Source organism: Barbus barbus (genome assembly GCF_936440315.1).
Source record: "Barbus barbus genome assembly, chromosome: 27".
NCBI classification, from domain to species: Eukaryota; Metazoa; Chordata; class Actinopteri; order Cypriniformes; family Cyprinidae; genus Barbus; species Barbus barbus.
The window spans coordinates 8879712-8951800 of record NC_136755.1 but is presented as its reverse complement, the minus strand read 5'-3'; the positions used below and the strand labels follow the sequence as shown (position 1 = coordinate 8951800).

General features: G+C 36.9%; 4 protein-coding genes and 1 long non-coding RNA gene across 5 annotated transcripts; 2 read left to right on the top strand and 3 right to left on the bottom strand.

Annotated features, from left to right (window-relative positions):
• Positions 1-5204: 5204 nt before the first annotated feature.
• Positions 5205-7132, top strand: LOC306847028 (neurensin-1-like; the record flags this gene model as incomplete). Its single annotated transcript, XM_079380761.1, has 2 exons — positions 5205-5384; positions 6731-7132. The coding sequence occupies 2 exons, from the start codon at positions 5205-5207 to the stop codon at positions 7130-7132; spliced, it is 582 nt and encodes a 193-aa protein (XP_079236887.1).
• Positions 7133-17681: 10549 nt separating this feature from the next.
• On the bottom strand, positions 17682-50288 carry LOC306847208 (lysophosphatidylcholine acyltransferase 1). The gene is made up of 14 exons (XM_079381031.1): positions 49975-50288; positions 38187-38326; positions 30796-31010; positions 30087-30199; positions 29881-29941; positions 27183-27241; positions 26776-26810; positions 26502-26556; positions 26107-26189; positions 25832-25957; positions 21330-21483; positions 21126-21218; positions 20821-20962; positions 17682-19012 (listed from the first exon to the last, which is right to left on the bottom strand). Exons 1-14 carry the CDS (start codon positions 50092-50094, stop codon positions 18828-18830), a joined length of 1581 nt encoding a protein of 526 aa, XP_079237157.1. The 5' UTR covers positions 50095-50288; the 3' UTR covers positions 17682-18827.
• Positions 50289-52654: 2366 nt separating this feature from the next.
• Positions 52655-55470, bottom strand: LOC306846837. The gene is made up of 2 exons (XR_013782117.1): positions 55366-55470; positions 52655-53170 (listed from the first exon to the last, which is right to left on the bottom strand). It is a non-coding gene; the product is annotated as an uncharacterized lncRNA (long non-coding RNA).
• Positions 55471-55711: 241 nt separating this feature from the next.
• On the top strand, positions 55712-58777 carry LOC306846988 (NADH dehydrogenase [ubiquinone] iron-sulfur protein 6, mitochondrial-like). The gene is made up of 4 exons (XM_079380721.1): positions 55712-55886; positions 56052-56105; positions 56747-56869; positions 58618-58777. Exons 1-4 carry the CDS (start codon positions 55743-55745, stop codon positions 58684-58686), a joined length of 390 nt encoding a protein of 129 aa, XP_079236847.1. The 5' UTR covers positions 55712-55742; the 3' UTR covers positions 58687-58777.
• An 8075-nt stretch (positions 58778-66852) lies between these two features.
• On the bottom strand, positions 66853-70598 carry LOC306847027 (iroquois-class homeodomain protein irx-4-B-like; the record flags this gene model as incomplete). Its single annotated transcript, XM_079380760.1, has 5 exons — positions 66853-67448; positions 68092-68411; positions 68524-68636; positions 68780-69016; positions 70554-70598. 5 exons carry the CDS (start codon positions 70596-70598, stop codon positions 66853-66855), a joined length of 1311 nt encoding a protein of 436 aa, XP_079236886.1.
• Between the last annotated feature and the right edge of the window lie 1491 nt (positions 70599-72089).

The window sequence follows — 72089 nt, the reverse complement described above, 5'->3', positions numbered from 1 at the left end:
AATGTTAAAAAAAACTGCAAACCTTCCGTAGTTTGAATAACACAAAGCAGACACTCAAACAGATGACAAAGATACTGAAGTGAAGAATATCTGCTGAATTAAATAGAGCTTCTTGACCGCTGATGAAGAACATTTATACATATATGCATAAGGCATGCTGGCATTGACCTTTGACCCATATGTTTTTGACCTACTGATATTCTACCAATAACCACAAAAATAATTAATGTGGGTGTTAGTGCAATTTAACCTCAAAATTACCTTATTTGTTGCCTATGATCATATTATGATATGATATGATGATTCCTTTGTGAGGGACCCCCGTCCTAACTTATAAAGGGAGATATATTTATATGTACACTATACAGATTTATTTTATATAGTGAGGAAAAATAGTGGTATAAAAAAGTCAATGTTTCCAGAATAAAGTAATTAGCTTTTTTATTGTCATAATACAAAGTAATAGTTTAATAATTTCTTTAGACTTTTGTATAAAGTTAACAGTGTGTCTTTCTTTCAGTCAACTATTACAGTAATGTTAGACGTAACCCTGAAGAGGAAAGAAGTCAATTAAATTTAAATTGATTTGCATACGATTTACATAATAAATACCGTTCTAAAGCAGTTTAGTGCCACAGTGAGCAAGATCAAGGCCACAGCGGTGAGGGGAAACTAGATATACATATACAAGATATACCACACAAATGCAAACTATTCCTATTTCACTATTTACTACTAATTATTTTTTTAAAAAATCCACAATTAATCTCTTGGTTTCCAACCAGACTTTAGAAAGCAGAATGAAGCTGTAATAAAGTCAAATTTGCAAATGTGTTGAAAAAGGGAATAGTTTACCCAATAATTAAAATTTGCTGAAAATGTATTCACCCTCAGTCCTTTCAAGATGTAGATGAGTTTGTTTCTTTATCAGAAAATATTTGGAGATTTAGCGATTTAGAAATTGCATCACTTGCTCACCAATGGATCTTCTGCAGTGAATGGGTGCCATCAGAATGAGAGTCCAAACAGCTGATAAAAACCACAATAATCCACACCACTCCAGTCCATCAGTTAACATCTTGTGAAGTGAAAATATGTGTTTATAATAAACAAATCCATCCGAAGCTTTAAGCTTCAAACAGTTGATTCCAGCTAAAATATGAGTCATCCATCTATAATAAATGTATTATTCATTAAAAAAAGATGTTTTGTCTGAATCAGAGAATAAATATGCACAGATCAAGCACCATGTATAGGCAAAAACAGTCCAAAACCATTCTTAATAAATATGTCAGTGGATTTTGATGGCCTTTTTTTTTTTTACTGGAGGAAACATTGTGGATTATGGACTCATATTTTTGCCAAAAGTGACCGTTTACAGTTAAAACACCTTAATGATGGATTTGTTAACTACAAACATGCAGCTTTTCACCTCACAATATGTTAATTGATGGACTGGAGTGGTGTGGATTATTTGTGGATTTTTGTGTTTAAATCAGCTGTTTCTGACGGCACCCATTCACTACAGAGGATCCATTGAGTGAGCAAGTGGAAAATTTCTCCAACTCTGTTCCAATGAAGAAACAAACTCATCTACATCTTGGATGGCCTGAGGGTGAGTAATTTTTCAGAAAATATTGATACTTTGACAGCCCTAATAAATGTATTCTATGAAATTGTTTGCAGTGCTATAGACCCCCTGACTTCTTACACTTAAAAGGAGCTGTCTCCACTATTTTTATTTTTTAACTTCTCAAATCTAATGGTTTCTCAGCTTCAGTTGCCTCATATAATGGCAAAATTTCCTCTGGTTGCACACAGGACTGTTCACTAACTGTATCATGGCCACTTCGTATTCTGACATCCATTTGACATACTGCTTTTGCATCCTATTGCATATCCGGACGCGGGGTTTACCTCAGCCCTCATGAAATAGGCTAGGCTTAGGTTGAGATGACATGTATTATTCATCGCAACGCCCCATTGTTTGACCATTAAGATGATGTAACATCTCCATTTTGGCACGCGGGCGAACTGTCTGGGTCCCGCTACATCAGGAGACGCGTCTCTTGACTTTTTGAACTCCGTTGGCTTCTCCACACGACGCCAGCCGTGTAAGCGCATCGTATATCACGGGTGAGAGGGAAACGATGGCATTGCCATTGATAGCGTTTATGCTTCGCCGCCTCACCAACATAATGAGCACATTATCTGCGCGCTCTAGGACTGCCGCTCGCCCACGCACTTTAAATATTCACGTCCTGTGTGCACGGAAAAAAGGTATGAGACAGTTGGGGAAGAAAGACTGCAAAATGACTTCGTGTTTTTCTTCATCAATGCGTCTGTAACAACTTAGAATATGTGTGCATTGCCAATATTCAAATCTACACTACCGTATGCATTAGCAGAAATAAATAGACAGCTGTCATTCTGGAGCTTCAGCACCATGGACAGCTCTAATTGTCTTTCCAATATAAAATCTGACAAGATTCTGTCTTTTTCCAGTATGTTGCATAAATCTGTTTCATTTATAGCCCAACATACTTTGTACAACATGACAAACAAGCAAAACAATGCGAAGCAATGCTTGGTGAATGGTAAATGGCAAATGGTATGTGATTGGTTCGAAGACATTGTTTTCATACTTTTACTAACATTGTGTCTCATTTGAAAGGAAATATTGAAATCTAAATGGAAAACGTAAGCTTTTAAAGTACTGAATGCCTCTAACTGCTTGTAACCATGGAAATAAAACGTATTGACTGAAGAACGGAGAACATGAACATAACCTGTCATGTGAGGACATGCACTTTTCTAAGCATTCCTAACCGCAAAACATATCCCAAGGTTGGTAGTAATGAGCAGGCATAGAACTACTTCAAGAGTTTGTGGAATTTCTACAAAAATGAAATTTCCTTCATTCAGAGCCTCATAATAGATGAACAACCTTGAACATGGCTTATGGTGTTGCAACATTGCTAACAAATGCTCTGAGAGCACTTAAAACTTTAAGGATGTTTTTGAATCACATCTCTCTACATGGTTCTCCAAGTTTAGGGCATGGAGTAAAAACCAATTATATTTTCTTAATTATTCAAATAACTTGATTGTGTGTTATTGACACATCCTGTAATAGCCTACAAATTAAATGCTACTGACAGCTGCGACACTATATGCTATGTGTGGTTTTCTGACAAACACCAAGTTAACTTTTTCTTTATTTTTATAATAGATCAAGGAGGCTAGATTGGTTGTGCAGGTTGGAAGACATGCATCTAAAAGGTCACTGCATTACGTATTCGCACATTAATTTTCTTTAATTGTTATAATTATTGTACGTAGATGGCGCAATTTAAAAATAAAACGAACGAAAAGGAACATATATATACAGTGTGTAAAGGATGTGGAGATCAGCCGCGCATGCGCATCGTGCGCACTCCAGCAGATACAAACTTTGGCTGATGAAGACACAACAAGCAACAAGGATCGAATACTGAACATTCGGTAGTAACCTAATTTATTTGACCTATTATATATATATATTTATATATATATAAAACAGTAGGATACATGTGCACAGACGCATCGTTTTGCTTGGCAAGCGCCTTATCATAAACCGACAATGAAAATGAATATAATATGAGGGATGTCATTTAAAATGAGTTTTAATAGCGACGTATCTGCAATATCCTTTGCCTGTGGCATTTTAATGTTCCGTTGCCATTGTGATTTATATAATTACGCAGACTCTTTAAATCCTCTTTATTGACTTTGCGTTTATTGACATGTTTATTGCTGTCGCCGATATTTCAGCATCTCTCCGCTTGATTTAATCGCAGTAAATGTAACGATTCCGTACAGCCCTATTTGCATAAACGTGTGCTTATAAGACATTGGGGTTGACCGTGTAGATAGCCTATATAAGAAAAAAAATATCTTGAGTGTTTTGAATTTCAAGTTGCGTCGATGACTTATTTTTGCTGCAGATGTATCATAAACATGCAGTAGTGAGTCATTCTCATCTACACTTTTACTGTAGATGGTTGTGTTTCTGATAAACATTTGTGATATTCGTCGATTGCCTGAATGCACACAGCAGTTTGTGTGCAAAATATGGGCTGCTGTAAAGAGTTTCAATGGGAGTCCACTTTTAGTACATTTCTTAGAATTTTAAAGGTTTTGTGAGATATGAATCCACTTTATGGTAATAAATAATGACCTATTTTATGTTTGCTGATATAATTGCCTGATAATGATCTTGCAGTCTGCTGCTGTTGCTATGGCTACCTCCTCAGTCCAACATTTACCTCTAAATATGAGCTCTGAGCAATCATGTTTTTGTAATGCATTTTTTAGTTACAGAAACGTGTGAAAATTTTGTTGAATGTTTATATAAAGAACTAAAGTTTTTGGTTTTCTTTGTGGGTGCCCCACCAAAAACTCGCGCCCTGGCTTGCATATGAACGACGAATCAGCAAATGATTTATGAACTAATTTGCATTATTCTCTTTTTAATCCTCTGTGTTCATTATTCTGATATTCAGTTTTAGCTAATGAAGCATTTACAGTGTCTCCTGAGTATTCAGAATATGCAGGGCTTGATTAAACTTAATTATAGAGCAAATAAACTCTTTGTTTAAACTGCATTTTAATCCAGAAAGGTGTTAGGCTATAGTTTACTGTACAGTTAAATAGTAGGTCTATCATTGGGTATTACTATGAGCAAATCTATGGAAATATTACATGGAAACTGTATAAATTAAATTATTTACAGTATGATGCTCTTGAGAGATGACAGGCAGTGGAGTGTTTCTGTCTCTGAGAGTGTGTGATTCATCAGTGGGTGGTTTTTCATTTTGAAGAAAACATCAACTATAGTAGGCATTAAAAAAAAAAAAAGTAAAACCTGCAATTATTAAATCTGTGTGAGAAATAATAAGCAATGTGATAGCTGTAGGTTAAAGGGGTAATTCACCCTTGACAAGATGGATTTTTAATAAGTTGGCTGTCTGTAGAATAAAATCAAATTAATTTGGTGCTACATATAGAGAAAATAGAGAAAAAGTCTGTCACGTTGACAGATACAGTAAACTGTTGTATAACTCAACATTATGACTATTAAAGCTGAGAAGTTTAAGAACTGCTTTCTTCAGTATTTTAGGATGTCTTTTAATGGTGTGTGATTGTAATCACAGGTCTGAGAGATGGCCTCTTGCTCTGAGTTTTGTGGGTCCGGTCACGACGTCGACTCCGGCTGTCGTGTCTTTGGAGTGCGCTCCTATTTACACCACTTCTATGAGGAATGCACAGCCTCAATGAGGGAGCAGCAGGAGGACGTTCAGGGCCAGAGATCACCGCTGCGGTGGAGCTCAAGCTTCTGGAAGGTATTAGAGAGGACCAGGCGCTCTTAAAAATGAAGGTTCCAAAAGGGTCTTTTGGCAGCGATGCCTTAGAGCAGTGGCTCTTGTAGGGCCAACATCCTGTAGAGTTCAGCTTCAACACATATGCCAAGACATTTCTAGTAAGTCTGAAGATCTTGATTAGTTGGTTCAGGTGTGTTTAAGTAGGGTTGGAGCTAAACTCTGCAAAACGGTGGCCCTCCAGCAACAGGTGTGGACAACCTTAAAGAACCATTCTGGGTTGCCAATAGAAAATACTTTTTTTTTTCCTAGGGTGAAGAAGATTTTAAGAATCTAAAGAACCTTTTTCCAGTCTTGAAAAATAAAGGTTCAAAAAAGCAGTTTCCATCTACAATGCCATAGAAGAACCATTTTTCGTTCCCAAAAGAACTTTTCGGTGAACAGTTCTTAAAAGAACCATTTTTTTCTCAGTGTGAAAAACATTTTAATGATCTGAAGACCCTTTTTTCCACTATAAAGAACTTTTTGTGGCATGGAAAGGTTCCATTGATGTTAAAGTTTCTTCTTGGAACCAGTAATGCCAATATAGAACCTTTATTTCTAAGAATTACATTTTGTTGTTGTACAGCTGTGATATATGTTGTATATGTTGTTTTATGATTTGCATGTTTGCTTCAGTCCAAACAAAATTTGATTGTTTCCACTTTGGAAGGTGTCATGTTGTTTTGAAGCCTGGTACATTTTTGAAACGCTTTCGTTATTAAAGTGAATGCCACTGAAAATGCGTACTGCCTAAAATATGTGACACTGGACCACAAAACCAGTCATAGGTTGCACAGTTATATTTGTAGCAATAGCCAACAATACATTGTATGGGTCAAAATGATTGATTTTTCTTTTATGCCAAAAATAAAAGGATATTAAGTATATTAAGTAAAGATCATGTTCCATGAAGATATTTTGTAAATTTCCTACTGTAAATATATCAAAACTTAATTTTTGATTAGTAATATGCATTGCTAAGAACTTCATTTGGACAACTTTAAAAGTGATTTTCTCAATATTTGTATTTTTATGTTTTTTTTTTTGCACCAAATTCCAGATTTTCAAACAGTTGTATACCGGCCAAATATTGTCCTAACAAACCATATACCAATGGAAAGCTTATTTATTCAACTTTCAGATGATGTATACATCTCAAAAAATTAAAAAAATGACCCTTTTGACTGGTTTTGTGGTCCAGGGTCATATATGGATAATCAGTAGCGATCACATCACCAACTGTCAGTCACATCAAGCAACCACAACACCTTTCAGTGTTGACTGGTCTTTTCAGCTGGGTTTTAAACTGAATCAAACTTGTTCTCTAGGTCTCACTTGCTGTTGGAGTCGTGCTCCTGTCAGTGGGGCTGGTGGTCATGACCGTGGGCTATTCCATCCCCACTCGCATTGAGGCTTTCGGTGAGGGTGAACTGTTGTTTGTGGACCGCCAGGCCATGCGTCACAATCGCTCACTTCACATATGCGTGCTGGTCGGGACGGGGCTTCTCACTCTGGGCGGGGTTCTGATGGCAGGTGGAATCCTGATGTCTAACTTCTCCACAACTCCCACAAAACAGGAAGACTCAAGAGGAGAACGGAAGGGGGGAGCCAGAGTCCCAAGTGCAATGAGAAGCCCAGCAGACCCTGTAATGAAGCCTCCCAGCCCGATCTCTAGTGATGGAGGAGTATCTCCTCTCGCTAGGGACGATAAAGTTAAAAGAGCTGTGTGACAATGCCTGTTCAAGAGTGCTGTTGAAGCAGTCAACAAAAGCTCTTTGTTTATTTCAATGAGAAATTTGGGAGTGTCTTATTTGTGTTTTACAATTATGTGCTAAGAGAATTAAATTGGCAAGTACCTGTGCCATCTGTTGTTCAGCACTTGCATAATTATCATCAAAATAATATTTAGTATTTTTGTATATTTCAGTATTGATCAAATGAAGAGCCACTAAGTGGTTGCAAGGCAGCAAAAGAAAGTACTGAATAGTTTGGGGTCTTTTTTTTTTTGTTGTTTACGCTTAAATTTCTATTAATTAATGTATCATGATTTTCTCGAAAATATGAAGCAGCACAACTGTTTTCAACATTGATAATAATATATATATATTTTTTTTGAGAAGCAAATCAGCACATTAGAATAATTTCTGAAGGATTATGTGACAATGAAGACTGGAGTAATGATGCTGAAAATTCAGCTTTGCATCACAGGAATAAATTATATTTTAAAGTATATTAAAATATAAAACTAAATTTAGAAACAAAATTTAGAATTTTAAATTGTAATATGTCACAGTATAACAGTTTTTACTGAATTTTTGATTAAATAAAAATTAAAATTAAATATTTGTGAGTATACAACAACAAAAAGCTTACCAAACCGTTAAATGGTAGTGTGTGTACTCTCACCTAAAGGATTATTAGGAACACCATACTAATACTGTGTTTGACCCCCTTTCACCTTCAGAACTGCCCCTAATTCTACGTGGCATTGATTCAACAAGGTGCTGAAAGCATTCCTTAGAAATGTTGGCCCATATTGATAGGATAGCATCTTGCAGTTGATGGAGATTTGTGGGATGCACATCCAGGGCACGAAGCTCCCGTTCCACCACATCCCAAAGATGCTCTATTGGGTTGAGATCTGGTGACTGTGGGGGCCATTTTAGTACAGTGAACTCATTGTCATGTTCAAGAAACCAATTTGAAATGATTCGAGCTTTGTGACATGGTGCATTATCCTGCTGGAAGTAGCCATCAGAGGATGGGTACATGGTGGTCATAAAGGGATGGACATGGTCAGAAACAATGCTCAGGTAGGCCGTGGCATTTAAACGATGCCCAATTGGCACTAAGGGGCCTAAAGTGTGCCAAGAAAACATCCCCCACACCATTACACCACCACCACCAGCCTGCACAGTGGTAACAAGGCATGATGGATCCATGTTCTCATTCTGTTTACGCCAAATTCTGACTCCACCATCTGAATGTCTCAACAGAAATCGAGACTCATCAGACCAGGCAACATTTTTCCAGTCTTCAACCGTCCAATTTTGGTGAGCTCGTGCAAATTGTAGCCTCTTTTTCCTATTTGTAGTGGAGATGAGTGGTACCCGGTGGGGTCTTCTGCTGTTGTAGCCCATCCGCCTCAAGACTGTACGTGTTGTGGCTTCACAAATGCTTTGCTGCATACCTCGGTTGTAACGAGTGGTTATTTTAGTCAAAGTTGCTCTTCTATCAGCTTGAATCAGTCGGCCCATTCTCCTCTGACCTCTAGCATCAACAAGGCATTTTCGCCCACAGGACTGCCGCATACTGGATGTTTTTCCCTTTTCACACCATTCTTTGTAAACCCTAGAAATGGTTGTGCGTGAAAATCCCATTAACTGAGCAGATTGTGAAATACTCAGACCGGCCCGTCTGGCACCGACAACCATGCCACGCTCAAAATTTCTTAAATCAACCTTTCTTTCCCATTCTGACATTCAGTTTGGAGTTCAGGAGATTGTCTTGACCAGGACCACACCCCTAAATGCATTGAAGCAACTGCCATGTGATTGGTTGATTAGATAATTGCATTAATGAGAAATTGAACAGGTGTTCCTAATAATCCTTTAGGTGATTGTATATAAAATATAATATATTAAAAGTCATAAATAGATAATTATAGTTAAAGCATCTTCTGTACTTAGTATATATCTTTAAAGTGTAAAGACGGTTCATGAAAGAAAAGACCAATCACAATTTAGGATGCAAATACAAAACCAATTGGAATTCAGAATGTCATCACTGTTGGAATCTGAATGCTGAGGGCTCTAAACACAAGTTTGAATGGAATCTGATGTTACATTATTCAGGTTAACTTAATTCAGAATAAGGTTTAGAATTTAGCTTATTAGTTTTGAAAAAATCCTCTCCAGAATGTTTGAGCAATATCAATACAGAGCTGCCTTGCAAACACTGTAGAAATGCCAGTCTGTCACAATAATATGCACAAACCTACCATCACTGTCTCTATTTCTGGATCCCTGATATATTTTCTATCAGATGTTCTGCTCTTATGCATAACATATCAGGTAATAGTGTTGTTCTCAATTAATTGTTACCCTTTACTCTTTCATGAGCTGCATGTCGTGTGAAAGACTAAGTGGGATTTAATGTACACAACTTGTCTAGTCTTCTGTCTTATTGTCTCATTATGTTAATGTATATACAGTAAATGCACCTCTCTAAACGAGCCCAATAAATCAATGTCAGCATACTCAATACACTTGACTTTTTGTATATTATTAATATTCTTCTTTTTTTTTCTGAAAGATCATGTTTATTGACACCTTTCATTCATTGATGGTGTGAATGAAAGAAAACCACACTCAGAAAGGTGTGATCCTTAGTAAAACAGCTGTCTCTTTTCATATTGTCTATCAGTAGGCAGGTTGAGTGACTGTAAATAGATGCAGGAAACAGCAATGACTCATTCCAACCCTGTTCCCTGTTTCCACTAAACCGCTTTCTCCCTCTTTCTCTCACGAGGGCTCGCTGTGAGTCACCTTCCCTCATATAACAGTCATAGCTCACACTACGTGGGCTGTTAACAATCAATTAACCAGCACTCCACACATAGAGCCATCATCAAGAATCCTTCACTCCTCTGCGGCTACATGTATTCAGAAAACAAGAGTGAGACGGGAAGAAATGTTGTTTGTCTTCAGCTTTAGGTCATGTGCTTGATGCCTTTAATGTGTTGGCAGGTTGTTAGCACATGTTTGTTTAGAAAAGCTACACCAGATGAATGCTAAAGTGTGTTGATGGGTGCCTGGGTGTACTGAAAATATGCGCTCAGGATGACCTACCTATATGCATTCTTTTAATGGGATAGTGTGGGTTAGTCATCAATTTTTGCATTTTGGGAAAGTTTGATGTCATGCACTACTCACATTTTGAGAATGTCTGAATTGTTTATCTGCCTAAAGAGATATACTGTATATCCATTTTGTATTGACAAATGACAGTTTACCCAAAAATTTAATATTCTGTCATCATTTACTTATTGATGGACAGATTAAAATGTAGGTCTTCACACTCATATTATTCAAACATTGCATACAAAGATTACATCAGATATTGCAAACTATAAACATCATGATATATGGTCACGTGATGGTCAAGAACCAACAAGGTTTGATGTTAAAGGAGCAGTTCACCCAAAAAGGTGAATATCTTTGAAAAAGGCCATCCAAGACGTAGATGAGTTTCTTTCAGAAATTTAGCATTGCATCCCACCAGTGGATCCTTTGCAGTGAATGGGTGCCATCAGAATGAGTCTAAACAGCTGATAAAAACATCACAATAATCCACAAGTAATCCACTCCACTCCAGTCCATCAATTAACCTCAACTGAAGTGAGATGTGTCCGTCATTAAGGCGTTTTAACTTTGAGCCAAAGCCAAAATATGAGTCCATAATAACGCTTCCTCAAGTGAAAAAAAAATAAATAAAAAAATCTAAAATCTCCTGCTGTTCTTTTGCATCAAAATCCACTGGCATTTGTTTGGAACCATTTTGGACTGTTTTTTCTTATAAACTGTTTGATCTGTACATATTTCTCTCCTGATTCAATTGAGATGACTTTTTCATTTAGATAAAGCAATATTATGAAGAGGACTCATATTTGGCCATAAGCAACAGTTCGAAGTTAAACACATCTTGATGGATTTGTTTGTTACAAACATGCAGCTTTTCACTACTGATGGATTGGAGTCACGTGAATCCACTGACTTCCATAGCAAGGGTAAAAATACTATGAGAGTCAATGGCTACCAGCATTCTTCGAAATATCTTTTTTTGTGTTCAACTGAAGAGAGAAACTCATACAGGTTTGGAACAACTTGAGGGTGCGTAAATGATGACAGAATTTTCATTTTTAGGTGAACTCTCTCTTTAAGGTCAATGAGCTTTGGCATTATTTAGTCCTATGAACTTCCTGTCATGCACACACTCTCAAGTGATCAATAATGCAAGCGTGGTTATTGGGACAGGCCCTTACTTTGGGTTTCTGTTGAGTTGTGTTTTGGTTCCCATTGACTTTAGATAAAAACAGCTGAAACATTCTTTCTTTCTGTGTGTGCGTGCATGTCTGTCCGTCCGTCCGTCCGTCCGTCCTGCAGAAGAAAGAAAACCATGCAAGTTTGGAGTGAAATGAAGGTGATTAAATGATGACAGAATATTCAGTTTTGGGTGAACTATCCCTTTAGTTCCAACCCTGCACCAACACACATACTTTGTAGTTTTCAAATAAGCCTATAAATGACTTGATTACTTGGATCAGGTGTGTTTAATTAGGGTGGAATCTGTGCAGGGCTGTGGCCCTCCAGGAACTGGGTTTGACATCTTTAGGTCATCTTGAGCACGTAGGCCAGTTTTTCACTACATCTGTCAATCAGATGCCTTACAGTGTGAAGTGAAGTGACATACTGCCAAGTATGGTGACCCAAACTCGGAATTCGTGCTCTGCATTTAACCCATCCAACGTGCATACACACAGCAGTGAACACACACACACACCGTGAACACACACCCGTAGCAGTGGGCAGCCATTTTATGCTGCGGAGCAGTTGGGGGTTCGGTGCCTTGCTCAAGGGCACCTCAGTCGTGGTATTGAGGGTGGAGAGAGCGCTGGACATTCACTCCCTCCAGCTACAATCCCTGCCGGCCTGAGACTCGCAACCTTTAAATTACGAGTCCGACTCTCTAACCATTAGGCCACGACTTCCCACTGTATGTGTGTTTGAGTATCTAAGCTGCATGGAGTAGAGAGACAGGTGGATACATGGAGGGTCTGTGACACCAGAGCGGTCTGTTCGCTGTGAGGTGGGGGTTTGGAGAAATGAGACGAAACTGACATGCTCCATTGACTGAGCTGTGGAAAATGACTAGCTGCTCTGAGAAACTGCACACAGCAGAAATTCAGTGAACCTATGAACTCTTGCCACTGGTGAGTGATGCTGATTCGCTCAAGGTTTCAAACCACAAATAAGAGCTTACTGCTGTTTACCCCTGAAAGACTCTAAAATGCAACATTACTAATACTATTTTTTTTTTTTTTTAAATGGGCGATAGAGGTCTCCGACACCTATTATCCAATAAGTATAAAAATTAACTGATGCGATAGCGTGTAACTAACAAATACAGTGTTATTCTCAGTTCATATATTTTTACATTTGTATTGTTTAATATGGAAAATCTCACAAGTGTTGGTCCTTATTTGATAGATACTGATTCTTCAGTAATTGTTCAAACAGTCATTTGCAGAAGTACCAATTTTGAGCAAACTTGACAGAACGTATTAGTAGTAGTAGCAGTTGTAGTATTATTTTATTAAACTATTTGTATTTATTAAATCATTATCCTATATATATTTTAAATTAGTTGTGTAGACATATATATATATATATATATATATATATATATATATATATATATATACATATACACTCACCTAAAGTATTATTAGGAACACCATACTAATACTGTGTTTGACCCCCTTTCGCCTTCAGAACTGCCTAATTCTACGTGGCATTGATTCAACAAGGTGCTGAAAGCATTCTTTAGAAATGTTGGCCCATATTGATAGGATAGCATCTTGCAGTTGATGGAGATTTGTGGGATGCACATCCAGGGCACGAAGCTCCCGTTCCACCACATCCCAAAGATGCTCTATTGGGTTGAGATCTGGTGACTGTGGGGGCCATTTTAGTACAGTGAACTCATTGTCATGTTCATGAAACCAATTTGAAATGATTCGAGCTTTGTGACATGGTGCATTATCCTGCTGGAAGTAGCCATCAGAGGATGGGTACATGGTGGTCATAAAGGGATGGACATGGTCAGAAACAATGCTCAGGTAGGCCGTGGCATTTAAACAATGCCCAATTGGCACTAAGGGGCCTAAAGTGTGCCAAGAAAACATCCCCCACACCATTACTCCACCACCACCAGCCTGCACAGTGGTAACAAGGCATGATGGATCCATGTTCTCATTCTGTTTACGCCAAATTCTGACTCTACCATCTGAATGTCTCAACAGAAATCGAGACTCATCAGACCAGGCAACATTTTTCCAGTCTTCAACCGTCCAATTTTGGTGAGCTCGTGCAAATTGTAGCCTCTTTTTCCTATTTGTAGTGGAGATGAGTGGTACCTCAAGGTACGCCTCAAGGTTGTGCATGTTGTGGCTTCACAAATGCTTTGCTGCATACCTCGGTTGTAACGAGTGGTTATTTCAGTCAAAGTTGCTCTTCTATCAGCTTGAATCAGTCGGCCCATTCTCCTCTGACCTCTAGCATCAACAAGGCATTTTCGCCCACAGGACTGCCGCATACTGGATGTTTTTACCTTTTCACACCATTCTTTGTAAACCCTAGAAATGGTTGTGCGTGAAAATCCCAGTAACTGAGCAGATTGTGAAATACTCAGACCGGCCCGTCTGGCACCAACAACCATGCCACGCTCAAAATTGCTTAAATCACCTTTCTTTCCCATTCTGACATTCAGTTTGGAGTTCAGGAGATCGTCTTGACCAGGACCACACCCCTAAATGCATTGAAGCAACTGCCATGTGATTGGTTGATTAGATAATTGCATTAATGAGAAATTGAACAGGTGTTCCTAATAATCCTTTAGGTGAGTGTACATACATACATACATACAGTGGTGTGAAAAAGTGTTGCCCCCCCCATTAAAACATAACTTTGGTTTATCACACCTGAGTTCAGTTTCTCTAGCCACACTCAGGCCTGATTACTGCCATACCTGTTCGCAATCAAGAAAATCACTTAAATAGGACCTGCCTGACAAAGTGAAGTAGACCAAAAGATCCTCAAAAGCTACACATCATGTTGAGATCCAAAGAAATTCAGGAACAAATGAGAAAGTAAGTAATTGAGATCTATCAGTCTGGAAAATGTTATAAAGCCATTTCTAAAGCTTTGGGACTCCAGCGAACCACAGTGAGAGCCATTATCCACAAATGGAGAAAACATGGAACAGTGGTGAACCTTCCCAGGAGTGGCCGGCCGACCAAAATTACCCCAAGAGTGCAGCGACGACTCATCCAAGAGGTCACAAAAGACCCCACAACAACATCTAAAGAACTGCAGGCCTCACTTGCCTCAGTTAAGGTCAGTGTTCATGACTCCACCATAAGAAAGAGACTGGGCAAAAATGGCCTGCATGGCAGAGTTCCAAGACGAAAACCGCTGCAAGAACATAAAGGCTCGTCTCAGTTTTGCCAGAAAACATCTTGATGATCCCCAAGTCTTTTGGGAAAATACTCTGTGGACTGACGAGACAAAAGTTGAACTTTTTGGACACAGTAACACAGCATTTCAGAAAAAGAACATCATACCAACAGTAAAATATGGTGGTGGTAGTGTGATGGTCTGGGGCTGTTTTGCTGCTTCAGGACCTGGAAGACTTGCTGTGATAAATGGAACCATGAATTCAGCTGTCTACCAAAAAATCCCGAAGGACAATGTCCGGCCATCTGTTCGTGACCTCAAGCTGAAGCGAACTTAGGTTCTGCAGCAGGACAATGATCCAAAACACACCAGCAAATCCACCTCTGAATGGATGAAGAAAAACAAAATGAAGACTTTGGAGTGGCCTAGTCAAAGTCCTGACCTGAATCCTATTGAGATGCTGTGGCATGACCTTAAAAAGGCGGTTCATGCTCGAAAACCCTCCGATGTGGCTGAATTAAAACAATTCTGCCAAGATGAGTGGGCCAAAATTCCTCCACAGCGCTGTAACAGACTCATTGCAAGTTATCGCAAACGCTTGATTGCAGTTGTTGCTGCTAAGGGTGGCCCAACCAGTTATTAGGTTTAGGGGGCAAGCACTTTTTCACACAGGGCCATGTGGGTTTGGATTTTGTTTTCCCTTCATAATAAAAAACTTAATTCAAAAACTGCATGTTGTGTTTACTTGTGTTATCTTTGATTTAATATTTAAATTTGTTTGATCTGAAACAAAGTGTGACAAACATGCAAAAAAATCGGGAAGGGGGCCAACACTTTTTCACATCACTGTATATATATATATATATATATATATATATATATATAAATTTCAATATAGCATCCCAGGATGTACCTCATGTTGAAATCAAAGGGTGGTAACTTTAGAGAAGCTTAAAAAAAGTTATTTCCATTTGTTCCATTTCTGACAACCTTATTTTGTGGAAAATGATAAAGTAGTCAAGTGTCCAAACTTTTAGTGTATCGTTTGTGTTTTTCATTAGCTAGTTGTTGTTATAGGCAAAATAGACTTGCTTGGTTTAATTATAAATATATTACATATAGTTTACATTTATAAAATTGCGCTTCCAAAATATGCTACTGATAAGAGAGCAGCTGACAGGTGATCAAGTCCCTCATTTGAGTCAGTGCTTCTGCAGGCCACAGTGTGCTGTGATCACCCGTGATGTGACATACAGACACACACTAGACACGTTTTGGCAAGCAATCACTAGAGCTAATTCAATGTTATGCAACGATGAATGAAAATCTGTCTTCATGAAAAGTGCCCTGACATCCACTGTCACCGTAAAGATACAGAAACAGTTTTTTCTGCTTTTGTTTTCTGACAGCCACAGTCGAGTCATCGCGGCACATATTTAAATCTCGTCTGTCGTGAAATTAAAAAAGTTTTATTGCAGCAAGTTCAGTATCTTTGAAAGCCCCATTATAAGATTTCACAGTCATGCAGCCCCGTTCCTATTTGCCATCGTTGCAGTTTGTCAAACATAAAATGTTAATTGGATTGCTAAGTGAGAAATATCGCGTCCAATAGAATCCACCTCCAGTCAAAATATTGGGAAAAAGCAATATTTCAAATGAGATTTTAATTTGGATAATCTTTTGAACTTTAATAGAGCCCGAGCCAGTGGGCATATTGAGATTATCACATCATTATTAAACAAAAGTGACACAAAACCATCAATTCTCAGTCCGTGACAGATAAACGCTTTCCACTGCACAAATAATATTAGTTCTGCCTACTGACGCCAGCTCTTATCTGCCTCTGGTTTATTGGGTTCACACTGCTGTCAGGTGCTGAGAGATTTGACAGAAATGTTTGCATATATGAATAGCAGCACATGCTTATATGTTGGCAGATCCTCGGAGGAAGCCTGAGGCACGGCGAACGAGACAAGTCCATATCGACGGCTTAATGAAATTCTCCCTGCTCGTCAAACACAGGCAGAGAGTGATTATACACAGAGAAGGACAGACAGACGAGATGAAACGTATATGCTTTCCTAATATCACTCTCCATAGTGCATATCATTATCATATTAATGCACGCCACAAGGACGGACACGTCTTGGGGTCCGACTGATAAATGTAGACGTATTCAGATGTCCTGTCATGTATTGGTTTCTAATCTTTAGATCCATCATTGGGTGACTTTTCTCCATAGGATAGCCAATTCAACAGTTTGTAAAACTGACTGTAAGGAAATAGACATAATATAAAAACTCCCATTTTGTGAACCATTAGGCTACACACATCGCATCAAAACTGAGTGCAAATGCTTTAAACAGCCCTGAATTCTCACATACATCTCAATCCAGATTGTGTGAGAACCACATTGACCGGACCTTCCAGAACCACGCTTTCTGCACAATTCAGACCATACAAATGTGACTCTGCTCCGTCCATTCATGTAAAAGGAAAAGCAAGGCCAAGAACCAAGAATTACACTGGAGAAGAATTTCAAGGGCATTTTGGCAAATTCAGATAACCGGGTTGCATAGCAACTTCATCCATTCAGTCCATCTGAGAGTCAAATCCTGCTTTCCACGAGCCGTTTCAGATGATGTCATTATCTATTAACAGCTTGGACACAGGTGGCAAAATGCTCCACTTTCAAGAACCAATTCTTAGTCTATTTTTACAGCAGGGGTGATGTAATGCTTTTCCTCACAGCACAGCCAGATGATTTGGGGGCGTTTTGTTAATGTTATAGCACCACCCTGTGGTGCAGCCAAACTCTTTTATGCAAGTTTCTCTAACAAATGACATCATGTGTTTACATCGTAGGCTCAGGTGACATCAGAGATGAGTGAAAGGAAAAGGTGGGTGAGGGAAGAAAAAAAATAACTGAAAGAGAATGTGAAGATCAAAACACAGTCATGTTAAAGAATAGTAACAAATTCAGGTCAGGTTAAATATTATACGCCGGAATTTTGTTTTAAAAACCAACGACTGTAAGGTATTTACTTTAACACCCATCCAAGACAGCCATTATGAGCTGTTTAGATTGTACATCTAAATAAATATTGTACAGTATTACCATGGTACCATGTCCAACAACAAACGTTCAATCATAATGCTTAGGCTCAGTGAGTCTATGATTTCATATTTCAGGAGCTATATCAAAAGCTATATCCTATAAAATCAGAAGCTAAAACATTCTCAAAAATACTATCACTAACAACTCTTTTGCCTCTTATGGCTGTATTGCGCCCCCTTGTGCTGGAGTAATACACAGGTTATTGTAGGAATGTCATCTGTTCTTCATTATTTTTGAGTTTTCAAAGGCTAATTGTCAGTACTTGGGTTGCCTATTGCATATTAATATTACCAACCAATAAAAAAAAACTAATTTCCCCTATACAGAGGTGAAAAAGCACCAAAGATCTTTAAAGCATTGGAAAAATTGTATAGTCTTGCATCAAACATTTTTATAGTTATTTTTAAACAGTATTCTTGTTTTCATGGGAAGGAGGAGTTGTTCATTAAGGACAAAATATAAAAATTGGATATGTACTGAACAATACGGACAACACTGGTGATTGTTAAACCAGACAGACCACCAGTATTATGTTCTTAAATGCAAATCCATCTCAAATAAAGTGTAAATTGGTTTGTCAGTCAGGATTTACTGAAAAGAATTCCATTCATTGAAAGTCCAGTCGCAGACCTACAGTTTCACTCAAATATTATTTATACCAATATTTGTTGTGCATGTGGCATTACCGTCACATCACTGTTAATATTGCATCTCACCATGAAGAACATCAGCCAAGACTTGGTTGAGTATATTAAAACCACACACACACACACACACTCATGTTATAAAGCAAACAGCACTTTATATAGAAATTCATTAAAATCTCAAAAAAGCAGTTTTGTTTCCATTCATAAGACAGGTTCTTCAGGGGAATAACAAAAAAAAAAAAAAAAAAAAAAAAAGATTTTCAACAGAACTCTGGAAGAATCCCTGGGGTAATGTACCCAGATGCAAATCCCAATTCAACTTTAAGATACGGTCTGTCATCACCTCTCCTGCAAACAGAAGTACGCACATGCACACAAACACCCTCACACTGAGGGTGACAGGCTGTGATGGTAAAAGCTGCTTTTAGTCCTGTTTCTTGCTGTGAGTGCGGGGATCTCGAGGGCTGAAGTCAGCACAGAAGCCGTTAGTTGAAGGCAGAGACTCTGAGGGTGATGTGGATTCTCTGGAGGGTTGAGGGATCGGCTCACTGAGACAGTGGTACTGCTCCACGAAATCAGGACTATTCTCCAGAAACCGGCCAAAATCATCTGCCACAAACACAGCATGTTTAATTTTACAGATAATTACTACAACTTACAATTACAATAGTAATCAGGTATCTATTTCCTACATAATTTGTGAATTAAATAAATACTAAAATAAAAATAAAATAAAATACCCCCTTCCCAGTTTTTTATTTTTTTTTAGTGTCAACTTTGGTCTTTTAAAAAAAAAAAAAAAAAAAAAAAAAAAAAAAAAAAAAAAAGTGCATTTAATTGTATTGAAATAAAACAAATGACAGTTGTAATTTCAGTGCACTTAAGTAAACTTTCATGACTGGTTCTTAAGAGAATTAAAAGCCATTTAAAAAGAAACAAGTTTTACTTTAAGAACATTATTATTTAAAAATATACTTTAATATTTTGCCATGCTTTTAAACAAAGTGCATTTATTTTGATGTGTTCACTACCATAGTAATGCAGATGTAAAGCACTCGTTTAGAACAGTACGACTGTAGTGTTATTTGACAATACAGTCAAAGGTAATGCGTTTCAAATATAATTAGCAAATTGCAACTTCAGATGTAAAAATATTTAAATACTGTAAAAATATTTAAATACATGGCACACTAGTTTTAAAATAAATTAAAAAAGTACATTTTAATGCCTGTCATAACATTCAGCAGTACACTTAACCATATTTCAAAAGACAAGAGAATGAATCATGAATTTACAAAGATGTTTTTAGGTCCAGCAAAAAAACAAAAAAAGCGTTCAATATAAATTTAAAATCTAAACCATTTTTATTTAAAATCGCAATTAACGGAATTAAAATGTCCAAATCCACAATTTGCAATTTAGTATATTATTTCCATACATCACTAATATTATCAGAGTAAAATGCTTCAACCCAACATCATTTTACTCAAAATGAATGTGTAAATGCCATTATACTGTGTTTTCTTAATCAGGGAATTTAATTCTAATCATTTCATAATTATTATAAAGCACTAAGCCCCATAAAGCTGTGTTTTACAGTGGTTTTAGAACAGCAAAAGGGAGTTAAGCACAAAGGCAAGTGTTCTACAATGATTTCAAAAAGGGCTTAGCTAATTATAAAGAACCAGAATGATTCATTTAAATAACTTAACTCTTTTGAAATTGGCATTTGACAAAATGCATTATTCATGTCTCATCATGTCTTGATTTTTGTAACTTGTAGTACGGGGGCATCTCTGCCATATCCTTGGCTCGATTACAATCAGTCCAGAATGCAGCCTTTTAAAGATGGTAAAGAAATATGATTCTATTTATTAGCAAATTTGCGCTGGCTCCCTGTTTGTTTTCCAGATAAATATAAGATTAGAATTTTTGTATATCCCTAAACAATCAGGCACCTTTGTACCTTACAAACCTCTTGATACCTTATAACCCCCCCTAGAGCCTTGCTTTCAGAAAATTATAAACTTCTGCCTAGGACAGTCAGTCATCAAAAAGGTGATGGAGCTTTTGCAGTAATGGGGCCAAGATTGTGGAATGAGCTGCCGCTATATATTAGGTCTGCTAAATCTGTCAATGTTTAAGAATCTGCTGAAAGCTCACTTTGCAGCCTATGTTAGTTAAACTATACAGTAGATTATGTGTGATTGGTCAATATGTGTGTAAATTTTATTATGTAAAATCACTGTGGGTAACCCTTGGGGTTCTTTTAGGAGTGCTATATAAAAAAAAATAAGATGACTTTAATTTTGGTTAATGTGACCACACACAATGAAGAAGTGAAGGCAAACAATAATGCCAGCACACCTAACAGCTAAATCACATGTAACATGTAAACCAATGTAAATGGGTCCTACCAAATGTGATCTTTCCTTTGTCTTGACAATCTATGGCCCTGAAAAGGTCACAAACAGCAAAATCTCCAATCCCCAGAGCGGTTTTCAGAATGACAGCAAACTCATATTCTACAACTGCTCCATCCTCCTTTGCTTCAAACATCTGGACAGAAGACCATATTCATGACAAAAGAACACCCATCTTTCCTTACCATCAAGACCTAAAACGTTCATTATATCCAAATAAACATTAAGTGAGATTCTGACTCATACAAACTCAAGCTTGTCTATTTGAAGCTATGAAAGCTTGTAGAAACCCAACTCACCCTGAATGCCAGTTTAATGGTCTCCAGATATCTGAAAGGTCTACAGACCACAGACAGGCCGATGACATATTCTCTCACATCCATCTTCCCGTGCTGGAAACAATTCATTCAAATGTTATCACAATCAGACAGACATATAAAACAAGTTAAATTGTTTTCTGTTCAGAAAAGATGAGTTAAAAGACATTTCGATAAATGTTTAACCTCCTCAAAAAGTGAGAAGATGTCCTGTACTGCTTCTGTCACGGGTTGGTTGAGGTACTGAGAAAATCCCTCCACGTCCAGTCTGCTTCCACAAAGTTCACGGGCCCTAGAGGCTTCCTCATGCAGGACTTCATCAGTGACCCCTGTCTTCAGGCTGAGAGACAAGACAAAATAAAATCTGCCTTTTTTTTCCCTTTCTCCCCAAATGTGCAAATGGCTGGTGAAATTAAAATATGCAATTTGGCACTCAAGAATCCTTGTGTTGCCCAATGAACTGTAACAATCTTTGAAAGTTTGAGTACACTTGCAGTTCTTCGTAGTGGTTTCAAAAAAAAAAATGTTTCTACAAACCCATTGAATTGTTATTTTGAGAGATGAAGATTGTTCAGTGAGCTACTGTCTTGAAAGAAGAAAGCGAACTGGATATAATGAGCACAGGGAGAGAAGTGGACGACCCAGAATAACAAGAGGATGAGAACATCAGGGTCTCTAGTTCGAGAAACAGACCCCTGACTGGAGCTCAGCTGGCAGCTGCATTGAACAGTACACACTAAACAGCGGTTTCATCACCAACAGCGCAGAGACGACTGAGATGCTGGGCTTTTAAGGGTTTCAAAAAAAAAAAAAAAAAAAAAAAAAACATCTGACATTGTGCCCATCTTGCTCTTTTTTGGCAATGAATAAAGACTGGATGGTACAACACTACAAAAGAGTATTATAGATGGATGAATCCACACTGGGAACAGTTTGAAGAAGCATCCTACAGACTAATAACACTGCAGAACGCATGATACAACTTCAGCTGAACCTCTGAACCTTACTGCATAAGAATGCATGAGGTCTGCATGCAAGGATTCTTAAAGTTTAAAGAAAATCATATTTGGTAATAGAAATAGAAACAGTATTTTGCTGAAAAGAACGATGCTGAAAATTCAGCTTCAAATCACAGGAATAAATCAAATTAAAATAAGTGTTATTTTAAATTGTAATACTAAATCACAATATTAATCAATTAACTGATGCAAGCATGAGACTTCTTTCAAAAACATTTAAAAATAACATTACGGGCCCTAAACTGGAGTAGTACTGTACATACTGTAATTTAATGCCTCCTAGGCGAACTGAATTAAAATTTAGTTTAGTTCACAAACTGTACAAAAGTATCCCACACACACACAAAAAAAAAAGTTGAGGATAAGAAAAATAAACAAAGCCATTGGCTTATTTCCATAGCTGTCCAATCATTTTTTTTTTCCTTTTTTATTAAATCGCTTTTTAAAAACTATTTCTCCCCAGTTAACAAACCCATTAGCTTAACATTTATTGCAATTCTAACCAATTTATTTTGGGGTTGAATCAAGGCCCCTGCCAGAAATTAAAGAATAAACATCCAAGAAATTGCCCTCACGAAAAACCGAATCTAACAACATGGTTTGTTTAATGTATAATAAATGAACAGGTGATATACAAAAACAACTAATTCACATTTTTTTGGACTCAATATTGTTGATCCAATACTGTTAACCCCAACCAAGAACAAAAAAAAACAAAAACAAAAAAACATTGCTTCTAGAATGAAATTATAGTATGACAAAGAGAATGGCTTCAGTTTTACCTATATAGAGAACGTTTATAGTCTAAAAACCATTTGGACATCTCTTGTAACGGCTGCAAACTCATTTTCTCTAAGACCCCTTTATCTTGACAAAATACTAAAATTGCTGCATCGTCAGCATAAAGAAAAAGTTCCTCTGAACACACTGCTTTAAGATCATTTATATACAAGAGAAAATATAAAAGCAACCTAAATACTCCCTTGAGGAACTCCACAATTGATTGATAAAGGACCATACAATATACCCTTAATATCGACTCTCTGGCTTCTGTCATCAACATAGATCTGAACCAACTGAGAGATTTCTGAAACCCAACTGCCTTTAATTTATACAATAAAATGTTGTGGTCTACAGTATCAAATGCCTTCTGAAGGTCCAACATAACCATCCCACAAAATTTGCCACCATAGACAGCTTTCCTTATTCTATAGGTAAAATATAATATACAAGTCTCGGTGGAATGTAAAGGCCTAAAAACTGACTGCAACTCATAAAATAGTTTGTAGGAATATATTTTTCAATCTGGTCATAGGTGTGATGTCTAAGATAATAGGGGGGGAAAAAAGAAGAAAAAAAAATGTCCAAGACAGAAACAGGCCTATAATTAAACCTATCTAACTTGCATCTCGTTTTATGTAAGGGTATAACTCTAGCACTTTGAAACTCACTTGGTACTATTCCTAGTTCAATTGCTTGGGTGACTGCTACAAATTTATCAAAGTCTCTAAACATTTTTGCAGGAATATTAGCAATCTCAGGTGCCTTATTTTTATTTCAAAAATACAAATGAAAAACTTCACTTTCAGTAAGTATTAAAGAATCCTGAACCAGTGTTGGATCCGAGTCCAGCGTCGAGTCCTAGTTTTTAATCAATTGAGTTTAAGTGCGAGATGCTTATTAATGTCTTTTCATATTAATTTTGTGGCATTACTTTTATTAATTTTACTTTACACATGACATGGATTCATCTGTACTCTGAAAAATTGCGGTGTCAAATATCCAAGTCCGAGTCCACCCGAGTCCGTTCAAGACCAAGTTCGTTCACATTTGCAGTCCGAGTCCAAGTACTACAACGCCATTCCAAGTTGCCCATAAAAAGAACGCACCACCTTGTCATTATAATTATCAGGCCAACCTGGAAGTTGATTACATTATTTTTTTTAGCTAATGATATGAAAAATGATTAAGAGCTTCAAAAAGGTGAAAGGGAACTTAATGGGAAGTCGTGGCCTAATGGTTAGAGATTCGGACTCGTAATCTCTCGTAAAACTCGTAAAGGTTGCAGGTTCGAGTCTCAGGCCGGCAGGGATTGTAGGTGGAGAAAGTGAATGTCCAGCGCTCTCTCCACCCTCAATACCACGACTGAGGTGCCCTTGAGCAAGGCACCGAACCCCCAACTGCTCCCCGGGCGGCGTAGCATAAATGGCTGCCCACTGCTCCGGGTGCGTGTGTGTTCACTGCTGTGTTTGTGCACTTTGGATGGGATAAATGCAGAGCACGAATTCCGAGTATGGGTCACCATACTCGGCCGTATGTCACGTCACTTTCATGGCTCCTGGAAGTCATTTAAAATAAATGTTTAAAGTGAACCCAAACTTTTAAAGTAGTGTACGTCTCTGGTTTTATTTGCTGACTTTACTTGCATGAGATAAAAAAAATTAAATAAAATTAATAATAAAATTAAATAAAGTTGGACTTAATCTCAGACTGTTGTCACAACATCAGGTGTAGCATCACATGCATTATTTTGCACTCCTTAAGGAAAAAGGTTACAGATTAACGGTTTTATTTACTGTACTTGCCAAAGCCATTCTTTTTACACATCTTTGATGCTTACTGAAAGTTATATACTCTAATTTCTACATGCAATCTTTCAAACCTTTGTTGATTGTTTTTCGTCATCATATTCACTAGAGGGCACCATGTTCACTACCAGATGAACTGCATTAGGACAAACCAGGTCACTGCTTTAGCACCAGTGTAAAATCAATCCTCAGCTTCTAATCCAAAGCAAACAAAAGCCATGTTTAACTTCCTCTCATTATGCTGGCAGGCAGAGGGCTGCATGTGATTATTCATCAGTCAACACAGCGCTGCTCGTATACTGAACGTAATGATTCAGCATGGTGTAACTCTACATATCATAGTATTGATCTGTGATACTTCAGTAGAGGCGGATTGATTGGCTGGATGACTGATTCACCCAGTGACCAAACCAACACCTCGTGTCCCTGAGACATCTTAAACTGTCCTTCACTCTTACAACCTACTTAACTCACCTGCCCAATAAAAAAAATAAAAAAAAAAATCTGAGAACGGATTCTTTCATCTAAAGAAATGAGAGATCAAGTCTGTTATTTCAAAAGACCATCCCAGCCTGCAAGACACCCACAGACTGCTCAAAGTCCAAGCTACAGAGATCATCTGAAGCACACTGCACAGACAAACAGCAAGAACTTCCTCGGTCTAGCAAGCGCTCATCTGACAGACCGACTTTTAGCAACTTCCAGAAACCACAGGAAAGCTTTCCACTGTCTGTCTTCCTGTTGTTCTCGTAATGAAGCCTGGTCTGATCAATGGTCATTCCTTAGTCACTCACCAACTCAGGACATCCTCATGATAACAGAAAAAAAAAATCTTAAATTTGTGTCTACAAGGTACTGGGTTGTTCATATTGCATTTTCTGCTTTGCTTGCTTTTTCTTTTTGCTTTCTATCTTTTGTAAGGACTAAAATCAATGTCTTTACTCTCACTTTCGACCAATTTAATGCATCCCTGGATAAACGATAATTTCTTAAAAAAAAATTATACCAACCCCAAATTTTTTAACAGTAGTGTATGTTATCGTAGATGTGGTGACCCGATTAAAACTGCTGCTCTACTTACCCCAAGCGTCGTACAAGCCTGGCAAACTCCAGCAAACAGGTGTGTCTGGGCAACCGCAGAGGCCCTTTGGCCATAGCAAGCTGGCAGTCCTCAAAGGAGTAATCGATAATGGGCAACCCAAGCGCCCTATGGAGAAAGAACACACAATACTAATTACAGGACACTTGGGCCTTTTAAGAGGAAGAAATGTAAAGCCAAACTTTTTTTTATCAGTATGAAATAAAGTGTTAATAAAATCTGTCACAACAAAAACACTTTCTTTAAAATCCACTCACTTGGCCATGATACGTCTCACATTGTTGGCGAACAGGGCTGGATCCTTCTTCTCCTCCTCTGACGGGGTGTATGTAGGAAGATACTGGACAGAAGTTTATCAAATCTGATTTGTGCATATTTACCAGTGTTGTTATTTTTAAAAATATTTAGATATTAAATCAGATTAAACGAAATTAGATGAAATTTGAAATGTATAAATACAAATCATTTGAATCACTAAATTTAGGAGTAAAACTAATTGACTAAAACTGAAAAACAAACAAAAACAAATACATAAAAATGAAGACCAATGACTAAACCTAAACTGAAAATATAAATTAAAAGCTTCAAAATAATATAAAAGTATAGTCTATGAATACTAAAATAACATTTATTCCACAATGTGAGTTCTCACCTCTATTTCTACGGAGTTATGTAGCTGACATAATGTGAGCCACAGAATCTTAAACCTGAAAAAGACAATGGAATTTGATTTTAATTTACATTTATTTAATTTATACATTTACATAATTTAAAAAGACAAGCACACAGACTGAAACTGTTTGGTTACCAACACTCTTCAAAATATGTGTGTGTTCAGCAGAAGAAAAATGCATATAGGTGCATGTGGGTGACTAAATGACTTATTTTTGGGTTACTATCCCTTTAAATTAACTCAAGAGACTTACGCTCCAGGCCCTTGCCACGTCCATGAGATTGTATCCTGGCGGGGAAGTGAGAAGAGAAAGAAGGCAATGAATAGGCTTGGCATCTCAAACAAAAACATGTTATACTGGCAGTATACTGGCTAAACAACTAAGTATCCCGCACACACATCTATCCTAACCACTTGAACTTGACCTTGCTTCTACAGCACAACCTTGACTAAGTGCTCTAAGAGATTGCTGGGCTTGTATTATTCATGAGAGAAGGAAACAAAGACATAATACGCAAAGGTTTTGACAGTGGATAGAAAAGTAGAAAGTGTGATGTGGAAAAATAAATTCATAGTCTTCATGAATGGAGACGCATAACACTGCTGCAGACTGCAAGTACGAGTGTAAGACACTCCCTGTTTGGGCGTAGAGCTTCTTACCATCTCATTAGGATACCGCAACAGAACAGGCTGCACGGGAACTCCAGGGATAAACGCACCTGCAGGACAGGAGGGACAAAAGGACAGTAAACGAGTGAGAATGAGAGGACTTGTGCTTTGACCTAATTCCACTCGGAGCACCGGGTGTGGCATTAAAACTATAGCCTACACTGAAACATGAGCCCTCTGTTTGAATGTGGGTGTGAACCTAAGTATCCAAATCCACTGACCTCATCCAGCTTCATTGTTTTTAATATTCAGACATGGCAAACCAAAAACTTGCATAACTCAAGCTTTACAAGAAGATGCAGAATAATAAAATGAATATTACATCAGTTAGAGGATTAGAACACGGTTTCTGTCATTACGCAACTTTATGATGAGCTGAATATTCCTTTGAAGAACTTTTCACACTTGAAACTGTCTTTTGGCGAGGCGGATTGCTTATTTTGTAAAACGTTATTTTCAAAAATAACTGCAGTCTCCTTTTCTCTACATTTTGAGCCTCAGTTTCACTCTGAGCCAGTCAGATCTCAGCAGTTCTGGAAAGGTGTAGAGAGACGAGAGATGCCCTTCAGCTTACAAACAGCTCCTTATTACATGCTGAAAATAGAAACTGGCCAACCTATCCACTAAGACTGAACTCACTCACCTTTGACAAACCCAACCCAAGTTTTAAACAGAGCAAGTCAACTAATGCAAATATACAATTCACCCATCATTCATTTGCATCTTTCACCATTGAGGTTCTGAGCTGCTACTGTATGGGACTAAAGCTTGCGTCCACATGAGCGGAAGTGCCTGTACTTTTTAGACCGAGCAGAACTACTGTAAATGAATGCTAAATGCACCATGGTTTTGCATACGCAGCTCCTCTGTCTTTTAATACACTAAATGTGTATGACTTAATATATGTATTTTTTTTATAAAGGGCAAAATAAAGTTTATGTAATTTGATTATTATTAAATGTAATTTGAATTCATACAAGTGTTTTACAAGTTCTTGACAAACACTGAAATGTTAACTGTGGTTCTAAAATGCACAAAAGCACTTTGATCTAGAGTAAGTGCAGATACTGCCGTTTTATTTTCTTGTCCTCCACTTATTCTCTTGACCAATAACCAGTGCACATAACCTATTTAAATTAATTGGATAAATTAATATTTTTATGATTATTATTATTATTATTAATAATAATACAGTAATAACCATATAATATACGGCTTTATGAGCACAATAAAACATACCAAAAATCACAAGAAAACATTTTAAAAAGCGTTTCCTGTGGACTATAATGTCTTTCTAGTTATCAATATATCAGTGGAAGCCATAAAATATGAAAATGGCAATTATGACACCATTTGCTTAAAGTCCATTCAAGAAAAATGCTGTATAAATTTTGCCACTCCTTCCAATGGCCGTTGACTTGTGTTTTTACAAGCCATGAAACTGTATGTGCATTATTTCATAAAAAAAATAAAATAAAATTGGGGACACTAATTTGATTCCAATTGCAATTTAATTGAATTTTAATAAAAAATTTAATCCAATTACGAAATCACTAATCATACTATTAAACTGAATTTCAAAATACTACTGAACTGTACAATTTAATAATAATAATAATAATAATAATTATTATTATTATTTTTATTATTATTATTAAAATATTATAAAAAAATAAATCAAAATAAATATCCCTATAATACTATTGAACTAAATTATTATTGTTATTATTATTATTATTATTATTATTATTATTATTAAACAGTACAGTTATAACACTAATCTTGAAAAAAAAAAAAAAGAAAGTTCAAAAGAACAGCATTTATTGCAAATCTTGTGCAACATCATAAATGTACTTACTGTCACTTTTGATCAGTTTAAGGCATCCTTACTAAACTATTAAAAGTTTTTTTTTTTTTTTTTTACTTTGGTTTTCCACCAAAATAAAAGCTTTGTTTTAACCTTTTAAAGCAAAGGGAATATCATCTTTTGAAATGCTTCTCTTTTGCTGACAACAGATTTATAAACCAGTCTATATACAGATTTATACAATTCTTTGTTATTTAACCATACTGCATTCTCGGGCATTGTTCATTTATAAAAAGCAGATACCGGCCAAAAGTTTCATATTCTCACCAATGCTAATTTTAACCTGCATTTGGTGTAATTAGGAGTATTAATTTTAGGCCTTTCCTATCAACATTAGTGAACATGTTCAAAAAGCACCAGAACCAAACACAGTTCTTCCAAAACAAAAACCAAGTCAGACACTATCTGGCAGCACACCACTACATCTGATGTTGTTTGGGACAGTGAGAGCTCCAGTATTAAAGGTTGCAGAGAGAAAAGTGAGATAGCCAGACAAGAGAAAACACGCAGACGATGGAGAGAGGAGGGGTGAGGATTAGAGCCAATTCAATGACTGACAGAGGAGAGGGGGATTTGAAGAGAAAAGACCATCACAATCCACAGCGTACACAGGAAGAGGAAGCCAATCACCAGATCTCTCAGCGCTGTGAACCATGATGGGCTGCAGATTAGAGGGGGTAAAATGAGAGCAAACACCAAAGTCCACACATACAAAACTTTCCTCAAAGTTTCCTAAGATAGACTCAAAAAGAAAAAACTCCCAGGAACAAGTTCTGGGCATGGGAAGCGTGTTTAGTCAGCAGATTAGATGTGGGCACATACCGGGCTTAAATGCGATGAGACAGGATCTATTGGTGCATGTGCCCTCCGGGAATATCATGATCTGAAAACAGGCCACAGTCAGAGGAAATACCTCAGCACTGCACTCATGATATAAAGTAGCTTAAATGTGTTTGGACACCTATACTGTATGAATGTCGTTACATTAGATGTGAAATATCAGAAGTCTGTGTGCGTTTGTGTGGTACCTGAGGCCATACGCCATCAGAACAAGCTCTGCGTTTGATCTCCTCGACGGTCTTCCTCCGAGAGTCTTGATCCGAGCGGGACACAAACACAGGCCGGATGAATTTGATAAGAGCTACAAACCGAGAAAGAGTTTAGGGTGAGGTAAGAGTCAAATCTTGCTAAATGCTGGGAGTATAAATTGAGATTTTCCATAATAAACTAATATAATTAACAGGTTAGTTTTCTTATTTAAAATGCCAAATAAAACTCCTCCTGATAACAGTTAAGCTGCTCTCTTGGAACTGGGAGAAAGATTATTAGTGGATCATGAATTTTATTCATCATGGGCCAGTGTACGAGTATGACACGTTGAGGTATACATGACCACACAGCAATGAACATGCATTTCAAGACAAATATGATTATTTACCAAGTTCAAATGTTTGGGGACATTAAGATTTTTTTTAAGTTTCATTTAAGTATTTCATTGGGGTTTTTTTTAAATAAACTTTTTAAAGGATGCATTAAATGAAATCAAAAGTGACAGTAAGGACATGTGATGTTGCACAAGATTTCCATTTGCAATTATTTGCCTGTTCTTTTTAAATTTATTCATTAACAAAAAAGCCACAGCTCAATTTATCAAAAGGCAAAGTAGCTCAAAGTTGAACTACACAAATCAAACCAAAATTAAAATGTTTATATATTTATATATTTTTAAAAACTCACTGCCCCAGACTGGAATGTCTTTACTCTCCGCCTTCATCACTATAGAGGCCATTGTCATGGTGACAGGGATGGCATCAAAGTAGGATGAGTGAGGGGCCATTGTGAGGATGGGCGCTTCACTTGGAAGCGCAGGCCGGCCCTTCACACGGACCCAATGAAACCCTCCAGAAAACCACATGGCTCTCATGATGGCCTTTAGGACCATATCTACCTGCCTGGAAAGACCAAAACCGAGAGAGTTAGTAAGAAATCGTTGCCTGCTTCCTGACAATTCAATTGCCTTCACATCCAACTGACTTTGGTCTATATCAGACAGCATTTAAAGTCAACATAAAACTGTACCACAAACTATTTTAATTCAGTAGAGAGATTTCTGAATGAAACTTGATGTACAAAAAAATAAAAAATAATAATAAAAGCATACATTGATTTTTTTAAAAGTGCCCAATATTTTAATACAATTCATCTCTATGAAGTCTATTTTACTCTAACAATTACTTAGTCTCTGAATAAAAATGTCAATGTCATTGAGAATGTCTTTAGAGGATGCTTAAAATTAAGCACTAAACTAGTTAAACCTTCGCTTTCTACATGGACTTCATGATAAATATTAACTGCACTAGAAAATATGTTTTTAAACACTGCTGTCTCGTGATCACTCACTGAAACGCCCTCTCAAACAAGCACAGTAGCAAAAGAAAAAGTAGTTTGGTGACCTGTGCCCCTCCAGTGTTGGTAACTGAGCATGTCCGTTTAAACTTACACTGTGGATAAAGACAAACCTCTCCTCTATACCCTCACATGAACAAACTTGAGCACAATGGGATACAGAAAGACACACAGGCAGACAAACACACAGTGAGAGAATATGAAAAGCACTGCTGGAAGCGAGGTTATAGTGGAATGGAGACTGTGTGTGTGTGTAGGTGTGCAACATACGACAGACACACAATACAGTGCTCTTATTTTTAGCATGGTAAAATAGCAAGGAAGAGCGAGCTCTCCAATATCTGAGAATATGACTACGGCTTCGTTCCAAATCCTAGCAAACTAACTTCTAACCAGTGGATCCTCACAAGTGACTGAAAACGTACTGTGGTCAGCAAGTGCACGTGTCACAATGCTCACCACCACATGAAGAGATAGGACTCAATCACTCATTTGCTCCAAAGAATTTGATGTCAGCATGTTTCACCTGATAAGTAGGCATAGTTGGACTCAGGGTAAGAGTTTGACTTTAGAATTTTGCTAAGCTAACAACTCAACTTTGTTAAATAGGGCTGGGATTGACAACATTCAATCGATCTTCATTTTGATGAACTGATATCCATTCATAAATTCCACAACCTTTCAATTTAAAAAAAAAAAAAAAAGTTCCCTGATGGCGCACACACACACACACCTCAGCGATGTCTATTTGAAGTGTGTGTTTACATCCGGCAAGTGTCTGCTCATCGGCAATGTCTCTAGAACACTTCCTGTTAGACGTCAAATAAACATTTGGAAAAGGTCTTTTAAGATGTTTGATTTAGAATGTAAGCGACATCTTAGAGACATTTATCAGATGTTCGTTCACAGCAGAAGCTTTCCAGATGAAGCGATCTTTAACAGACATCTTGCAGACGTATAATGGCGCACCTTTTCAAATGACAATTATCACAATTTGACAATCAGAATGTATGCTGAAAGTAACAGTACAACTTACTGAAATGTAGGTCTCATGTAATTTCTCAGTTTCAACTGCAGAAAGATGTCAATGAAACCGCTTTGTAAATGTCAAACATTTCCTGAGGAAATGTCCTGAAGTCGGCAGTTAGCAAGAAAAATTCACTCTAAAGATGAGCACTTGAATGAATCAGTCATGAAAACAGATTTATAAAAGTTTAATGACACTCCATGTAAATATTTAAAAAATATTATATCATTAAAAGTTGACAAATGTGATGTTGCGAGATTTTATTTGAGTTCATTATATCTAAAAATAAATTTGGACTTAATTTAACCTTTAATGATGTAGTAACATACCAATTGACAGGGTTCCCCTGTATTTAAGAGATCGTGTTCCTTAAGAAAAATTGTGATTTACTTTACTTGATATACATTCAAATAAATCAATATTGAATCAAAATGTAATGGGAATCTAACTGAATCAAGAATCTGAAGCAAACGGTTTTGTGAAATATGTCAATACCTAGTTCCCATAATAATGTGCACACAGATAATGAATATACAGATTAGTTTTAAATGGATAGAGATCTTAAATTGATGGTTCACCCAAAAATTTAAATTGTCATTAATTACTCACACATTCCAAACCGTTAAAAATTCTCATCTTCAGAACACAAATTAAGATTTTTGATGAAATCTGAGAGCTTTCTGGCCCTCCATAGACAGCAACACAACTGATACATTAAAGGCCTAGAAAGGTAGTAAGGACTATGGATGTAGCGATTAAAGGGGTCCTATTATGATTTTTAACTTTTTGAATTTTAGTCAGTGTGTACGTTTGGGCATAAGATCTACAAAGTTACAAATCTCAAAGTCCACTCCATAGGGAGAGATTTTGTTTTTAAAAAATCCCTTTTTCAAGAACTACAATGAACGGCTCGTTTGTACTACAAAGTTGTTTTCCTGTATTTGTGAGATCACAAAAATAAATCCCGCCAACAAAAATTAAAATGGTTGGCGGGTGGGGAGAACGCTTGGTTGAGCACTGCACATTTCAATATCAAAACCCGGTGCGGGTGTTATTACATCACTGTATTTCTGATGGAAAGCGACTGTTTTCAGAAAGTTATTGATGTCATTTTCCATTTCATCTTGCATGTAATGTCTGATAAAGCAGCGTTTGTGAGCGGAGCTCTACTTTGTGTACAGCGTTACCGGGGAAACCTCACTCTACCACTCCAACAGCGCCTCCTGCTGGCAGAGAATGAATTTGCATATGCTGCCACAAATAGTGTAAATCTGTGGGATTATGGTATAAATTCAACTGTATAACAGTTTCAATGCAATTCATGTTATAATGTTAGAATTAAAGAACAATAAACAATATACATTACCGTTGCACTTCTGTATAGTAAATGCAGTTATTTTGAAGAGGTTGTTGACATCCTATCTAAAATGTGATTTAGCCCAAAAAAAAACAACATTACCACTTTAATATGTCTAGCAATACCCGTGCGTGCAAAGGTTCTGAGCAATCCTCTTGTTCAATATTCTCGGGGTCTGAATTGACAAAAGATATACTGTGTCTATGTGAATCGAAATAGCTTGCTGCTTTGGCAAGGGGCAGTACTGAAACGCCATCTAAGCTATTCACCAATCACAACACATTTAGTTTTCAGAAGGCGGACCTTCATCAAACCCGGAACTAGTAGAGCCGTTTGTGCCAGGCTGGGGAGAAAAGTACTGTATTAAATGTAAATGTGAAAAATAATGCTATTTTCAAACCACCAAGCATGAGAGCACGTTCTAGTTAACCCCCAAAACAAAATCAAGACTTTGTAAGAGAGCATAATAGGTCCCCTTTAACCACGAGCTGATTGAAAATAGACTCAAATGTGAGACAATTTAAATCGGTTGAGATGCTAAACAAATCGCGATTCAATTAGGGTTAGGAGTTTAAATGAATGAATGTCTGAGGAGAAATTACTGTCTTAAGAAAAGTTTAGATGTTTTTTTTTTTATTTTCATCTTGCTCTGTATAAAGCATATTAAAGTTCATAAGTGCAGCGCTGCTTCGTTTATAGCGGAAACAAAGGAAACGCTTAAAGCGCCACCTGCTGGCAGAGAGTGAATCTGCATCTCATTCAGCTCATTTGCCGTTTCATGCAGATATTTTTTTTTTTTTTTTTTTATGTATAGTTTCACAAAACTGTATAATTTCAAAATGTAAAGCAAAAACAGTGGTCTGACTTCAATCTAATATAGATTAAAAACTGCTCATGTTGCATGTGCGCAGCATCTTTGTTTGGATCATGCTTAATGCAGTGGCTGCCTAATTTTAAATGGAAAAAGCACAGAAAAAGCAATGCCACGTATAATAGCGGCTCCCTGATGACCGCAATTTTGTATACAGCATGATTACCCGATGATATACCTGCGAGAGAAAGTATTGAAATATACATTTTCCTCCCATCTCGTATTTATTCCCTTTAAGAAGTTCCATAGTACATGTCATTTTCTTTCCGTATGCGGTATTGGGATGCGGCGTATCATTATGCCAGCTTAACATCGTGATTTCTATCAGCCATCGGCGATGACAGTCTATCAGCCCAACCTATATGGTAAACGCGCGGGGGGAGGGCTGAGCTCACCCGAATGTTAAAGAGAGAACAGATTTTCATTCAAACAAGTCGACGTAAACTACACATTCGAGTTAATCAATAAAATCAATTTAACTCTCAGCACTACATTAAAATATTTTTAGACTACTCATGACCACCTTTTCTATAAATTTATCACGTTTTACAGTAGGCTTATTTATTGTGGTAAATTTGGTCTAACTTGCAGAATTTATAAATCGATAATCTGTTAAGGGAATAGATTTTTGCCTAAAGACTTATTTTACAACTGTGGCATGTTGTAGCTATTGTTTCTAAAGGCTGTTGTTTCTCATAACAAATGCAATATGGATTAAGAAAAAAAGTCTTTATTGGCCTGGTACTGATTAATAGGCTAGCTTTATAACAAATGCTACAGTTAAGAACTATGGTACTTTTTCATAAGAGCAAGTACAAGTCAGAATCGAGAGCCAATGGGTTCTAATGTTGAGTGATGGGAAAACCTGGCCTTCAGATATTCCAATGATGGCATAGATTAAGTCATTGAGAGCCTGATGAACGGTTAAGGAGTAACAAATAAACTATCAATATAAGAAAATATTAAGTTAGATTGACTTCCCATGGCGTGTTGAATTAGAACATTGTCAAACTATAGCCCAAGTGTCTAAATAATATAAAATACATTATATATCCTATGTCAACAAGTAGTTGCTAACTAGCCTATTACTTTAATGCAGTTACGCAATCAACCAACTTTGCATGCGTGGTGGATAGCACAAAAGTAAAAAACATTTAAGCAAACAAACAAATAAATAAACCTTAAGAGGGAGCATGACCCGGGGTCCACTTCAACCCCCCGCCAATGTTCAAACCAAAACTACGCCCTTGCTTGTATGCAATGTTCACTTATAGCTCATGTTGCCTCAAATCCTGAACTGAAAATTAAGGGTCGACAGATATGCGTTTTTCAGCGCCGATGCAGATTCCAATTATTACAGACCAAGACCACCATATTTTGAACCGATATACATGTCTGGTTTAAAAATTAAAATGAAAAAAAATGTCAAAATTAAGAATACCAAGGGCTCTGACAAAAACTGCCTTCCCTGGTGTTGGTTGCACTTCTTACTCATCTTCCTTCATGCACCCATCTACAATAAGTGTAATATAAAGAGTTAAAAGTGGGGCCACTGTATGCTTCATGATTAAGCCTATGCATACTGTACTACAGCTAAACAGCTTGGGGAAAAATATTAGTATTTGGCTTAATAGCATAACCTCTTATAATTCTCCATTAATTATTTTCTGATGACTAATCAATCTACAAGAGGTGACTATTCAATTCATCATCTAATGCATATCAGTTGATTAACTTAAAAGCACAATGCATATAAGAAGTGTAAATTTGATTGTCTTCATAGCTCCATTGTAGAAGCTGTTAAGAAAACCGCAACTATTTTAATGAAACTATAACACAAATAGCCTATTATAGGCACACTTGGTTCAATAGCCTATTGAAATGTCTCAATTGTTGTCAATCTTGACCTATGTGACAGGAATTTCCTTTAGTTTTAAATTTACAGTGCAGTGCAAATGAAGGCATAAGACATTAATTTCATGGTAACACTTTACAATAAGGTGTCATTTGTTAACATTAGTTAATGTATTAACTAAACATGAACAAACACTGAACAATGCATTTATTACACTAGTTATTCATCTTTGATAATGTTAGTTAATGAAATAGTTGTTCATTGTTTATTCATGTTAGTTCACAGTGCATTAATGTTAACAAACACAACTTGTGATTTTAATAATGCATTAGTAAATGCTGAAATTAACATTAAGATTAATAAGTGCTGTAGAAGTATTGTTCATCCTTAGTTCATGTTTACTAATGTTACCTAATGAACCTTATTGTAAAGTGTTACCAATTTCATTTATATTTTAATCAAATGAGTTATAACTATTTTGTGGCAAACAAAGGGGTTTACTATTAAAATCTAAAGATGGAAGAAATAGTGTATTGTGCGATTATTCTTTTAAACAAACGTTGCAATAATTGTAGTGGTAGCTAAACCGAATTTTTATTTTGACGGGTTGCCATGAGGACCTTTTAAGTTTCTGTAGCCTATGTATATGATATGACGATATTTTACTCCAATGAAACTGTCAAATGCTCATGAAGTAACTCTCAGAGCAGTTCTGGGGATGTTGTTCTTGCATTTCGGTCCTCATTTAGTGAGACGGCAGATGTTGAAAACACCGAGCGTTGCACACTTCAGTATATAAGTAACGTTAGTAAACAAAACCGCGCGTCTGTGCCAGTCACATATACAGAGACATGCAGAACATGCAGGATTCATAAGTCTTTGTGTCTTAATTTACAGATACTAGTCCATAGTGCAAGTCAATTTATCTGTACTGACCTACTTTTGATTAATTCATCCAAACTTTGACAAATTCCATGACATTCCTGTTATACACTAAATTCCATTTATATGACTGGATTTCGCGATTCCGTCCGCGTTTTCCCCATCGTGGAAACCATAAATATATAATATTGAGGTGTTTTGCAACTTCAGTGTAGCGGATTGTGATATTGCAACTTCAGCACTTGGGCAACGTCTGCTGCTGCATTTGAGAGACAACTGATGCGTGATCACCGAAGCAGGCAGCTCCAGTTAGCAAGCGCTTTCAGTGCCAGAGTGCAAAACTTTCAGTGCCTTTAGCCTTCCACGTTGATTGGTCGGACTCGTGACTCCCAACAAATCAGATGCGCGGTGATCGGAGATTTCTCTAGGCCACAGAGTGGTGAGTTCCAAAAGGCTGCATCAGATCTAAATAGTGCGTTTCAAAATTAAATTATCAGCAAATTTTGAAAATGGCTGATACCGATAATCATAAAAATGCTTAATATCGGCCAGGCAGATAATTGGTCGACCCCTACTGAAAATGAACGTCTTTCAATTACTTTTTTGCTGCAAACTGCAGTCTGACTGGCACTGTAGGTCCATTTTAAGCGGCGTAATCGCATCATGCTAAGAGCAGAAATACAGTGGCAGCATATTGTTCCCAAATTCTCACATCTGATGTGTCACTCACCATCTCCACCAGGATAGAGGTTCAACTGCATCCTCAGAACGGCCAACAGTAGCCACGAATGCAAAGGGCCAGGCCAGCAACATCATGAACGCAGCAAAGAGCAGACGAACAGGGAACAGTGTCACAGTCATCACTGCTATCTATGAGAGAGAGACAGAGAGAGAGACAACCAGAGGTTAAAATCCCAAATATTTTCATATTAATCCAGAATTTGCCAGTATAGCAGTGCTGTGGGGCTGGAGGACACAAATTACGTGAGGTATGAGGGTCATTAACAGAAAGAGATAGAAGGGGAAACAATGCAGTGAGACCACATATTTTGCTCTGCTGTGCAATAAATACTCAAAAGACAGAAAGAGACAGGTCTGAGGAACATTAATATTTAGATTATGCAGTACTAGTTAACCTCTAGACAGGCCAACAGATCCAAACATGTTCAGCTCCAAGCAGAACCATCAAGATTTAAATAAAAAGACGGTTGATGTAATGGCTACAATAAAAGCTTAATGTTTGAAATGCTTGAGAGAAAGAGTATCAAGATTCAACTTTACTAAGAGATTGAAATATCTTTATAGTTATTGATTTAAAGTTTACTTCAAAGCTGACTATAAAGAATGAAGAACCCTGGGGCTTCATTTATAAAATTCATGTATGAACAGACTTGATCATAAATTCCAAGGATTTGACTTGCCAAATAAATTCCGATGACTTTGCAAATAGTGAAAATGATCACAAGAACGATTCGATTTAGAATTTGGTCATTTTGAGATTGTGTGTATGGCATGTCATTCAGAATACCTACTTTAACAGAAAATTATTTGACCAATAGAAAGTGATTTTGGAAGCTAGGAATTTGTATTTGTGATGCATTAAACAAATTTTCGAAGCAAAGAAACAATTGTACGTTAAAATAAGTTACATTTTATTGCCGCAGTTTTGATAAATTTGTATTCTATCATTCAAATACAATCTAGAATAGTTAAAACAGAATTTAGACCCAAAAAGTTATTTTATCTATCATCTTGATGTTTTATGAATTCTATTGATTAGATTTGCTTTTTAAAATGGCTTTAAAATTTAATCCATAAAAAAAAAAAAAAAAAAAAAAAAAAAAAAAAAGAAGGGAAAACCTGAACTTACATCATAGGGCCCTAGTTGCATTTCAAAAAATAAATAGAAAAAAAAAAAAAAAAAAAAAAAAAAAAAAAAAAAAAAAAAAAAAGTGTACACAGACATTTTATAAATAGCACAGAAATATTTGGGCAATTTACATTTAGTAATAAGGTCTCTGGTTTCTACAAAATAACAGAAAATCCAGTTACGCTTCAGTGGTGTCAGAATTAGATACAGCAAGCCATTCGTGACTGAACTAAGAGAGCCATCAACTCATCACATGTCTCAAGGACGTCACGTCATGCTTCTAAAGGCAACTCAGGAAAAACAAGATCACATAAGAGAGGACAGGAAATGAGGAAGAGAAATAAATAAAAAGGTCAACTGATCTCTTTTTGAATTTTTTCTCCCATGGGAGAGGGTTTTTAAAAGCAGAAGGAAGGGTGCTCTTGGTATCTGATATGGACTTTACATGAAAGCATTATACTGTAACAGTTTTCTCCTGCAAAATATGGTTAAAGGGGTCCTATTATGCCCTTTTACAAAGTCTTTGTTTTGTTTTGTGGGTGTACTAGAACATGCTGTCATGCTTGGTGGTTTGAAAATCATTTTTCACATAATTTACATTACAATACCCTTCTCCCCAGCCTGGCACAAACGGATCGATTAGTTCCGGGTTTGATGAAGGCCCGCCTTCAAAAAACTAAATGTGTTCTGATTGGTTAGCTCTCCCAGTGCGTTGATCGGCGAACAGCTTAGTTTCAGTACTGCCCCGCCCCTTGCCAGAACAGCAAGTTTGTCAGTATCACCATATGAATTCAAACCTAGAGAATATTGAACAAGAGGATCGCGCAGAACCTTTGCACGCACGGATTTTGCAAGACATATTGAAGTAGTAACGTTATTGTTTTTGTTTTGGCTAAATCACATTTTAGATAGGATGTCAACAACACCTTAAAAATTACTGCATTTACCATGTACAGATAAGTGCAACGGACTTTAATTCTAACATTATAACATGAATTGCAGTGAAACCGTTATACAGTTGAGTTTATTTATAACATAGTCCCACAGACACTTTCTGTGGCAGCATATGCGCAAATTAATTATTTGCCAGCAGGAGGCGCTGTTGGAGCGGGAGATCAGGTTTCCCTGGTAACGCTGCACACAAAGCAGAGCTATGCTCACAAACGCTGCATTATCAGACATTACATGCAAGATGAAAGTGGAAGCTCGTTTCGGCCACTGAATTAAAAAAATAAATAAACTTAAGTTATTGCGACTTTCATCTCACAATTCTGACTTCTCAATTGCGTGATACAAACTCGCCATTGCGAGACAAAGTCGCAATTCTGAGAACATAGTCGCGCCCCCAAAACTGGACTTTAACTTAGAATTGCGTGATATAAACTTGCAATTGCGAGAAAGTCAGAATGCGAGAGTCGCAATTTTTTTTTATTTATTTTTTTCCATTCAGTAGCAAACACGGGCATAAAACGAAATTAAATTGACTTCCAAATTTTTCTGAAAAGTCGGTTTCCATCAGAAACAGTGATATAAAAACACCCGTACCGGGTTTCGATTTTGAAACAGTGCTCCAAGTTCTCCCCACCCACCAACCATTCGAATTTCCGTAGACGGGATTTGTTTTTGTGATATCACAAATATAGGAAAGCAAATCTGTAGTCCAAACGAGCCGTTCATTGTAGTTCTTGAAAAGGGATTTTTTAAATACAAAATAACTCCCTTTGGAGTGGACTTTGAGACTTGTAACTTTGTAGATCTCATGCCCAACCATACACTACACACTGTCTAAAATTCGTGAAGTGAAAAAGCATAATAGGACCCATTTAAATCAAAATCCATTCAAAATTTCTGCAATTTCTTAATTTAAATGACATGCAACAGTATACTAGACAGGTCTCAAATTGTACACCAGTTACTCGTGATAAATCTTCGAAGGGGAAAGATCAGGTTTGCATCAGCATATCTCTGATGACCTCTTGGCCACAAATTTCTCATGTTCCCATCAATGGTTTACATCTACAGTACGGACTTCAGCGGACACTGTTAAGCTGAATGATGGGACCTATCCCTAATTTTCTGTTGATTTCATGCAACATTTGGGATCCCAGAGACTGTAAATGTTTATGAAAAAAAAAAAAAAAAAACCCAACAGGTAGATATTATTGAAGCTTTAACACAGTTAACCACAAAACAGTTGTGCCCTTCTTAGAAAGTCATCATCCATTATTAATGTGACTTCAGTATGAGGATAATTTTCCTCAAGTACATCTGGGCTCACAAAGAATGATTTTTAATAAAGAACAGGTTTTATTTTATGTTATCCTTTTTAAATTGCTTAAAATAAGAAAATAAATCAGTTTCAAACTGATACTGCAAACTATTTTTTATTTTATTTTTTGCCAGCCAAACCTTGCCCTTGAGGCCTTTCAGATCCCAAACAAGGCGGCTAAACTGTTTTTCTGGAAATCTATTTTCTGATTCTGAGAATAAGAGTATTTTTCTCATGCTGTTTGCTTTACTTCAAAAATAAATATACCAAACAAATAACATCTTAAATTCTTCTTACAGATCATTGGTGCAAAGCTTCCACCAACCTCTAGATCTGAAAACATCATACATAATTAAATAGAGAGCTAAATTAGCAGTCTGGGTATGTAAAAAACTATTGTGTTAACGCTTACAGCAACAACAATATAAGGGTTAAAGTTTGTTGATCCCAGCAAAAGGCTCATGGAGATTTGTAGCTAGTTTGTCACAAGAAACAACGATAAAGCAGAAGAACGGAATGAGCTCACATTAAAGCCCAGAATGGTTAATAAATATTTAATCTGCCTAAGAGTACGTGCTTCCAATTTCCAAGAACACAGGTTTCTTAACCAATTTGTTGAGCCTAGAATAAGGTTAGTCCTCCAAGTTTCTCATTCACAAATGACTCGTTGACTGGATTGACACCAGTCTTGTTAAATTTACTGGCTGTTAGCTAGAACACCACTGGTTAAGGCTGTCATCGTGAGATCCGAGCTGGAGCGGAGCGTCTCTGAGTGCGGTGATTAAATGTGGATGGGCTCACCCGACGGCTCCATTAGGAGGAGATGAACTGTGGGTGGAGATGTGTGGCCCGTTAAGTGTTTATTTATTTATCTGCAGACGCTGTCAACACCTGTGGCCTGCCCTGACAAAGATTAAACTGATCTAGAGGCTGAGGCGATGGCTCTCTTGGGAAAGGGGAGCGAGCGAGCGAGCTAGAAGGAGGGGTAGCGCTAGTGTAAAATGTATTAGGAGTCAAAGACTACATACAAAAGCACTTATTCCCAACGAGAGTTTAAAAAAAAAACTGATGCTTTCTGAAGGAGGGGCTAAGATAATTTGCTGAGAACAAGAATTATAACCCGGTCTTCACCTTCCCAACCCCAACACAACACACTGTATAATGTCCTGGGAGTGAGAGGCACAGCCTTGATCTCAGCCTATGGGGTCCCGTTAACAATCCCCCCCCACTCCTAGTCTCCATCTGCTTCAACCTGAGGGAGGATGAGGGGGATGTGTGGGTTAAGGAGGAGCTTCTTTAGCCGAACCTGCAGCTGAATCTTTTAGTAGTGCTGTAAAAGAGCAGGAGGATGGTGCTGGTCTCCTTGAGTGGGGTTAAGAGCTACTTGGAGTCAAGTCAAGATTATTTGTATAGCGCTTTTAAAAATGCAAATTGTGTCAAAGCAGCTTTACATCGGCTTGATGTAAAGCTGGGTGGCTTTATATCAGATTTACAGTAATTAGACGGGGAAATTGTGTCGAAATGGAGTCATTCTCCTCTGGCCAGACAAAATCAGCAGTTTAAATCTAGGCTAAAGCAGAATCAGATTGTGCAAAGGAATCACAACGAAGCCCATGCAAGAATCTGACCTCAAGGTTGATATGGCTTTTCCATGGTGTTCTGAGAGGTTTCTTACTGCCCCGAGACTACCCTTAAAAGCTTAAGTACAGTTTGTTTTTTAATGCGCATGTTAGGGTATGCGTACAGTGCACATTATGTAAATTTCATTACTGTAGTAATAAGCATGCATTAACAGTGGAGATCAAAATTAGAGAACAATTTAGGAAAACTTGATTTTTTTCTGAAATATTGTTAATCTTCATCGCTCAGTTTGAAGGAGTATTACTTGTAGGTATACTACTACCTTACAAAATATCCAAGGCTTTTCAACAAAAACCTTTGTTTTGTGGAAAACCGTGATAAAAATGAGAACAGTTTTAGGGTTACAGCGGTCAGAAAATTAATAGGAAGTGTAGATATCTTTTCTTTAAATGACTTCAGCACATGTGAGGCCGCAGGACATCACTAGTTTCTCAGGCTGCACAGGTGTGATCTTGGTCCACTCTTCTTCTCGTCTCTTCCACAGTTCTGTGACTGTAGTGCGTTTCTTAGTCATAACTTTGTCGCCAATAATTTTCTAGAGATTTTCAGTCGGGTTTAGATCAGGACTCTGGGCTTGCCATTTCATTATTTCAGTGTCAAAGCGTAAACAGCATATCTGCGTACATGCGTTGTTTACGTATGTGATACTCTCCAAAATTACGCTATAGGGTGATGCGGATTAGACGAGTTGCTGAATAAAGTCGTAATTTGGGTTTTCTTTGCGCACAAAAAAAACCTTCTCGTAGCTTCGTTAAATTACAGTTCAAGGAACGCGCCAATATTTTTGAAAATAGGCTCATTTCCCAACTCCCCAAGAGTTAAATAGTTGAGTTTTACCGTTTTCAAAGCCGATCGCCGGGTCTGGCGGTAGCATTTTAGCACAGCTTAGCATAGATCATTGAATCGGATTAGACCGTTAGCATCTCGCTCAAAAATGACCAGAATTTCGATATTTTTCCTATTTAAAGCTTGATAATGCCCATAAATGGTAAACATCCATTTAAACTTATTGGAAAAGATCAGTGTGAACTGACCACCACACAGAATGAAGAATATCAAAAACTTTAGGAGTCAGCTGTCCACAGCAGTCCTTAAGATACCAGCACAATAACACACTCAGCAAAATATAAATTATCGTTCTCTACAAAATCCCAGAAAATATTTAAATAGTCAATATCACACACCCCTACTTCAGAATACAATCATTTATTAAATATGCTTAAACTGCCCTTATACTTTTGTAAGGATAACTTCGTTAAGCAGGAACTGTGAAATTATAGTTTATTCTCTAATTTTGATCTCCACTGTATATGATCATAATTAATATAGTAAAAACAATAATATTGTAAAATATTACACAACCCTGCCTCATACTTGCTGAATGAAACCACAAATTTTGGGTTACTGATTCCAAAAATAGATAGGGGGACCTAATAGGAGGGAAAAACAAACTCATACTTATTTTCAAAAATATTCGAAAGCTAAAGACGAGGCGGTGTTATTACACTCCATCTATTCTGCCATGTGCCTTATGTCACTATCTATTTTTTTTTTTTTTTCTACAATGTTCTCAGATTGATAAGCTCTTTTTGCACTACAAATATATCTGCACAGTTTTGTTTTTATTTAACTGGTTTGCACTATCTGCCATGCGCCTTATGCCACTTTCTTTATTTTTTTTTCGACAATGTCCTTACTTGTATAGCTATAGAGTTGTATGTACATGTTAAACCGTATTATCTGTATTTGAACGCGTTTAATGTTAACTGTTTACACCAAGGGTCTGAGGGTAACGCAATTTCAATTCTCTGTATGTATACATGTGGAAGAATTGACAATAAAGCAGACTTGACTATAATTTAAAATGACCTCAAAACAATGATGTGATGTAAAGCTGAATTTTCAGCATTATTACTCCAGTCTTCAGTGTCACATGATTCTCCAGAAATCATTATATGCTGATTTGCTGCTCAAGAAACTATTAGCATTATCAATTTTGAAAACAGTTATGCTGCTTCATATTTGTGTGTAAACTGTGATATTTTTTCAGAGTTCTTTACTGAATAAAAAGTTAAAGAATAGCATACATTTGAAGTAGAAATATTTTATAACCTTAAATGTCTTTACGGTCACTTTAGTGACCAATTTTTCAAAACCAACCGATCAATTAAATGTGTCCTTGCAGAATACAGTATTGATATCTTTAAAATATCTTATTGATTGCTTACATAATTTTATTAAAAGCAAAATGACAAAAGAACTTATCAATTCACAGAGAGATGTACACGCTGTAGTCTAAATATAGATCAGATTCTGACAAAACTAAATTTCTTCATTCTGGTGTAATGAATGCTAAGAACAAATTCATTTTGATAGAAGCACAGCCAAAAGCACTGTTGTGAGACTTTGCAAGGTACATATAGGTAATGTATGTTCAAACCTGATCATCCACATTCATGTCAACCCAACATGTCAGACTACAGTAGATAGAGAGCACCTCACAGCATTGTACAGCTGAGGACATCCTGCAGCTCCCCACTCCACATTCCCTTCGGATCACAATCAATCGTGATCTCTAACACAAGCTCTCTGCTCAATACAGGGAACATGCTAAGACTTACAGTGCCTCCAGACAGCGTGATGTTACTGCTCATCGCCTGGAGAGCAGTTAGAGTACACAGAATTTGAGGAATTCTGCTTGTTTTGGCCATAGTTTCTCAGAGGTTACGTAACAGTAAAAAAAAAAGCACTAAAGGGACTCTTGTTGTGACATGTACATGAAATACGTGTCATGAAGAACAACAGAAACCCGAGTGAGCAAGAGTGGTTTTCCGTGATGAAGCTTTAATGCAAATGTTTGACTGAGTCCAGAATTTCCAAGTCTACTAATGATCTTCTCTATTGGTCTTCATTGATCTTGCCACTTGACTGTGAGCAAGGCTGATGACATTTTAGTGCCAAGAGATCTCTAGAATGGAAGTCTTAAATAGTTCACCTAAAACTGAAAATTGTTTTAGGTGAACTATTTCTTTAAGATTTAGGGTAACATACCCATTAAGCTCACCAAAATCTACATCGAGACATTTTTAGTGCACAAGATATTGGTTTCAATACAAAAAGATGTTAATTTTTTTTTTTTTTTAAATAAATCTATATATTTTATTTTAAATGACAAAAGCATTTCAATTAAGATATACATCATTAAACTCAAAGTCTGGCAGTGCTTAATGGGTACCCTTTTTGCACCCTTTAAGCACACCCCTGTTCCCATTAAGCTCACATCATGTTTTATTAAAAATGGTTTAATTTAAGGAAAATTCTTAAAGTGTAAAAAAAAAATATATATATATATATATAGTGTCATCGGAGCATATATCAACATCTATACTAGTCCACGTTCAGCTAAGTAACATTCAAAAATCAAATATTTAATTCATGGGGATGAACACAGATACTAGCCTCATTATGAAAGCTCTTTTTAAATGGATGTCAGCTAATCTAGAGTCTGGAAAAGTTGATGCTAGTTGCCAAAGATCAGAGGTAGTCTGTAGATTTGAGTCGACCGACTCCATAGAAAATTGATTAACAACTTAAGTGACAACCATCAGTTTGTGTGTGAAGTCTGTTTATGAAGTATTTACAGACGTGCAATGTGAAAGAGCTTAAAGAGAGCACACTGAGCTTAATTGGAGCAGCAACAATTTTTATATATTTCATGTAATATTTATTAAAATGACAGGATTTTGCTAAATAAATAGTCTAGGTCAGGTATTCAGTTCATACAAATTTTAATATGAACAATTATTATTAACAATACCTATGAAATTACACTCTTATTGATGTCACACTGAAGCTGTGTGATTGTCATAGTAGTGTACCCTTTAAACTCACCTTAAAATAAGGTAAAAAATTACAGCACTGTAAAACCACAGACCAGCAATAAACTGTCAATTTATAATATTATGGATTGTAAAAGTACAAGCCAGTAATGCCTGTGAAGTAATATGTTAGCGTAGCACACAATCTTATACAGCTAGTCAGCTAACTGTGTTTTGTAGCATCTGTGCTATGTTGCTAAAACTATCTTTTGGATCTAATGTAATTATTTCCCACATCCAAGTTCCAGATTGTAATATGCAAAAGTTTACAATTAGTAGTGAAACTTACCCAAAATAAAGGTTTAAACATCTTAAAAAAAAAAAAAAAAAAAAAAGCACATTTAAGGGTCTCCTCTTTTGGTGAAAGATTTTAGACAGCTTTCAAAATGTCCGCCAGACAGTGTGAACACATGGAGAGCCATATCTCAGCGTGCAACGATCTGATTGACTTTAAACTATAGGAGGTATGCATGCATGCGTGCGCGCATGCGCATGCATATATATATATATATATATATATATATATATATATATATATATATATATATATATATATATATATATATATATATATATATATATATATATATATATATATATATATGTATATATATATATATATATGTATGTATATGTATGTGTATGTATATTCAGGACCAATCTGAGAGCAACTCTGAGCGAGGAAAAGACAAAAACTGCCATCTTAGTGAGGAGGCAGGGCTGACCCCGTTGCTAGGAATGACACAGTCTTTTGAAGACTGGGATTGGTTGGTTTTGATGAAGAAACAAACTCATCTACATCATGGATGGCCTGAGGGCTAGTACATTAAGATTTGTTTTTCTTTGGGTGAACTATTCCTTTAATAATTGCCATCCCATTTACAAGAGCTGGCAAATAATAATAAAAAAAATATTTCTTAGGACTTCCAATGCAGCAAATAGGTTCAAATGCTATAAATGGAGAACGCTGTGCTTTTTCATAGTGTTTAGAACGTAACCCGCATGCCTGAGTATATTAAAATGATCTTGCATAATACCACAAAGGGCCATTTATCTTGGAATCTGATGCATATGGAAATCAGGTGAATAATCACAACCTATCTTAGACCTTTCAAACCACTGTTGTGTAAGAAATATACATTAGAAAATAGCAGTAGGCTATAGGAGCCAATAAAAAAAAAAAAAAAAAAAAAAAGAGGACACTTGCCTATTTCCTAGTAAACAATTATCCGACCTTATCCGATTTATGAAACGTGACCACACTGTCCTCTACAAGGGTTTCTCTACCTGCTGAAATGTGAGGATAAGTAGAACTATTATCAGATCAGTGGCTCTTGTGGATTTCCTGCCTGTTAGCAACTGATGCCTTTGTTTTTCATTTCCCACAAACAGCAGGAAAGGCTGAGAAGATTGAGATGACAGTTAAACAGGGAGAGCATGACTTGGAAACTCAGCTCTCTCATACATCTCCGGTAAGTGACATTTGAGGGAAAAGGAGTGGCATTTCAGGTTTTGGGATGTGAAATGTTGCAGCCCACATGTATTGCAAGTTTCCTATAAACTTTGAAAAATATTGATCTGAATAATCTCAAAAGTTTAAAACAACTTACTAAAAACATCAACAACCCCTTCATTAATCACTCATGGAACTGGATGGAGACATCCCATAATCACGCTTCAGTTGAGCCATACAGTTGCTAACGCAGCTGCTTCAGAAGAAATTCTCCAGTTCCTCTATGCCAGAATGCTAGTGCGCATCAAATACAAACTGATTTTATCACTGATCTGCAACTCAGGTTTCCAAATTTCAATTAATTTTCCAAACCTTCATTTTTGATAATGTGATGACAAATAATAATAATAAAAAATGATTGAATACAAGAAATTTCTAGCTGAAGAGATTGCTTTCCCATGCCCTTTAAATATTGTAATCATTTCCATGAGTTTTCCCAGACTGGAAATCACACTTTTATAATTGCCTGACATTTCCAGGTTCTCCAGGACCACGATGTAACAGTGCAATGAAGTGCCAGGAAATAATGCTTTTCGTGTAAATGACATCAGAATACCAATGAAAGAAGGTTTTGCACTATTTAGCCTAATTAAAGTCACAGAAACAAAAACAAAACACCACAGCTAATCTTAGACTGATCTGCATGACATTTAGATTATATATAAAAAAAAAAAGTTACAAACTTTACCCCATACCACCACCACCACAACTTAAACTGCATTTGAACAGTCTTTAAAATAACGACAAAATGAGTCTATACATCTGTATTTTAAACAAAGACCACTCTTGCTTTTCAGATCACTTCGAATTGGCGTCACACCCCATAAAACAAGAGCTGGTGCTTTTGAGTAACAATGATAAAGCTTACGCTACATTTCAAAAATAAACACGCAGGTGTAACGTTAGGCTATAGTGACGTGATGCAGGTAAAAACAACAACTACTACAGTACTACTAATGTTAAAATCAATCCGTCTACACCAGGGCTGTCCAAACTCGGTCCTGTAGAGTTTAGCTCCAACCCTAATTAAACACACCTGAAGCAGCTAATCAAGCTCTTAATAGGCATACTAGAAACTTCCATGCAGGTGTGTTGAGGCAAGTTGGAGCTAAACTCTGCAGGACACCGGCCCTCCAGGACAGCCCTGGTCTACACCTTCTCAAAGATTTGAAGCGGCTGATTTAAGAAAAGGCGATGAGATTTTCTGCATATTTTTGGCAGATGACGCACGACGTGTCTCTAATATATACTGTGCTATAATGTGAAACAGCAACTGCTATGTGTTTCACTCTTCCTTGTGTCCTGCAAAGAGGGGAAAAAAAACTAAAAGCGGCGAAGTTACTTTACCTTCAGTTTCTGCAGAGGAGTAAATCTCAACTCGTGCACGAAAGGATTTCTGAAGTGTGCAGAAACACCCGCGTCTTCTCCATCCACCGCCGTGTGTAGTTTTCTGTTAGGGAACCTCATACTGAAAGAGTAATCATATATCTTCAAAAAGAAGCAGAAGTCTCCAGTAAACGCGGTGCTCCTCTTACACACTAAAGAACTTTTGAGATTCCCTGGTCTTACATGCGCGTCCAGTCGGGTTTGAGCTAGGGGTGTTTGGCTTTTTGACGCTGTCCGCTCCTGATTACCGAGCGATCTGCATCTGCGCGTTTTCATTGTGCGCATGCGTGATCAACGCAGGTTCTGACATCACATAACTGGATGTAATGCTAAGGGATTAATTTAAGGATTTATTTATTTATATAAAAAAAAGTGAAGTAGGCTAATTCAAACCATTATTTGTTGTATATTTAGTCTGTTGTTGACAAAACAGCTTACACCATTGGTCTCAAACTCAATTCCTGGAGGGCCACAGCTCTGCACAGTTTAGCTCCAACCCTAATCAAACACACCTGATCCAGCTAATCAAGCTCTTCAGGATTAGCCTACTAGAAACTTCCAAAACTGTGCAGAGCTGCGACCCTCCAGGAATTGGGTTTGAGACCAATGTGTAAAAGCAACTGAGAACTGTTGGTGTTTTTGACAACAGTGTCAGAAAAGCTGTTTATTTCCGGTTCTATTGCCTGGAGAATCGCTTGTATGTCTATTAATGTGCGCAGCACACGTGCTTAAACCGCTGGGATCTTGTAAACATAACTGTCCACAGCTGAGAGTGTTGTGAATGGTGAGCATTCCTGTATTCAGTGCTATAGGGAACACTACTCACATAAAGACTTTAAGTAAGAATCCGATTATTTAACTCTGCCTAGATATATAATTTAAAGCTTAAGCTAAGTTTTCCTTTCATATGCACATTTTCAAACCAGTTTGCATTCATTGTACTCCCTTGTATATGAAATTCTGAGAATACTGGTTGACATTACAACAGCCTTTATGGATTCACAACAAGAAAAGACAGAACACTGAAAGGCTTTATGTTAAGACGCCTGAACTCTCAGCAGTGCAGCATCGCCCCCTTCTGTACAAACGACGTCATGAAAGACCAGGAAATGTCAGGGCGTTATTTATTTACTTATTTATTGTTATGGAAAAAAGTCCAATACATATTTTTCTATATAAGTTTATGCTTTTCTCTGCCTCTGACATTTCATCAGCTAAATATTCCTTAAAACTTGCTTACAATAACAAAACAATTTCTAATTAAGTGTGCATTATTCATTAGCAAATCACTCTAAATTTCTATTTTTGATAAGTACCCACTTAAAAAAAGGTATGCTCTAAGAACACTTTTCTAATCTTCTCATTAATATATGAAAACATTATTTCTAAGTGTTGTTAGTTTAATTTGGTCATTTACTTTTGAATGTTCTCTGCTCATTCTGAAACAAGTACATTGTTTTAATGTTAGACAAACATCCAGTTAAAACGTTTGACATAAAAAAGGTTCCTTGAACGATATAGTTTTGGTGCTAATGCTTTGGGAATATTATTAAAGACCAAATAACTTTGAAAAATACCAAATAAACATTATATTAATGTTTCTGGAAGCATGTTTGACTTTTTTCATAACTTTAAGAAAACCTTTCCAGAGCAACAGCCAAAGTACTGAAAACATTGCAAATAAAAGTCCACTCAATTCAGCTTTTGACCAACAATTCCATTGGCCAGAAACTGTGGCATCCCTGTGAATTATAGATATGTTATTTTTATATTTCAATTATCAGCGCAAACTGCATTCACTCAAGAGTTTCATCTTAAATGTGACACTTCTCAGTGATTTAACAAAAGTAGGTTAACTTTTAACAAAAGGTTAAAAACTAAACTACACATTGAAAGATGATCCAATATGGCCTATTCACTAATATTCCATTTTAATTTAGTGGGTGACAAATATAAAAATAAAACATGTGACCCTGGACCACAAAACCAGTCATAAGTAGCACAGGTATATTTATAGCTATAGCCAACAATACACTGTATGGGTCAAAATTATCGATTTTTTTTTTATTCCAAAAAAACATTAGGATATTAAGTAAAGATGCTGTTCCATGAAGATATTTTGTAAATTTCTAACCATAAATATATCAAAACTTATTTTTTTATTATTAATGTGCATTGCTAAGAACTTAATTTGGACAAATTTAAAGGCGATTTTCTCAATGTTTTTATTTATTTATTTTGCACCCTCAGATTCCAGATTTTCAAATAGTCTCGGCCAAATATTGTCCAAGCAAACCATACATCAATGCAAAGCTTATGTATTCATCTTTCACATGATGTATATTATCAAAAAAGTGAAGTGACGTGTGGCCAAATATGGTGACCCATACTCGGAATTTGTGCTCAGTGGGCAGCCATATTGCTGGGAACAGTTTGGGGTTCAGTGCCTTGCTCAAGGGTTTCACCTCAGTTGAGTATTGAGGGTGGAAGAGAGCGCTGTACATTCACACCCCCCACCTACAATCCCTGCTGACACTGAGACTCAAACCCGTGACCTTTGGGTTATAAGTCTGACCCTCTAACCATTAGGCCACGACTGCTCTAGGGTCAAATATATGAAAAGTGAATAATTGTCAAAATCTTCAAGCATCTTTTCAGATGAGGATGTCAAACTTTATTAGAAACTTTATGATCTTTACATGCTCAGCACGCCATTCAAGTGACCCTCAGGTCTTCTTTGAGAAACAGTCAAGGGGCTGACAGCACACATTATGGTCTCAATTCATTCACCCCTGCCGCTGCTTGTGTCTAGGATGGGATTTGCAAAAAACAAACAGCCTTCCACGTCGACGGACAAAAAAGCAGTCTTTACAGCGTCTTTTGAGAGCGGTTTTAGTCTTCATGCCAGCGGATGGTTGAACACACAGGAGCTGCTGGCATCGTCCAAGCAGTGGTGAGAGGAGTGCCGTGTGTGGCTCGTACATTGGGTTGACGACTCCTCTGAATCGCACCGTTGCAGCTGTGATGGTGGAGATGCATCTCAGTGCACCTACTGCAGGTAAAGAGACGAAAGTTGCACATCTGGCAACTTGGGCCAACTTCCGAGTCAAGGAACCAACAAGACAGGGGAGCTGCAGCGGTGCCATGGTATCAACACCTAGTGACAAAAAACAAGTACCCTAATATAAATATATGTATAAATATATATGTACAGGTACATGTCAAAAAATGAGAATATCGTGAAAAACTGCATTATTTTGTAACATTTCAAAAAGTGAATCTTTCATATATATTTTAGATTCATTACATGTAAAGTAAGACATTTAAAAAGTTTTTTTGTTTTAATTTTGATGATTAGAGCTTACAGCTCATGAAAGTCAAAATCCAGTATCTCAAGAATATTTCCTGAGATCAATCAAAAAAGGATTTGAAAAGCAGAAAAGTTCAAGTTTTTTTAAAGTATGTTCATTTCTGCACTCAATACTTGGTCGGGGCTCCTTTAGCACAAACTCCAGCATCGGTGAGGAATGGCATGGAAGCGATCAGCCTGTGGCTCTGCTGAGGCACTATAGAGCCTTCAGCTCATCTGAATTGTTGGATCGACTGTCTCTCATCTTTCTCTTGAAAATATACCATAGATTCCATATGGGGTTCAGGTCAGGCATGTTGGCTGGCCAATCAAGCACAGTAATATCATGGTCAGCAAACCACTTGGAAGTGGTTTTGACACTGTGGGCAGGTGCTAAAGTCCTGCTGGAAAAGCAAATCAGCATCTCCACAAAGCTTGTCAGCAGATGGAAGCATAAAGTGCTCCAAAATCTCCTAGTAGACGGCTGCATTGACTCTGGACTTGATAAAACACAATGGACCAACACCAGCAGATGTCACGGCACCCCAAATAATCACTGATTGTGGAAACGTCAAACTGGACTTCAAGCAGCTTGGGCTCTGTGCCTCTCCACTCTTCCTACAGACATTGATTTCCAAATGAAATGCAAAATTGAAATTTATCTGAAAAGAGGACTTTGGACCACTGAGCAACAGCCCAGTTCTTTTTCTCCTTAGCCCAGGTAAGATGCTTCTGACATTGTTTCTGTTTCAGAAGTGGCTTGGTAGCCCTTTTCCTGAAGACGTCGGAGCGTGGTGACTCTTGATGCACTGACTCCAGCTTCAGTTCACTCCTTGTGAAATTCTCCCAAGTGTTTAAATCAGCTTTGCTCGACAGTATTCTCAAGCTTGCGGTCATCCCTGTTGCTTGTGCACCTTTTCCTACATAATTTCTTCCTTCCAGTCAACTTTGCATTTAATATGCTTTGATACAGCACTCTGTAAACAGCCACACCTTTCAGTAATGACCCTCTGTGACTTACCCTCTTTGTGGAGGGTGTCAATGTTCGTCTTCTGGATCATTACCAAGTCAGCAGTCTTCCTCATTATTGTGGTTTCAAAGAACAAGAGATACCCAGAATTTATTCTGTAGAGATGGTCGTTTAATGAAACTCTAATATAAATATTCTAAAATTATGAGATACTGGATTTTGAATTTCATGAGCTGTAAACTCTAATCATCAAAATTAAAAACAAAAAAATTGTTTTGCATATCAGACATGTATTAAATACAGCACCCATATAGTAGATCATATAGCTGCTTATATGATCTACTACAAATTATGGAAATTAAATAATATATTATAATAATATAATGTATGATAAATATTATGGTTGTGACAGAAAACAATTACCTTCTGGATGAATGCTTATATATATATATATATATATATATCAATTACAAAAACAATTAATATCTAGTATAGCTGACAGTGAATTGGCACAGCTATGAAACCTTCAAAAATGTTTAGAAAAACTCTAAATATAGTTGTACTGTTTCTTTAAAATACGTATATTTTCCTATTTTAATCTATATAATAGCACTGAATTATCTTCTGAGGACTGGTGAATTTTTAGAAAATATTTCGACATAAACATTTAAACGTTAATAACATTCTGGTGATCATTCCGGATTAATTTGTGTTTAACAATTTAAAAAAATAATAGCAGGTAAATATTTTGTCCCGTGTCTAAGGTATCAGTGCTAAATCACAAAGCATTCATTTTCAGACCTAGCTTGTATTCAGAGCTGTAATCTACAATACAATACGAACTAATCTCATTTTCAATCAAATGAATTTAGTGAGAGTCTATGTAGAATGCTTCATTACAACATAATTGGCATAAAAATACAAACTTCATGCTCATTGTAGCACCGTACAAATTCTCTTCATCGGCATATGAATGTGATCATTTCAATACTACGATTACAGTCAGACATACAGACAAAAATGCATCGCATACCTGTCTAAAAGTCCCAATAGAAACGCGTATATAAGCAAATGATTTAATCCAAAACCATCAAATTTGAAGGCAGCATGCTTCAGACCGACTTCCTGTTACGTAATGACTTTGAGGAAAGTCACAACGCACGCATGCGCGGTACAATCACTGAAACCTTTACTCAAACTTGTGTATATAGATGGCTGTTCTGTTACATAAAATAACGAATGGGTGTTTTAAATAAAGTTGCATAATCTACTGTAAATGTAAAATGTTTGAACGCACAAATAAAGGAAATATAAATGAATTCAGTTGTTCTCGACCAGCAGGGGTCAGCAGAGACGCGTTTTCATAAACACAGCAAAGCAAAGGCTGTCGGGTAATAATCACAGGCAAACATGGCAGCCTTTCTACCAAGGATCTTGTCCTTCGGCAAAAATACGAAGGCTTTGCTCAATGGCTTGAGGTTATCTGCAGCTCCAGCCCATCAATACAGCGTCCAAGTTTCTAATTATGGAGAAAAAATTACTCACACAGGACAGGTGAGGCACAGCACGTCTGTTTATCTCTATTAGCATTGCTGTGAGAATAGATACTCAAGTATTGTGGAATTAATAGCAGTAATCTGTGCATTTAGAGGCAACTGGATGATGAAGGATGCTGGTGCCTCTGTCAGAGTCACGATGAACTGCTTGTTTTTGTTGCAGGTCTATGATGAAAATGATGTGAGAAGAGCTAGATTCATCGGTAGGCAAAAAGAGGTAACGTTAAAGGCAACTATTTACAGGCTCTCTAAATTATTTCAATATTGTATTACTCTAAAGATAACCAGTGTTGGGCTAGTTATAAAAAAAAAAAAAAAAAAAGGAATATATTACTCATTACTAGTTAACGTTACTCCTTTCAAAAGTAATATTATTACTTTCTGGCAATAGTAGTTACACTAGTTACAGTACTTTTCTTTCACGCGCCACAGAAGTTATGTATCTTACTCATAAAAGTATTCTAATTGTAGCTCTAACTTCTCTCTTAACCATATGCGATGATATACCATGATGGATTTTACCAAAAGAAATCATACAAGTTCATAAGAAAATGTTTAATTCTCTAAAAATATATATAATTTATATAGAAATCAGAGGTATGTGTTCAGATCATCTTTTCTCCTGACAAAATCAATGTAATGAGTAAATGTCTATCCACTGAATATAAGCTTTTCCATATTCCAAGCTTGCCTGCTGCACTGGTGACTTCATGTGCCTGTGCAAGTTGTGAAAATTATGCATTACTGCAAAAAGAAATATTACAGTAGCTAGTTACTGCCCAAGACTAAACATAACATAACTAATATAAAATATTATCATAGCTTGTTCACTCATGGGTCTTGCAATCTTTGATACAGGTGAATGAGAACTTTGCAATCAACTTGGTTGCTGAGGAACCAGTGACACAGATAGAGCCCAGAGTGGTGTCCTGTGATGGAGGCGGAGGGGCTCTCGGCCACCCCAAAGTTTACATCAACTTGGTAAACAAGTCTTTTATTTAAGAACAGTTTCTAAAAGTTAATGGATGAGAAAGTTACCTTATAACACAGCAGCAGAAATTCATAATAAGGAAAATATTTCCCATTGGGTTTTAATTCCAGGAAGCATCCCAAATAAATGAACAAAGTTTTCAAAAATAACGATGATCATAAATGGTCAAACTGTTTTGTTTAAGTGACCATCGAAGCCCCAAACCCTTCTACACTGCCTAAACCAGGGGTTCTCAAAGTCTACATTCAAAGGTCCAAATCTGAATTTTCATCAGTGTCAAAGGTCCGGAACAATTGGTTATTACAAAACGTGTTTTTAATAAACATACATAACATATAACAAATAAACACTCATTTAAAAAAAAAAAAAAAGGTTCCCTTTGCATTCAAAATACTTTAATAACAAGTGCAAATAGTGGCAAAACAATTAATTTAAGTGTGAGCAGTAGAAGTCGACCTATAATGTTTTTTCTCTGGCCAATGCCGATATTTAGAAATCAGGGCAGCCTATGGCCGATATATGATGCTGATTTTTTGGGCCGATTTTCTCTTTTTTTCCCTTTATATCAAAAGAGAGTTTGCGTAAATGGTTATTGCAGGGCACAAGATAGTAATAGTAGTAGTAGTAGCCTAATTCATAGTAATAATACATGGCTCAAAACTTAAGCACCTTCTCAAAACAGTTCTGAAGCATGCTTTTTTGTTTATGTTTGCTGACAGACACCAGTGTTTCCCGCAGACTAGCAAATGCAAGTTGATTCTCTGCCAGCAGGAGGCGCTGTTGGAGCGTGATATATAGCTGTTTCCCCGGTAACGACTGTAATCAAATAAGCGCTACTTTATCAGCCATTACAGGAAAGACCAAATGAAAATTGACATCAAAGCTTTTCTGAAGAAAACGGACGGTTCTTTTAAAAGATACAAACGCGCAGTGCTCAGTTTATTCAACGAAGTATAAGCCTTTTGGAAAATCTATTTGTAGCGGTCAGTTTGGATATTGTGACAAGCCGCCACAAATAAATGTATACACTGGGCACTGCTATAAGACAAATTGCCATAATATAAGTGATAGCAAAACAAAACAAAAAAATAAAAATATTAGCGGTGAAATGTCGCCGATTATGTCAAACGTCATACGCTCACTGGATGTCATGACAACAAATGTCATGAAGGAAAAGTTTCAATATCTCGCCTGCAATTTCGGACCTTCTCCAAAAGACATAAAAAATAAGAATAAATAAACAAATTATTTACAAGTTTAACGTGCGTTTATCAAAGTAGGAAATATAATTAGTGTTCTTGAAATAGAAGCGGGTCCGGATTGAATTCCCTCCGGGTCCGTATCCGGACCGGAATCCGGACTTTGAGAAGCACTGGCCTAAACCAATCCTACTTCTAAAAGGCAAATGTCCTGCAGAGTTTAGCTCCTGCTCCAACACACTTGTATGGAAGTTTCTAGTGAATCTGAAGACCTTGATTAGCTTTTAGGTGTGTTTATTTACGGTTGGAGCTCAATTCTGCAGGACAGTCAGTGGCCCTCCAGGAACAGGTTTGGACATCAATGGCATAAAGCATGGTTCAACAACCTCTTGATGTTTTTAAAGTGCTTGATTCAGTTGAACTAATCAAATGTGTAGAAACGTCTGTTTATGTTGCAAGAAACATTGTATACATGTGTGTGTATGTGTATATACTGTATATAGCAGCAGCATGCATTAATTAATGTAATGTTTTCACAGGACAAGGAAACCAAAGTTGGCACATGTGGATACTGTGGGCTCCAGTTTAAGCAGAAGCATCATCACTGAAGAACTGTCTTTTGTCTGTTAGGGCTATTCATTATTCACCTTTGAATATATCTAATTCTATTCTGTGTATAATAAAATATTGCTATAACTTAAAATTGTTATGGTTTTTAGTTCTTTGTTTTGTGGTGTCTTTAGCACTTTTCCAAGCAAGTGTCTCAAGGGTGCTATATCCTGCTCTATAAGTGATTTCAGTGTAGATAAGCACATGGTTCATTCCAGCTTTGACAAACAGAGGGCGCACATGGTCTTTTTTTTACATATTTACATATGTTTTTGATGTTATCTTTTGCATTCAATTATGTTTGGTTTAAGATTTACTTCACTGTCAGTTTCTACTCAGAAATTGCCGGTATTTAACAAATAATTATAAAGCAACAGCAAGCAACACTGAATTAAACGTGAATTAAATTAAATGTGTAAAACATAAGTCATATGTAATTGTTTTAACATTTTTTAATTATAGTATATAATAGTAAATAATAATCAAATATAGCTAGAGATGGAAGAAGGGGGAAGTCACGTGATGTGCTCATGAACCTAGTCGCACTCGAGTAGAGCTCCGTACGTTTGGCCTCTTTTTGCAGATTTTTTTCGTTTTGTTTTAAATTTTATTCATTGGTGGTGCTTTACCTGATGGCATGCAGTCGTAAACAGCAGGAGTTGTCTCCATCGCCTTCTCTGATTAAGAATAAATCCAAGTTACCGACCGCGAGCGATATGATGGACGAGATGGCGAACACTGTTACACACTTTGAGCACATTCTAAGAACCGAGTTGACGGCGATGAGGAACGAGTTCGCTTCTCATGTCAGTTGTTCAGTCGCTATGCTCTAAACTGGATCTTCTTACAGGGGAGATAAGAGAACAAAAGAAAGTTGTTGCAGATCATGATAGGCGAGTAGCCGTGCTTGGACAACAGGTTGTGGACTTACAGGATCGCAATAGGCGTCTGGTTGGATTGCCTGAAGGTTCAGAAAAGGAGGACCCTATGGACTTTTTGAAAAGATCGCTACTGACGTGGCTCCCGTCTTTGGGTTTTCATCTTTAAACTGCTGCAGTACAGTTTGCTGTCTAATCGGAGAACATTTCTCTCTAAATGGTTAGGTGACTGTGGCTTTCACTGTTCACTTTAATGTTCACTTCTTAATTCATAGTTCATTGTGCATACAGTATCGCTTACTGATTATGATATTTTATTTGTCTTAGTTGTATTCTTTATCTGTTTTGTTTTTTTTTTAAATAGAGATACTACCTAGTCAATATGTGACTATGGGGACAAATGTTGGTGCTACATGTGCAGGTTTTTGTTGACGCCACGGACCATGTTAAAGGGTGCTGGCAGATCAAGGTTTGTTCTTGGTTTGATCTGCCATAGTTCATGGGAATGTGTTTATGTTTTTTTTTTTTATAGTAACGGGGAGGGTGGGGGTGGTTTAATGGTAGACTCAACTGGTTTTATTTTCAAACTTGTATTTTGTCTTTTTATGCAGTAATTATGTTCGATACCTATGACTGACCTTAATATTCTGAGTTGCAATAGGCCTAAATGGCCCTCACAAACACAGGTTTTCTGGATCTTTTGCGAAGACGACTGATATAGTGTTAGTTCAAGAATCCCAGTTGAAAGAGGAGGATATACACAGGTGTAATAAGTTTTATGAAATGGTATCTCACTCAGAGATACTAGAACCAAGGGTGTATTGGTCTGGAGGACTTTAAATATTACTATTTTAGATAAAGGCTGTGATACAGATGGTAGAATAACACATATAAAAACAATAGTATAGAGAATATGAATATTGCATTTCTCTCAGTTTATGCCCCTTGTACTCCTGACCCTACTTTTTTTGTCAACCTATCTCTTGAAGTTTTCAGATTTTGAAATTGTATTGGGTGCAGATATGAATTCTGTAATGTTGCATATCCTAGATAGATCTGGACCAAAGGAATCACACTCTCAAGCTTTGTATTCTGACAAACTTTGGCAATGTGTACCCTCATCCTCGTTGGTGAACAGTTGGCGTTTAATAAACCCTTCTGCTACTTTTGTAGAATTACTCGCTCAAGTTATAATTATGAATTCTTCATGCTAAGAAAAAATATCTTGTAGGCTAATATCTGTCTAGTTAAAGTTTTTTTCTCTGCTTAAAAAAAAAAACTACTTACTTACAAATCCTATTCGTGAATTGATTATATTTTCATTTTTACTTCTTTATCTTCAGCTGTTCGTGATGCCGATATCTGTTCCTTATCTCTGTCAGATAATGATGGAAATATGTGCAGATTATCTTTGATCCCTCGGCCATCTCGTGCCACTAGATGGCAATTTAACCCTAAATTGTTACAGGATGAAAACTTTTGCAGTCAATTCAGAAATAAATTTGCTGAGTTTATTGAAATTAACCAAGGTTCAGTGGATGATCCTCGAACACTTTGGAATGCAGTTAAAGGGTTTATATGGAATAACTCAATTTCATATGCCACTTTCCTTCAGAAAAACCGACACAAAAAGATAGTTGAACTGGAATCACAGCTCCAGAATCTGACTAGAGATAATCAGCATTGTTTCTCAGACAATACACTCAGTAAAATCATGACAGTTAGGTCCAAACTCAATTCATTACTGAGATCCAGGGCAGAATTCCTGATCCAAAGACCCAGGCAGAATTATTATTTTCAAGGGAGTAGACCAAGCCACCTTTTAGCCCTAAGATTACGCAACAATGAAAAGTTTGCTAATATTTCAGCAGTGAAATCCCATGGGCTCATAGTAAAGTAAACACTCTGGGAGATATATATGATGATAGTCGTTTAAAATCCTTCCAGAATCCAGATGTGCATGTTTTATTTCCGATCAGGTATGGGGTATGTTTAAATTGTCTTCTAAAATCCCTAATCACCAAATGATTCATTGGAAATTGCTGCATAGGGTTTACTTGACTCCAATGATGTTTTTATATGAATCTGTTGTCTTCTCCTAAGTGTAATCTCTGTTCCCAAGGAGCTTTAGGCATGTTTTTGCTTTTTTTTTTTGGGAGTGCCCCTTTCTCTCACCTTTTTGGACTCAGCTCTCGCAGGACCTATCATATTTGTTGGGTACCGAGATATGTTTGATTCCGCGCCATTTTTTCATGAATGACTTTTGGGACTTCACCTTGTCCGTCCAACAAAGATGTTTACTGTTAGCTGCTCTCACAACAGCAAAAAAAATCACTGGTCAACCGTTGGAATCCACCTCACACAATGGACAGATGAACCTGGACTGTGTATTTGTTGGACATTATCTCGATGGAACTCTCTACTTCTCGTATACATGGATCTGTTCATTCATGGCATTCAGCTTTTAATGTTGTGTCTTCTTTTCTAAAATCTTTGTAAAAATTATTTTATTGTTATTTGTTTATCTATTAATATTAATTAATATATTTTTATTATTATTTATTTATTTTATTTTATTATTTTATTTTTTAAGTCTACCAGGGGTTGAGATGGGTTCTAAATTTGTACAGCTGCTTTTTGCTTTGTACTGTTCCACAGAATAAATTTCAATAAACAGTTGTTAACAACAAAAAATAAAGAGATGGAAGAAGAAGAACCATTTTTGGCATGTTGAAAAAAACCCCCAGCTGAAACCAGCATAAGCTAGTTATAGCTGGTTTGCAGGCTGGTTTTAGAGGTGTTTTGACCTCTTTTTTAGATGGTCAGGCTGTGAGACCAGCTAGGACCAGCTAGGGTTGGTTTTAGTTTTTTTTTTTTTAAGCAGAGAAAGAACCTTTCACTAGACAGATATTAGCCTACAAGATATTTTTTCTTAGCATGAAGAATTCATAATTATAACTTGAGCGAGTAATTCTAAAAGGTTCTTTCAGTTCTTGTTCAGTCAGTTTATATGTGAGAGCATATGTGCAATACCTTGAGAGAAGGTAATACATATGTGCCCTAAATGATCTGACATGTCTCGTGTATAATCAGAAACTCTGGTCCTCTTGCTCTGAAAGAAGACGTTAAAAGACAGCTACAGGCTCGCTTACACAAATTGACATTTTCCTACTCCGACTGACTCTATAGGATAGATAACCTATAGTGTTCGTTTTACTTTCAGCTATGTTTCTGAAGCACTTCTAGGCAGTATGACATGAAAAGGAGCAAAGGGTAAAAGAACAGAGCAACCTGCATCTTTAAGCACTGGTGAGCTGTGTTCCTGTCTCGTTCCTGCTAAGTTTGGAGAATGTCAAGGGGGGTTTAGTCTGATAAGAAACACTAGTGCGGAACAATACATGTTTGAGGAAGATCATATATATATTTCATCAAGAGTATTCTCTACCGGCACGGCCATGCCAAATTGGCCTTGTGGCAGTGTGGAGGAAGCCCGGTCTCTAGTGGTGCATGCAGTGGAACTTGAGTTTTCCGGCTGGAGGCCCCTCAGGTTGAGAGAAAGGCAGCCATGCTGCTATAATTGGGGCTGGTGACAGAAGGCAAGAGACAGCGTGATGCCAATTAACCCTCATCTGCGCTGTGTCCTGTCCAATATGTGTGATAGGTAAGGGGAAGGCTTCATTGTCAAGGGCTGTGGATTTTCCTCTTTATCAGGAGGCGTCTAAATTGCAGGTGGTTGGCTAGTTTAAACATTGCTCTGAGCAAAATCTTGGAGTGAAACTGAGCATGAATTGTGCTGCATAGAAAAGTGCTCTTTATAATTTATGAAGCTAAAATGGAGCCAGTAGGGTTACAGAAGGATGTTGCAGGTTCTCAGAAAATGACTTTTCACAGTTTAAATTGCTCCGCAACACTGTTTGACATTTCAATGTAACCACCATTTCTTTCCTCAGCAGCAGAACTGTTCTTTTATTCCATTTAAACCCAAATTTCACCCTTGATACAAATCATGCTTTGTTTGATCAATTCTTAATTTGAATTAAATAACATAACGGAATCGTTTAAATCACTTTGAGAGCGTTTTTAATTCCAGCTGAGGAACGATAAAAACATTGACAGCCAATCAGAATCCACTTCAAAGCGTGCGAAAGTTTAAAGCAGCCTGAGCTGAACGTTGGTGTGGACGCTGATATAGTTCTAGTTGTTGGTGTGCACTGGCCTTTTGAATATTTCAGGATTATTTAATGCAATTTACAGAGCTGTCTTCCCCAACGAATGGATTGGCTGCTTATCTTTATAATTAGGCTACTCTTCCAAACTGTCAAAAAGAAACTGTAGTGCTCTGTGATATGACCGCTAACTTCACCTAATTGTCTGCACTAATTCCCTTCTGCCCCATGTACTAGAGTCATGACCTTTACTCAGACAGAGACAGTGTCATGTTTCTCAAAGCTAGTACAGACTCTTCCAACTATTGCCTCAAGAGAGTTTATGTGTGTGGTACATAAGATTTAGGACTGAGATCCACCAAATGAAAGAAAATCTGAATGTTTTATTAACTTTTAGAAAACTTTAAAGCACGTTTATGTTGTTATTTTATTATTTTGCTGTTGTAACATAATGGCTCTGAATGAGACAAAACACTAACAAATAAGCTGTTCTTCTGATCTGGTGCTTTTGCAGACCTCTGACACCATGATGTTTACAGCTTGCAATGCTTGTGTTTCACTTGATCTCCTGTGTTTAACATAAAATCTCAACACATCCCAATCTTGTGGATAACTAACGGGATGTAATTACATATGCTTGGAGTGCAAGGTAAAATTGGTTGCGATTCCAACTAAACTGGAAGTTAGAACAGTTACCTCTGAAATAATTAGTTTAACTTTGATTTAGAACGTTTAAGGTTTTAATTTGTCCCCAAAAGTGTAATAACTTTGTTTATTTAGAAAAGATTACTTCGATTGGATTGAGAATATCAAACAATTTGTAGCCTACATCGATTGCTGGGGGATGAAGTGGTTAATGCGTTAAAAAAAAAATAAAAAAAAATCTTAATATCTCTCCAACAGACTAATTGAATTCTCTTTTAGCTGTGAATACGAAAATGGGATTTCCCATTTCTATGGTGTGCAGCAAGTTTCTATACTGAACGCCTGGGTGTCATTATGTATTACCTTGAATGCAAGTTATTTATAAAGCCGAAAAAGAAAGGAATTCTCGGATGAATTCGTCCTGAATAATTAATCTTAAAATCCTTAATTCCATACAAGGTTGTGGCAGGTTTCTCCTCTGTTCTAATGAATACTTTATCATCATCATCCCGAGCTTCAAACTGGAAAGAATGAACAAAAAATAAATATATCGAGGCAATCTTCAAGCGCGCAATTAACACAACAGCCGATCGCCGAAACTTTAACGAGATTTTAGAGTTATGCGGAAAATACGCCGATGGTTTATTGATTCTGCAAAAAAAAAAAAACGCACTCTTTAAAAAATGCCAAATAAGCCATTAATGCAAACAAATGTTTTATGAGTTTCTGTACATATTTTATACTTATCTATATTCTATCTTGATAAATCGACTCGAGACAATTTTCCCCCCAGAAAATATTCTGCTGGATACATTTAATGATGGAGTGCATCATTGTCTGTGCCAGTTATCTGGACCATGGGGATTTCAAATGATCAAAGATAAAAAGAGTGAGATGCCAATCTGTCTACTTCATTCAGGATTTGTTCAATCATAAATTACTTCACTTCTCTCACTAGGGGTTAGGATTAGACTGTCAAACGCAATTTGTCTTTCTTCCTAGTTGGTTTTTAAAAAAGTTAGCACAGGCTGAGTTTGCGCATGTCTCTGGTGGCTCTAAATGGCACCAATTCCTTGTTTGACATTATGGCAAGCCAATTTAACTATTATATGTTTTTGCTGCTACTAGTAGTTTTTAATTACTAGCAAGTAATCTAATGGCTATATTTTCTCATGTTGCAACAGTAACTAATCATTAAACACTAATATTTATTCCGATTTGTATTGGGGATCTGTGGATCAGATTTCAACTATTCACTTCCCGCTAATGTATTCTATTCCAGTTTTAAGGTCACTGCACACTGAGCCCAAAATTTTCGCACGTTAAAAAATAAATACAACCTCACATTGTGTCAATCACGTTCTGAAAACTTTCTGAAAACGCATCTGAAACTTTCGTCCGTCCAAAACAAATTCGGATCAGATTCGACTTTCTGCGTTTTCGATTCTGTAGCATGCATTTTATAGGAAAGGATGGGGAATACGAAAAAAACGGAAAAACGCATGTGAAGATTTCAGACTCAGTGTGCAATGACCTTTACTCGTAGCTATTCATTAAAAACAATTGGTTAAATGTAAATAGTGTGATGAGAAATGTTGCTTGTAACAATGAGGACTGATATCTCATTAATAGGTAAGCATCTAATAAGTACCTATTTGTGACATAAAAAAAAATACTAGTCACTACTGGATTATACTTACTGGTAGTGAAAAATACTAATAAAACTAATAGGCTACTAATAAAAGCACTAGTAAAAAATATATATTAATTATCTTAACAGCATAAAATAGGAAACTAGTTAGTTTTAAGGGATAAATGTTACAACAGCTTGCCATATGAGTCATTTAATGAAAAACAATGCTTCACTGACTATGACTTTAGGAGTACCATTGAGTTAACAGTTTAGCAGTAAGACCCCTTGAGTATTTATATTTGTCACGACTGAGTGATTATAACTAGCCTATCGGGAAGGGTTCAAGTAACTGATGTAAGTAAAATCATGTGTGATTACACTTGGAAAAACGGCATTCAAATAGTAAATCCAACCAAATAAAACAAGCCTAGTGGCCAACGTGCTTATGGGAGAATTCCAGCACCACGGACAGCGAGCATGGGGTTTTTCCCACAAAATGACTTTATTTCTGGGGATGTGAGATCAGCAACTGAGACTTCAGATTGGGGAAAATCTGTATACCGTGCTATTATACAGTAGTGATCGCTTTCTTTAACACAGACAGAACCAGATTTTTTTCTTAAGTGAAAATGTGCCAATCTTACTAAATCTATGTTGCTGTGTTGGTAAGCTCTAAATATAAAGTTCATCGGACTTTCTGGAAGTCTTATATGACATCAGCTTACAGAATGAAACTAATAATCAAGACATTAGTATGATTCCAAACATAGTGTGTTGCTTTTGTGATGGCTTAACTATTCAGTTTGGTGCAACCAGAAAGTATGAAAAAAAACACTGTCACAGTTATGAAGTATGTTGAGAAGCAGTAATAGGTCCTGAGTGTTCATGGTAGTTGCTCTGCGAGGAAATGCCTTCAGTCCATAACTCTGTGGAGTTGCTGAAAGTTTGGTTTAAGTCGGTGTGCCTGAATAAAGGATCGTGAAACACACCGTCAACCCAGTTTCTAAGAGTGGCCACTGGAGACTCTTGTCTCCTCTTTATGCCGGAGTCACAGTTTGAAGAGCACGAAGTTCCTTTATGCATGCATGATGAGTAATCGGCTTGGTTTAACGACGTAGCAGTCTGTGCAAGCGACCAGATTTTTGGCTTGGTCTCAATGGTCTTTTGGCCTTGTTGAAGGAACTTCACTGTCTGGTTGTCTTCAGCGGTAAGTCTTAAACGGTCTTTGTTAAATTCATGAACATCTGTCGGGAGCTCGGTAACGGATTCGTGAAAAGCCTCTTTAAAACGGTTATCTGGACATTCGCTGGTCTCTGAACGAACGCGCATGACAAAGGATGGTTTTGATTCGCACTCCGAGCCATCTGACTCCACTAGATCGAAATCTTCCAGATCGCTGTGAAGTTGATCCGCATCATCCTTTCCATGGTTGACCGGAGCTTTGAAACACATTTAAACGGAATATAAAAACAGGTATTAAACAATATAAAGTTAAAAGTTCGTTCACACAAAGGACGGTGACGTTATAATTATAAAGTTTTAATAATCGTGCACTCTATATTCTTTGAGAATCGGGAAGTTCACGAGTCACGACGAGGAATCACATTCAGAACTTTATTTTCCAGCCGATGAACTACTAAAACATTGACAGCCAATCAGAATTCATTCTACTTTGAAGAGCTCAAGCATTTAAAGCGGCGGACAGTGTGCTTATAAAAAAACGTTATGATCAAACGTCATTGTGCGTTCGTGAGGATGCTAATATAGTTGTCTTTATAGTTATCATTCTTTCTTTCTTCTTCATTGTTGCCATTGTGTTGATTTGTATGTGAAACGTTCTCGTGTTAGGCCAATGTTCTTGTACATGCCATTTGTTTATAATAGAGCATTAAAAAAAGGTTATCGTTCTTGGTGTGAACGGGCCTGAAATGTCAAACTGTAACTGCAGTGCTTACAGAAATGGCATTTGGCAATTGTGGAATCAACAACAATTTGCTTAAGTTCTGTGTAGCTCTAGGCTATATCAACAATAACCTATCTGCAATTCAAACCAAGAGTCACATCAAAAAGCTTTAAACAAACCATTTAATACTTGTTCTGTTTTTATTGGCTCCCCCTGCGATTCGTCCATATCTTCTTGGTCATCATCGCACTCTTTCTCATCTGAGGTCTTGTTGCGCGGTGACCACGTCATCTTGTTTTCCTTCTTGAGTCTTCGCCGTGCGTTGGCAAACCAGGTGGACACCTGCGTAAGGGTCATCTTTGTGATGATGGCCAGCATGATCTTCTCGCCCTTGGTGGGATATGGGTTCTTTTTATGTTCCTGCAGCCATGCTTTCAGTGTGCTGGTGGTCTCTCTGGTAGCATTTTTTCTTCTTGTGCCCACATCTACAGATCCATACCTAAATAGCATGACAAGTAGTCTGTTTAATTAAAAGTTGGATGCAGAATTGCTATTGTGAAAATAGCCCACTGATGCAACCAAAATAACAATAAAGGTGTGATAATTCTTACCCATATCTGTCATACTGGTACTGCCCAATTGGGTAGTCGTAAGGGTAGTATGCAGAGCTTTGGGTGACTCTTGAATGTCCTGTTGCCACTCCATCTTTCTCAGTGAGTTTACCCTAATGTGAAAAGTTAAATAATTACAAAAGAGCTCAGTGATGATCTGTACCAATGAGTGGGAAAACTTTCTGGACAGTGCATGTAATGCACACCCTAAGGAATATAATATATTTTTATTGAAACAAACCAATGAAATGCATACCAGTGGATAATATGAGGTTGAATCTGGACCGTAAGTGCTGCAGGTATCATAGCCATGACTCTTTGAGCAGGAGTTGCCATAGACAGCAGTAGGGATCAGGTCATGCCGGCTGGAGGCCACAAGCCTACTTTCATATACTGGGCAATAAAGCGAGTTTTGAGGAGAAGCTGCCACTCCAGAGTCCAGCAGTGAACCAGACTCATAGCAGGTGCTCAGAGCATTAGAAGACATTAAAAGCTGCCAAAAAAAAATTACAAAGACTCTTTAGCAGAACAGTTTACACAGCTATTTCTGCATTTAGAGTATTATTGACTCAAAATGAGTTAGGGTCTCCAGTGCTATCCCCATTTACGGTTACAAGAGTCAAATTAGTTACAAGTAAAAAGTTTACGACAAAAAAATATTATGGTTAATGTTACATTGCATTTGGGCGATTCTTCAATTTGGGACACTTTTGACTACATAATTTTTAAAAGGACACTACTACAATATATTTTTTTCAAACATGTATCACAAATCATGGAATAAAGATCTGATCATGGCCTTGATGTCAATTTTGGAATAATGTGAGATGGTGTGGAATTCAATATTCAGGGTAATGATCTAGGATAGTAATGACATTTTAATATTTTTTGACAAATGTCTAGCTAAGTTAACATGTCAGCTAGCCGTGAATTTAATAATTTAAGTATTTAAAAAAATATTAAAAGAAACAAAAAAATTATATAGTTTATAAATTAAGATGTCAAGCATTGTACATTACTGATGATGAGTTTGGTAAAGATGTCTTTGTGATCTTTAATCATTCAATCTCTGTATTATGCTATATTTATAATCTTTAAATCTGTCATTCTGCTGTACTGGCAAAAATATGTCATTTTCATCAAAGAGATATATATATATATAAAAATACGAAAAATATTTTTTTTTATGTTTGGTGTGATGGCAATGACAGCAGGATGATTTAAAAATCATGAAATAAAAATTCAAGAAAAATTTATAAGATTATTTTTAGTTCATATAGGGAAGGTCAAAAATAAAATTTCTCAGAATTTCCCTGATTTTAACACTTTATTATACATTCATTATAAAGGTAAAGTTAACAGATCTAAGTGAAGGACAAGTCCACAACAGATCAGTTCTGGAAGGTGTAACCTTTCAACATTAAAAAGTAAGAAAAAAGTACTTTTAAGTACTTAAAAAGACAGCATGACAATTTATAGCTATTGTAATCTACACTTATGAAAATATGTTACATGATTTCTTTAAAATCACTAGGTCAGAACACTTCCCCTAATTGAAGAATCACAGGGGCGTAGGATTATATGGGACGCTAGGGACGTGTCCCTACCAATATACAGACACTACCAAACTGTCCCTAGCAATCATTTTGAGCAAATAATTAAATATTTGTTTTTGTCATTTCAGACGCATCTGAAACGTCATTTATCATTTATATTACCCAACAAGTTAAAGTAAATACGTTAGAAAACAGCGCGCTCTCAAGGACGCGCATTGAATCCATGTGTGCGTTATAGTCACACACCGGACGAGAAGCGCAGCCGCGTTGAGAACAACTCACAGGTATTGCTCCCAATTCGAGACAGCAGTCCAAAACAGCTCATATAAAAGCCCACTTAAGGGAATTGGGTTTATGTCCCCACCAATGTCGAAAGCAAACCTACACCCTTGCTCAATTACATTTAATTAATATAGGCTAGACCATGCACAATTAATCATATTAGCGAAGTGTGGAACTGTTCAAAAAAGTTACCTGTGGTGCTGCAGGATATGAATAGCCAAATTGTGTAAATGACATGATGAGTGTCCAGCCCAGAGCAAGCTGCAGTCCCGCTGCGGGTCATCAGTTCATCACCAACATCTTCCATCAACTGGAGATAAACGTCCCGTTCTTCTTTCAGTTTGTCTCTTATACAAACCAACAATACAAACAGCAAAAAAGTGCAGTAGGACACAGATTCAGCGTGGTGCAGCGCTATAGTTGAACTTGAATAAAATCATAACAAATGTTGGCTCAGTTGCACGTTGTTTTAAACACCGGTGACGCTGACGTCACAGCGTCAGGTTTAAAGGTCCAGATAACAAACGCGAATCACGCCAAAAGTTGTTGTTCACACAGCGGAACACTTTCTATAGCCGCTGTATAACGATGCGCTCGTGTCCTCTTGAGGAGCCCGCGGGGTCTCGCTCACATTAATGAGGACGTGTTCAGTTTCCCTGCCCGCCAGCAGCCAATCACACATCTGACTCCAGCGCACAGACAGCTCGATCGCACATGATTGATGACCGCCCACAAACAATTACCATAATAGCCTTTCTATGTAGTTATCAAACACTTTTGTGCCATTAAATAACATTGAATTGGTTGAAAAAAAAATCTCTTGAATTATAGCTATACAGAAAAAAAATCACAGTCTTAGATCGATATCTATCAAAAAACCAAGGCCATATAGCACAGTGCTGTGTACATTATGGCTTACATAAACAATAACAAACTTGGTAATTACAGTAACTTTTGTTGTGGATGTAAAAAAACAAAAAACAAAAAAACAACAACAACTATAAATTATAGTGAAAATATGATAAAAAAAAATATTAAAGACTTAGTGAGATATGTGGAAATGTTTGGTAATATATATTTTTTTATTTATTTTTTTACTTTTAATAGCAAAGAGATTCATGAGTCATCTCAGAATGGAATACTCTCAAAACCAGACAATGTGTTTCCATCTAAAGAAAAAAAATAAAAACACCCTGAGAACCTTTATCTTCTATTTCAAAGCTGTGTTGCTTAAAACAATATTGATGTGTTCTTTAGTTAGAATTGACTTCCATTGAAATATAAGGATGAGAACAACACTTTATTTTAAAGTGTCCTTGTTACAGTGATTAGAAGAACATGTTTTATCTGGTAACCTTAAAAATAATAATTCTGACTGAATCAACCAGACAAAAACAACAATAACAAAACATTTGAATGGCGAGTTCCTTACTGGACAGTTTGGTGGAGGTCTGTTCTTAGGGATGCATTTATTCTCTTTTGGTAAAGATCTTCTTCATTTAACAAGTCTTTTTAAAGACAAATCAAAAAGGACACTGTGAAGATACAGTTACAGAAGAGTCACATTTTGAACCTGTATATATATTTTTGAACATCAATCAATCCTTTATCACATACAGTAACCTTAAATGTGTCTCTCAGCCACCTCTGGACTCTCTCTTGTTTGTGGCTGAGAGGTTTGGCCTGTCAGAGTTCATTTAATATGCATAATGCATGAGGGCACTTCAG

Coding starts and splice junctions, on each gene's coding strand:
- LOC306847208 (XM_079381031.1), bottom strand. CDS start 50,094: ATGAGGTTCCCTAACAGAAAACTACACACGGCGGTGGATGGAGAAGAC. Junction 26,811..27,182: donor TGCGGTATCCTAATGAGATG/GTAAGAAGCTCT, acceptor CTTCCCCGCCAG/GATACAATCTCATGGACGTG. Junction 21,219..21,329: donor TCTTCTCACTTTTTGAGGAG/GTTAAACATTTA, acceptor AATTGTTTCCAG/CACGGGAAGATGGATGTGAG.
- LOC306846988 (XM_079380721.1), top strand. CDS start 55,743: ATGGCAGCCTTTCTACCAAGGATCTTGTCCTTCGGCAAAAATACGAAG. Junction 56,106..56,746: donor TCATCGGTAGGCAAAAAGAG/GTAACGTTAAAG, acceptor TCTTTGATACAG/GTGAATGAGAACTTTGCAAT. Junction 56,870..58,617: donor CCAAAGTTTACATCAACTTG/GTAAACAAGTCT, acceptor ATGTTTTCACAG/GACAAGGAAACCAAAGTTGG.